At 51.5% G+C, this 71,090-nt stretch overlaps 2 protein-coding genes across 3 annotated transcripts; one reads left to right on the top strand and one right to left on the bottom strand.

The window, feature by feature from the left end:
* Window positions 1–11,998: 11,998 nt before the first annotated feature.
* KCNK15 (potassium two pore domain channel subfamily K member 15) lies at window positions 11,999–16,860 on the top strand (the record flags this gene model as incomplete). The annotated part of the gene is made up of 2 exons (XM_079783318.1): window positions 11,999–12,281; window positions 16,151–16,860. 2 exons carry the CDS (start codon window positions 11,999–12,001, stop codon window positions 16,858–16,860), a joined length of 993 nt encoding a protein of 330 aa, XP_079639444.1.
* Window positions 16,861–21,718: 4,858 nt separating this feature from the next.
* Window positions 21,719–69,328, bottom strand: RIMS4 (regulating synaptic membrane exocytosis 4). 2 transcript variants are annotated; one of them, XM_079783490.1, is made up of 6 exons: window positions 69,119–69,328; window positions 34,985–35,126; window positions 24,986–25,098; window positions 24,654–24,755; window positions 23,872–24,011; window positions 21,719–22,241 (listed from the first exon to the last, which is right to left on the bottom strand). In XM_079783490.1, the coding sequence occupies exons 1-6, from the start codon at window positions 69,213–69,215 to the stop codon at window positions 22,023–22,025; spliced, it is 813 nt and encodes a 270-aa protein (XP_079639616.1). In that variant the 5' UTR covers window positions 69,216–69,328; the 3' UTR covers window positions 21,719–22,022. The 2 variants fall into 2 exon arrangements, with proteins under 2 accessions (XP_079639616.1, XP_079639615.1); XM_079783489.1 differs by having other exon boundaries at window positions 34,985–35,123.
* Between the last annotated feature and the right edge of the window lie 1,762 nt (window positions 69,329–71,090).

Here is a 71,090-nt window from a genome sequence, read left to right as displayed (position 1 = left end):
AGAGAAATATTGATGAGAATCCTCGATCGACTGCCTCCTGCATGACCCTTACTGGAGATGGAGCCCGCAACCTGGGCATGTGCCCTGACTGGGAATCGAACCCAGTGGCCTCTCAGCGCATGAGATGATGCTCAAGCACTGAGCCACACCAGCCTGTGCTTGACTTTTTTTTTTATGAGCCCAGGACTCCTCGGGCAGCTGGTAAAGTCTACGATCTCCTCCTCAGACTGGTAATATTAAATATAATGCCTGGGATTACAAAGGAAGCAAATTATTGAAATATGGTAACTATAACAAAAAAGTATCGAGGCGCTCATTATCTGTGCTTCTTTATTAACATTTTAAACAACAAGATCTAGTCTAATTACCGTCGTTTTAAGGTGGTGATACTGTAACTGCCACGAGATATGGAAATACTTGTGATTCCATTTGGCAGCAATAGGTATGTGAACACCACTCTGTTGTCTATATTCATAACTGAAGGAAGTGCTAAGTGTCAGCTGGAGGTCAGTGGAAAGGTGCTTATTTTCCCTTCCAAGTTCAGGGATCCCTGAGATCCATCCACAGGCCCGCTCTGGGATAAGGACCGCTGCTTTAGGGCGTGACAAAGCCACAAAAAGGAGGCGCGGGTGACCACAGAACAGAGGCCCGCCAACGTTTCCTCAAGCCAGACGAAAAGACGAAGTAGGTGCTCACCTAACATCATGAATAGGTGCTTAGAAACCGTGACTTTAAGGGAGACAACAACGCCACCAGCTGATTAGTAGGAACGTGCGTGAAGTTCCTACCTGCGGCATATTTCTGGTCACAGAAACATCACCAAACTTCCAAACCAAGACCCCAACGCTTCTAATATTAAACACGGAAATAAATGTGAGCCACACACCCATGTAAGAAAGATGAGTAAAAACACGAAACATCAGGATGTTCCAACCTGCTTGTTCCAGTTCAGGGTCACAGTGGCTGGAGCCTGTCCCTGCAGCTCAGGGTGCAAGATGGGAACCCACCCTGGACAGGACGCCTCTCAGTGCAGGGCCCACACGCACCCAAGCGCACTCTGAGCGGGACAAGGGAGACACACTAATTCGCCGCATGAGCACGTCTTTGGGGGGAGGTGGGAGGAAACTGGCGGCCCCGGAGAAAAACCACACAGGCATGGGGAGAACGTGCAAACTCCACACAGACAGTGGCCCCTGCAGGGAGTCTTTTTTTTTTTTTTTTTTAATCATCGACGTTATAATGAACCGACGTTGAACAAAGCGATGTTATTCGAGGACTGCTGTATTGTTTTCTAGGGACATCCAGACTCTGGGGCCAGGCCTGACTTATTGTTCCAGGTGGGCGACCCTGAGTGGGTCCTCTAACCTCTCTAAACCTCAACATCCTCATAAAGAAAATGTAGACAATGATTCCGTCTCGCCGGGCAGCCATGAGGGTTAAAGGGGATAACAGCTCTGAATGCTTGCAAACGCTATGGTCATTTCCAGCCGCGGTCTTCAAACCCCAGCCAGGGAACTGGCGCTAAAAAATAAGGGCCACACAGTGAAACCTCATCACGGTAAATGGATTCCATCTGCAGAACTGGCCTTCGCGGTGAACTTCTGACCTTCCCAATTTGAGGGGCGATGAAACTCATTCTTCTCTAAAACGGGGATGGTTACAAATAGTGCTTGTGGATTTCCCCCATTGTTCTTACTTTGCAAAGAGAGTTGGCAATCTTATTTGAATTCACAAGTATTTTATGGGATGTGGTGGTTTTATGACGACCAACATGTGTAAGAATCACTGTTTTATACCGCCACAAAAATAGTCGTTCTTATGATCACTCCAAACTAATAAAGCTTAGAGAGGATTTGATTCCTGACCTGGCATGAGTTGGAAAAATAATAATAATAATACTTAACATGCATTGAGGGTTTCGCTGTGTCCCAAACGGATCTAAACACTTCATGTGTGTGTAACTGGTTTACTGAATAATCTGAATTTGGTGAAGGAGACTTCAAACATTTCCGTTGAGCCCAATCAAATCTCTCCTCTTGCCCCTTGCCCCTCAGCCCAGTTTGAACATCCACTCATAATCTGTTGAACACTTCCTCTAAATCAAGCTCGACACTTCACCTCAAGAATGCATTATTTAATTTAACAAACTGTTAAATAGCCTAACTAGGTGAACCTTACACTGCTATGCATCTTACAGATACGAAGGCCCAGAGAGGTGAGGTAACCTGCCCAAGGTCACACAGCAGGTAAGGTTTCAAACCCAGGCTGTCTGGCTCCAGAAACTTGCCTGTAATCTCTGCATTGCAGTCTTCAGTAGGGCTGAGAGCAGTGTGAGGGTCCTTCTAAGTTCTAGTCTTTCCTGTTTACGAGGGCCAGAAGGAGCAGCAGAGGACAGGGGACAAAAATCTAACCGGTGTTTTTTCAAGTCCTCTCAGGAAGACGAACTCCTTCTGTGTGGCCAGTGTCCAAAGGCTGGCACTCCCGGGCCACATGAGCGGCTTGTGCAGGGGTCCCTGTATTGGTCTCCTGGCTGTTGAGGGAGATTTGGGATCCCCTGACCGCTCTTGGACCCTGTCCCCAGAAGTATGCTTCATGGCCTCTTTCTGCCAGGGTCCTCTTTCCTGGAAAGAAAAAGGATCATCCCTTTTGGGCAGGGGACTGGCCAGATGGCCTGGCACCCACTGGGCTCAGGGAAAGCTCACCCATTGTTATGCAGCCAAATGGGGGTGGGGGTGGTGCTGGTGGCCCTGCCTTGCCACGTCTCTCTAAGCATTTCTCTCCGCACACACAGGCACTGAGGCGTCTGAGCTGAGAATCTGCTAGCACTCACCACTTGGGGGCAGGAACCCCAAGTCTCTACTAGTGGAACCTGCCAGAACAGGGGAGTTCCCTTTTCCTCCCCCCAAGAGAGCAGAAAAGGTATATCACTTCTCCCTGTTCTAGAAAATCATTCCAAATTCTAGTCTTCTGGTTGTGGAGGCTGAGGGGGTGGGGTAGGGTTCCCTAAGGAGGTGTGATGTCCCTAGGAAAGTCCTACAGGGGTGTCTGTGGCTTTCCTGACGATTGGGGTACTCAGCACCTTGTATCCTTGCTTTGGGGCTTTAACTGAAAATATGAAACAAAGAATAAGTCCCATTTAAGAGTCTGCTAATGCATGCCATCTTAACTTAATCCTCACAATAGCCCTATTAGCTATGGTTATTAATTAGGACAATGGGAGCTGCTATAACAAGCCCCCAAATTCAGGGACTTGACACAGTAGAAAGGTATTTCTTACTCACATAATATTCCAAGGCAGGTGTTGCTGGCTGGAGGGTGGCATTCCTTCATGCGGTGAGCCAAGTGACTGACGTGTTACAGCTCCACCATCCTCTGGGCCTCAGAGCAATAGATTGCAGAGGGTAGAGAGAAACTCACCTGTTTCCTAAAGGCCCCACCTGGAAGAGACACTGACCACGCCCACTCACTTTTTATTGGTGGAGACGAGTCCTACTAGGACGCAAAGCGGGCTGGGAAATGTAGTCTCTAACTGGACCGGTGTCTTCCAGAGACAACTCCACACTACAGTCTTTGAGAGTGTGACAGAAAAGCTTTCTTTACCAATGAGCTTCATTAATTCACCCGGGTGACCAGTGCTCCCCATTCTGTCTGAATTCACCACTTCTGCCACAGCCATAAGGAATGCTCACCCCTAGTGCCACTCGGTTCCTGGCCTCCTTCGTCATCCTCCCACTGAACGGTGTTGTGGACTGAAAGCTGAAAGTCTGTACCCCTTCTATAGGTATATGTTAAAACCCGAACCCCAAGGTGATGGTATAGGAGGTGGGGCTTTGGGGAGGTGGTTCGGTCATGAGGGTGGAGCCCTTATGAGTGAGATTAGTGCCTTTATAGGATGAGATATGCTTCCTCTTGTTCTCCACCATGTGAGGTGCAAATGAGAAGCCGGCTGTGTGTAACCCAGGACGAGGGCTTTCACCAAGAACCTGACCATGCTGGCACCTCGATCTCCGACGTCCAGCCTCCAGGACTGTGAGAAATGGACATTGTCATTGAAGCCACCTGTCTGTGGTGCTCTGTTACAGCAGCCCAAGCGAAGACAAACTTCCAAGAATCTGTTGGGTTTCTTCTCCAACCAGATTGTACCAGCCACACTTGTTATTATACTGAGGTAATTTTATTAGATATTCTATAAGCTGATGGAATCTGAGTGCAAAAAGGAAGAGATTTGTTTTTGTGGAAACTCAATAAAGATGAACTGCTTAAAAAAAATACTGTCGAATTAGGCGTGGAAGAAACAACTCCAGAAGACCTGGAAAAAATTACCTTGAGAATCTAGGGGGACTCTGCCCTCAAGTTGCTACACAATCCTTATTCCACTTAAAATAAACCCAAACTGGAAGTCAGGAGATGGATTCTGGGTGTAGTTTATGTTGGGAGGAGAAGGTGAAAAGCCAATCAACCCCACACTCAAAGAACGGAGGGCAAACGTTCGAGGTGTGTCATTCACAATGACCCCCTGCTTCTTTCGTTAACTGACTAATCCCTGGTCCTGTTACAATGGACATGTGCACTTCTATGGGATTGTCACCTTATTTTATAGGTGTATAAACTGAGGTCCCGGATAGCAGCAGGGAAGTGATGGAACCACAATTCAAAACCAGCCAAAGTGCACTCTTCTTAAAATATGTATTTTTATTGATTTCAGAGAGGAAGGGAGAGGGAGAGAGAGAAACATCAATGAAGAGAGAGAAACATCAATGATGAGAGAGAATCATCAATCGGCTGCCTCCAGCACGCCCCCTACACACCTCCTACTGGGGATAGAGCCCACAACCCAGGAATGTGCCCTGACTGGGAATCAAACCGTGACCTCCTGGTTCATAGATAGATGCTGACTGAGCCACACTGGCCGGGCCACTCCTTTTTTTTTTATTCCTTGTGTGTGTGTGTGCATGTGTGTGTGTGTGTAATCATCACCCAAAGAAATGTCTGATTTTAAGAGAAAGAGAGAGAGAAACACATGGATGTGAGAAACATTGATCATTGCATCTTGTACACACCCTGACTGAGGATCAAAACCTAGGTATGCACCCTGACCGGGAATCGAACTCGCAACCTTTTTGGTGTATGAGACAATGCTCCAACCAACTGAGCCATCTGACTGGGGTACAAAGTCTCCTCTTGATGCCAGAAATGTCCAGTCGAACTTTCCATGACGATGGAGCTGTCCTATAGCTGCCACTAACACATGAGCACTTGAAATGTGTCTCGTGTGACTGGATACCTGAATTTTAAAACTTAATTTAATTCAAATTAATTTAAATATAAATGGCCACATATGGCTAGTAGCTACCACATCAGCCAGCCCAGCTCTGTGCTACACTAACGTTAGCACAGACCTTTCTCAGGGTCCCAGGCGCTTTTTTTTTCTCTCTGTTTTGACCCTTTGCAGCCGCGATGTCTCCAGAAATGCAAACCCTACCCCCTGAATCAAGATATTCAGACATCTCTGGAGTCCAATGCAGTATTTGCCTGGAGAACGGGACAGGCTCTGCCAGCGGTGGCTGAGCACGGATTGCCAAGTGCCGGCCACCGCCGAGCTCCTCGGGTCAGGGAGTGTGGCTTTAGGAGCAAGAACTTGGCAGCAGGACAGGACAGCTCCCTCCCTCTGAGCGACTTCAGCCAATCTCCACACCCCGCTGAGCCTTGGCTTCCTCCTTTGTGAAGTGGATTAAAAGTACCTGGTGCCGTGAGGGTTACATCAAGTGATGCCTGCTGAGCACCTAGCTCCCTGCTCGATCATAGGAGCTGCCCAGTAAATGTCCTTCACATTCACTCCAACCCTCAGAGTCTCCCTCCCACTCAGACCAAAGGAGCAGCAGGAAAAAAAAATGGGGGTGAAATGCTAAGTCATACATAAAAGTAAAGAGAATGGTTTACTAACCACCCCCATACTCGTATCTCTTAGGTTTTTAAATTATTAACCAGAGTAAAGGCTTCACTATTTCCATTAACCCAATGATACCCGTCCTTGGAAGGCAGAAGAACAAACCCCCAGGGTTCCAACTAAATGGCCACAAACACGTGTCAGGAATTTTCTGAGCATCCCTGGTTCATCCCAACAGCCAGAGACAGGGTCATTCTCAGACAGTTGTCATTTGTCCCCCAAATAATATCCTCATCATCCTGGAAACAATGGTGCCCCCTCATACTGAGCATGGCTATGGTGCTTCTCTGGAGATAATCAGGGTTCCATCTCTCTGGGTGCCCCAAACCATATGGTTTGCCTCCCAGTGCCTGGAAGATTCAGGGAGACCCCCATATCCTACCAATAACATTATTTAAGCTAGCACAAGGTACCTTTTAATTTCTTGCAAGCCACAGCCCTAAATGATACTCAGGCTGCCGAAAGGCCACAGCTGCCATCTCGAAGGAGCTGGTACCTATTGTCCCCTGAGGTCAAAATAACCCATTCATGCCCAGCTGGCATGGTTCAATGGTTGAGCGTTGACCTATGAACCAGGAGGACACTGTTTGATTCCCAATCAGGGCACATGCCTGGGCTGTGGGCTTGATCCCTAGTGTGGGGCGTGCAGATGGCAGTTGATCAATGATTCTCTCTCATCATTGATGTTTCTACCTCTCCTTCTCCCTTCCTCTCTGAGATCAATAACAAAATTTGTTTTAAAAAAACATTCTTTTAGGAGAGAGACGAGAGAGACCTTATCGGGGAAAGCTGTAATTTTCCCTCTGGCCTTTGGGAAAATGACTGAACTATATTCAAACTATAAAAATCAATGCCTTAAGATTCCATAAGCCCTGGCTGGTGTGGCTCAGTTGGTTGCAGCAGCATCCTGTGCACCAAAAGGCGGCAGGTTCCATCCCCGGTCGGGGTGCATGTAGGAAGCAGCTGATGGATGTTTCTTTGTCATATCTCTCTCTCTCTCTCTCTCTCTCTCTCTCTCTCTCTCTCTCTCTCTCTCTCTTTCTTCTCCTTCTCCTCCTCCTCTTCCTCCTCCTCCTCTTTCTTCTTCTTCCCTTGCTCCCTTCCTCTCTCTAAAATCAGTTTTAAAAAAGGAAAAGATTCCAGTAAGCCTGGGGAATTAGTGTGGAAAAGGAAAAGAAGGCATAAATTGGGCGGGGGCGGTGTACTAACATTTACTGACACCTACTCCGTGCTGGCGCTCCTTCACACATTCATTCAATCCCCGCAGGAACACGGCTGCGCAGGTATTTTTACCCCCGTGTCACAGATGAGGAACCCGAGACTCAGAAAGGTGAAGTCACTTCCCTGAGAGAGAACTGGGGTCTGACTCACCGGACACTCCCGTCCTCTCCTCGCCACTGCCCTGCGGGTGCCGTCCTAGATGACAGTCCTCTGAGCCCACTTCCTCTCCCTGGCGTGGGGATGGCCACGCCTGCCTGGCTCACACAGCTCTCAGAAGGATCTAGACTCACAGGGGATGTAAAGAGCTTGCAGGTGCCCCGGGCCCCGATGGGGACTGGGGTCACCTGCCTCCTTGTCCTCCAAGCAGACAACCTTGAGCTGCGGAAGACGATCCCAGGCCTCGTGGAGAGGTGGCGGGGCTGCCTCCCGCATGAACAGCGGAGGAAAATCACTGGGCCTCTCAGGTTCCCAAAGGAGGGAGCGGGGAGGAGGCCGGGGAGGGGAGCTGCAGGGGCGCCTTCGGGTGTTGCTGTTTTTGGTGCCTGCGCAGCTGATGGTTTTCCAAGCTGAGTAACACACACACACACAAACTCCAGCCTCCTCTGGCTTAAAATAGAGCCGCCACGCGGAAAATGCCAAGCACAGGGCAGAGTCACCTGCCTGGCAGGCCCAGACAGCTCCCCCGTGGCCCCAATAACACCCATCCCCAGCGGTACCTCTGACAGAGCGCCTCTCAGCTGCGTGTCACGAGGTCCTCACGCTTGTGGGGGACAACCGGCCGGCACTCCTCAGTCCCATCTCAGAGATGAGGAAAGTGAGGCCCAGAGAGGCAGCGGGAAGGTGACAAGGCCAGCGGCATCTGGCCTGCTGGGGCCGGTATTGGAAGGATCGTGACTGTGGTGGCCAGCCGGCCCTGAGTTCAAGTCCTGGCGCGGCCACCGCCTGGCTCTGAGGACTTGCCAGCAGGGCCTCTTCCCTGCGCATCTGCCTCCTGCCCTGGGAAGTGAGGGCCCCGTCATGTCTGTGAGTGCGCCGTGCAAGGACAAGTGCTCACCAGTTTTAGCTAGGCCCCTGCTATGGAAATGAATTCTTTTTTTTCTTTTCCTTTTTTTTAAAGAGAGAGAGTAGAAGGGAAGGTAAGAGACACACAGAGAGAAACATTGATGTGAGAGAGACACATTGATCGGTTACCTCCTGCATGCAGCCCGGGCCAGGGATCATGCCTGCAACAGAGGTACATGCCCTTGGCTGGAATCTAACCCGGGATCCTTCAGTCCACAGGCTGATGTTCTATCCACTGGGCCAAGCCAGCCAGGGCTGGAAATGAATTCTTGACATCTGTAGTCAGACAGTTGTAAATGGGGGTGGGGTGGAGGGTGGGGAGAAATGGCTACTTGCTACCAGGCACATGGAATGTGACAAACTATATTTTATATTAGCTTCGACACGGTCCTATGAAGCAGGCATCATTATCACCCCATTTCTCAGACAGAAAATCAGAAGTGTTCTATCCACAGGCACCTACCTAGAAAGTGAAAGAGCTGGAATTCGAACCCAGGTCTCGTTGCCTCCAGCGGTGTTCATGACCCGGACCTCAACAACTGTCCTCGGTGTAAGCCTGATCCTAAGAACAAGCCTTCCCCACCCCCACACTGTCCCAACAAGCTCTGCTCAGGCCCTTCTTGGGCTGTAGGTCCCTGGTGCCCCACCCACCCCGGTCTGGGACTGTAGCCCGGGTTTCTGCTCCTCTGAAATCTGGAAGGGAATCAGAAAATCAAACTTGCTGATGCCATTGCTAAAAATAAGGCTGAGGTAGCAGTGCCAGCACCCCGCTTCTAGGCCACTGGGCTGCAGTCCAGCTTCCAGGGGGGAATGGGGTGCAAGGCTCCCCGCTGCAGGCACTGGGCCCTGATTCTGCTGGAGAACAGAGTAGGGCAGGCTCTGGGTGCCGTGTCCCTACGGGCCCAGGCCATTGCTCAGTTGTGATATCGGTAATAGTGGCTAACTCTTCTAGACAGGTCTTCAGGGCCGGACACAGCTCTCAGAGCATCTCATCTACTGGCTCATTTCATCCTCACAACCACTGTAGCTGTTCCCTGCTGCTGCCGTGACAAATTATCACAAACTTAGCAGCTTAAACAACACTAATGTATTATCTCCCAGTTCTGTGGGGTGGAGGTCTACACAGGTGGGATTGGGCTAAAATCGACTAGGACTGCAGTCCGTTCTGGAGGCTCTAGGGAGGGGTCCATTTTCTTGCCTTTTCCAGATTCTAGAAGTTGCCTATTCTCCTTAGCTTGTGGCCCCTCCCTCCATCTTCAAAGCCAGCACCGTCAGGCAGAGTCCTTCTCATCTTGCATCTCTCTGGTTCTCCCACTTCGGCTTCCATCTTCCAGTTATAAGGACCCTTGCGATTGATTACATTGGGTCCACACAGATAATCTAGGGCAGTGGTCGGCAAACTGCGGCTCGAGAGCCACATGCGGCTCTTTGGCCCCTTGAGTGTGGCTCTTCCACAAAATACCGCGTGCGGGCGCGCACGTACAGTGCGATTGAAACTTCGTGGCCCATGCGCAGAAGTCGGTTTTCGGCTCTTAAAAGAAATTTCAACCGTTGTACTGTTGATATTTGGCTCTGTTGACTAATGAGTTTGCCGACCACTGATCTAGGGTCATCTCCCAGCTCAAGATCAGCTGTTTAGCAACCTTAATTCCATCTACAACCTTAATTCCCTTTGCGATGTAACCTAATATATTCACAGGTACCAAGGATAGGACATGAGCATCTCTGGGAGGCCAGTATTCTGCTGACTATAGCACCTAATGAGATAGGAACTTTTTAAACCCCATTTTACTGGTGGTTTTGAAAACTGAGGCATTAATTTCAAACATCTGGTAAACAACAGAAGTGGGATGTGAACCCAGGCAGTCGAGGTGTACATCCACGCTCTTAGCCTCTACATGCTGTGACTGCTCCTTTTTCCCACAGGTCACTGGTGTGTTTTCTGTGCCAGATCCGGGTGCAGGGGACACAGAGGTGACCAAGATACCTGTCTTCAGAGGGAACACAGTATGGGATGCAAGAATCACAATGCAGTGTGAGGGGTACAAGATGGCAGGAGGCAGAGGCTGCTGGGGAGGAGTTAGGAAGGGAGATGTTCAAGTAAACTGAGAGCAGGAGGATGAATAGGGCGTGAGCCGGCTGCACCTACAGCACAACCAGACTGCGATAATTAAGGGCATTAATCCTTGTAAAGTGCTTCCATCTGTGTCTGGCCCCTGGCAGGCATTCAATAAATGCTGGCTGTTGAGTGGATGGGGAGAGGACAATTCCAAGCAGAGCAAGACTGTGCCAGGAGCTGAAAATTTAGTTCAAAGGGGCTTCGGAGAGAGAGGCTGGAGCAGGGATGGGGAGCAGGTGACACGTGCCAAGGCTGCAGCCGGGACCAGGGGATGCAGGAGCTGCAGGAGAGACTGCCGGGTGCTCTGCCCAGAATCTCCATGAAGACCCACCCATGCTCTGAAATGAGTGTCGTCTTGGTGCGGGGGCCGGGTGGGGGGGGGCGGAGTGGATTTCTTGGAGAGTGAGTGAAGTCCATGGAAAGCTTCTCAAGCACCCAGCTGTTCAGGTCAAAGACTGAGGGTTCATCTTTGAGTCCCCCTTTGCCCTCCACACCCAAGCTATCAGCAGGTCCTGCTGCTCCGTGCATTAGGGTAACACTGGCTGCGGTAACAGACTGACCCCATAACACTGGACCTTAATACAGCAGAAGTTCAAAATAGGTGTTCGCGATGGGAGATGGCTTTGCAATATGTCATTCAGGCACCCAGCCTCCTTCCACCCTGTGGCTCTGTCCTCCTCTGCAGACGGCATTCAGCCTGCGGGTGGGGAAAGAGAAGTGAAGCCTGGCATGGGAAAGGCTTTTATGGGCCAGGCCTGCAAATGGCCCAGGTCACTTCTGCCCACATTCCATTGACTACAGCTTCGAAGTGCAAGTGAGGCTGGGAAATGTGGCTAGCTCTGTGTACCCACTCCACCTCCCTAACATAGCTCAGGCCCAGCAGCTTCTCTCCATCTCCAGTGCTGCACCCCTAGTCCCAGCCACCCTCGGCACACATTTGGACTACAGGCCCCCACTCTTAGCCATCTTCCCTTTCCCACATGAAGCCAGGAAAGCTCTTTCTAAAAACGTCAATCAGATCATTGGTGTATTTGTTTTCCTGTTTATAGCTTTTCCGATTATACTGAAGAATAAATCCATATAAGGGCTTGTGTGAAGTTGCCTTTCTGTTTTCCTTCGGCTCCCCCCTCCTCCAACCCTTCCCTCTCTTCCCACTCAGGCCCCCCCCACCCCCCCCTCACCCCACCACCACCACCACCACCAGCGCCCTAATTCTCCTGGCTCCAGCTTCACTTCCTAAAGGTCTTGCACTTACTGCCTGGATGCTCTCTCCCCGGTCACCCTCCAGGAAGGCCTCCCCCCACTTCGTTCGCAGACCCAGGCTTTGGGCGCTTTGCTCCAGATGTCACTGTTTGCAGACACATTAGCCCCAGGGCGCCAGCGGGTAAATAAAGGCAGATGTGTGGCAGGGGCGGCCGCCCTCCCTGCCATCCCGCCCCCCCTGCCCCCCCCCCGTCCCCGCCACACACGCCCCGAGGCCCCGCCTCTGGGTGCCCCATCCCAGCCACGCGCAGCCTGAGCTCCTGCCGCGCGGGTCCCAGGCGCTGGCTGGGGCGGAGCGGGCGCGGGGCGGCCGTCGAGGCGCATGGCCCCGGCCCGGACTAGGCTGGCGCGGCGCGGAGCGGGACGGCGCGGTTCGGGGCGCTGCCATGAAGCAGCAGAGCGTGCGCACCGCCGCGCTGGTCCTGTGCATCCTGTCCTACCTGCTGGTGGGCGCCGCCGTCTTCGATGCGCTCGAGTCCGAGGCGGAGAGCGGCCGCCAGCGGCTGCTGGCCCAGAAGCGGAGCGAGCTCCGGAGGAAGTACGGCTTCTCGGCCGAGGACTACCGCGAGCTGGAGCGCCTGGCGCTGCAGGCCGAGCCGCACCGCGCCGGCCGCCAGTGGAAGTTCGCGGGCTCCTTCTACTTCGCCATCACGGTCATCACCACCATCGGTGAGCGCCCCGGAGCCCCCTGGGCGCTCGCTCCATCCCGAGCCGCCCGCGGTCCCCTGGGTTCGAATCCCGCCTCTGTCCCTGCCCAGCTGGGTGACTTTGGACGGGTCATTTCGGCGGCTCACCGGAGCCGCACTTGGCCTCCCTGTGCCGAGAGGGCTGTCATTCCACGCAGGCTGGGCTGGGAGGAGTCAGCAGGTCAAGTTTGCCAAGAGGCTGGCGCGCAGGAATGCCCAGAAAATGCTCCGGGGGCTGGGAGGCAGACCAAGGGGGACCTGGGAGCCCGAGTGGCTGAAGTGGCTTCCTCGGCTGCACCGCACTAGCTGTGTGGCCTGAGACAAGTTGTGTGACCTCTCTGAGCCTCACTCTTCTCCTCTTTAAAGTAGGGGGTGCTGATCAGCACTCTTGCAGGCTGTGGTGAGATCGTTATCATCCAGGAAAGAATATGTGCAGAAAGTTTCAGCAGGGGGCCTGACACATAGAAAGCACTAAAAATAGAAGTGGATTTCTGTATTACAGTTGTTATTCTGTTACTTCATAAGACCGGGGACCTAGTCTGTGTTAGTCACTGCAGCATGGCCAGTGTCTGGCACATAGTAGACACTCAATAAATACATGTTAAAGGAATGACTGATTAACTCAGCTTTGGACCTCACCCTCGGGGATCCAGAGCACTTTCTCCGCAGCATCTGGACCGCCAGCCGTTGCCATGGCCACCGCCTGGCTGGTACCTGTGGAGCCTAAGCCCGGGGAAGCGGGGAAAGGAGAGAAGCAGGCTCTGCAGGGCTCCCAGCGGGGTGCCAGCCGCTCCTGGGCCCCAGCTGTGGATGTGCAGGTGCCCCCCTGCAAGCCCAGGCCTCGGAGGAAATGTCTCTGTTCTTGCCAGTGAATGTGAGCTTGTGGGTTTAGCAGCCGCGTTAAAACCTGAGTTCTGCAATGACATGTTCTCATCTCTATTGCCGTCCTGCTTCTCTCTGAGCCCTGGTTTCCTCAACTTCAAAATGCAATTGTTCCTACCTCACTGGGGGGTTGCCAGGTTTAAATGAGGTCAAGCATGTAAAATGCGTGGCACAGTGCCTGAGGCTAAATGGGCACTGTTAATTAGTAATAATGACAATTCATTATTTGCCAACTGTGGGCCCAGCTCCCATTCAGCCCTTATGACCCCTCCTGTCAACATGGGTACCCCTGCTTCTCTATCTTGGCTCAGCCTAAGACACCCCCCCCCGCCCCCCGCCGCTGTGCCCGGTGGTGTGGGACCCCATCCATCTCTTCTGCTTTCCCGCACATTCTTTGGGGGCCTCCCAGCTGTGTTTGGCCGCCTCTCCTGGTTGTTCTCCTCCCTACCTGCCCCTCTATCCCTCCTGCCCCCCATGCATCTGGGAGCCTGGGGAAGGGACTAGAAGAGGAAACAGGAGTTTTGCCTTTTTGGCCATTTGGGGGCGCTGTGTGGTGCAGGCCGCGTAAGGCCGCTTGCAGACAGCCTGGGACCCAGGAGCATGAGCACTGCAGGGACAGGAGAGAGGCACCGAGAAGCAATGGAGGACGGAGGTGGCCTCTGGGCAGCTTCATCCCTCTAACCCTAATTTCCTTCTCTGTGCAATGGGGATAATGCCATCTCATACAGTCCCCGGAAGGGTTAAATAATAACCCATGTAAAGTACCCGCATGTTTAGTTATCTTTATTCATGTCCCTCTCTGCCAAAAACCTGACATAGCCCCAAACAGCTGGAAACAGCCTTCCTGGCCTCTAATTCCTATAGAGGCTCCTCTGTCTCAGACCCCCGTCAGTTTGGTTTGATCGTTATTATTATTGATGATTAAATTTTCGTTGACCCCTTAGCCTGTGCCAGAATCTGTAAAAGGCACCGGTGACTGGGGACACAGAGAAGGGACTGGCACGGTTTCTGGCCTCAAGGAGCTCACAGCCTGGTGGTGGGCAGAGCCCTCGCTGCCCCAGTAACAGGGCCATGTATTGGAAAAGTGGAAGTGGAGCTGTAGGACTTTAAACCCATATATTGTGTTGATATTCTGAATAAATGACATATGCACACAGTACACACTTACATGGTCCAAAAAGGTACAGCATGAAAAGGAAGTCTCCCTCTTACCCTGTCCCTCAGCCCATCAATTCCTTTCCCTGGATTAAATAGTTACTGGTTTCTTGTGCATCCTCCTAGATATAGTCTCCGCCTCTATATTCCTTTAAAACACACACACATTACATAGACATGACAACATACACACTGTTTTGTTTCTTGCTTTTTTAACTTATATACAGAGTGGGGCAAAAGAAAGTTTACAGTTGTTTGTATGGAAAATAATGCAATAATTAATGAATAGTAATACAAGAATAAACTGTGTTTCGAGTACTAACCACCATAAACCTACTTTCACCCCACCCTATAGTTTGGTGGTATTTTTATATCAGTCCCTAACGCACTGTGTCATGTTTTTCATGGCCGCATAGGAGCTCTTCTCTGCCTTGGCACAACTGGCATTTTGGACTGAAGTTGTGACAACCAAAAGTGTCTCCAGATATTGCCAAAAGTCCCCTCAGGAGCAAAATCACCCCTGGTTGGAACCTGCTGTGTAATATTCCATCCTTTGGACGGCGCTGTGACTTATTTAACCAGGCCCCTGTCGATGGACACTTGGGTTGCCCAACATTTTCACTACGAGCAACAATGCTTCAATGAGACCAATGTGCATCACTGGTATCACTATGTGTTTCGGAGCAGGGGTTGCCAACCGGTGGTCCGTGAGGTCCGAAAGGTTGGCGACCGCAGTTTTGGAGGACTAGCTTCCTCACCGTGGAATTGCACAAGTCCAAGGGCCGGGGTGTTCTACATTCTGGCAGATGGGGCCAGTTTGCTAGAGGGGGCATATTCTGTTGGGGAAGGGCTCCCTGACTTTTCCTGGGTCCTGGGACCCTCTGAGAATATAATGAAAGCGTTCACGCCTCTCTCCTGGAAAAGATAGATACCCCCTTATCTCCAGGTGCCCTACACCAGTTGAGGGGACCGAGTGGATAATCACTCCACCAGACGAAGGAGGTGTTTCGTGAGAGGGGGGCTTGGAGCAGATGTGGGAAGGAAGAGTGGACTGGGGCAGGGCAGGTAGGGTGTGGTGGTGGTGGGAGCGGGGACAGGAGAAAAGGCATGTGGTGGGACATGCTGGCTGGGGAAGCACCATGGGGGTCTAGATCACAAAGGAGCTCAGACACCATGTGAGAACTAGTTCTTTACCCTGTGAGTACTGGGAGCCACGGAAGCTTTTGCCTTAGAAAAAAAAAATCAAAACACAATTTACATACAGTAAAACTCACCACTTTTCAGTGCATACTTCTGTGGGTTTTGACAAATGAAGTCCGGCCGGCCGCGATCGAGACAGAACATTTCCATCCCCCTCCAAGGTCCTGTCACCCCCTCTGTAGTGAACCCCTCCTCCGTCTCAGTGACTGGCAACCACAGATCTGCTCTCTGTCTCCATCGTTTTCTGCCAGCGTAACATTTAACTGGAGTCACACCGTTTGCACCTTTGGAGCTTGGCTTCCGCATAATACATGTGAGATTCGTCCTTTGTTGCTGCAGATAACCGCCGTCCGTTCCTTTCTATTGCTCCAAAGAATTCCATTGTATGGATGTACTTTGGGTTATTTATCCGTTTTCCAATCAAGGGACGTTTGGGTTGTTTACAGTTTGGGGTGATAACGGACAACCAGGCTAGGTTTGGAAGCCAGAGAATGTCCTAGATAGGTAGGAGCCCGCTCTGGGGGATGGGAGGCCGGCCGGCAGGCCGAGGGCTACATATGGTGTTGTCAGATGGCACTGGGTACTCACCGACCTCCCCCTCCACTCTCCCTCCAGGGTATGGCCACGCCGCACCAGGCACGGACTCGGGCAAGGTCTTCTGCATGTTCTACGCGCTCCTGGGCATCCCCCTGACGCTGGTCACCTTCCAGAGCCTGGGCGAGCGGCTGAACGCGCTGGTGCGGCGCCTCCTGCTGGCGGCCAAGCGCTGCCTGGGCCTGCGGCGGCCGCGCGTGTCCACGGAGAACATGGTAGTGGCCGGGCTGCTGGTGTGCGCGGCCACGCTGGCCCTCGGGGCCGCCGCTTTCGCGCACTTCGAGGGCTGGACCTTCTTCCATGCCTACTACTACTGCTTCATCACCCTCACCACCATCGGCTTCGGCGACTTCGTGGCGCTGCAGAGCGACGAGGCGCTGCAGAGGAAGCCGCCCTACGTGGCCTTCAGCTTTCTCTACATCCTTTTAGGGCTCACGGTCATTGGCGCCTTCCTCAACCTCGTGGTCCTGCGCTTCCTGGCGGCCAGCACCGACGCGCCCGAGCGCGCTGCTCGCCGCGCCAGCCCTCTCCGCCTGGGGGCGCCGGAGAGCCGCGGTGCCGCCCTGACCCGCAGCCCGACGCGCCCCGGGGGTTCCTCTGTCTCCTACCGCATCCACCAGCTGGAGATGTGGGCCCGCGACAATCTGGGCTTCTCGCCCCCCGTGAGCCCTGGGGCTATGGGTGGCCGCGGCGGGGCAGGCAGGCCCCCTGCCCGGCGGAAGTCCATCTGACAACCTGACCCCATGGGGTCGAGGGTTTGGGTTAACCTGTCAATGCCCCACTCCCCCCAGAGCTTGGAGAGGGGTGAGGGGCCTCGGGTGCAATGCCATCTTCTGCCACAAGCAGGTTCGCATTCCCTTCTGTGGCTAGCCCCTCTCTCATCTCCAAAAATATATTAAAGTCGTGTCATAAGCACAATTACGATTCTAAGGTCACCCAGGAGGTGCAAATCCCTACAGTCCAAATTGTTTTAGGAAGGCGTGGCCACACTACCTGGCCTCTGGAGTGGACACAGGTGGCTGTTCTGCTGCGGAAGAGGCAGGTTTTCGTGTTGCAGGGAAAATGCACAGCTTTGGAGACTGGAATCCCACCTGTGAGGCCAGCTGCTCACACCATGAGAAGCCAGGAAGGATATGGACTGATAGGAACGGACCTGCCTGCCGCCCAGCGTGGACCCGCGGGCAAATCGCTGCCCTGTTTAAACGATCTTGTTCAGCATGTAGAGAGGAACTGGCCCAGGTGGGACTGAAGCGCATTCTCCCCACCCAAGCGGACGCTCTTTGTCCTGGGCCAGTCCCACTTCGGGATCAGGGGCCTTGCTGACACCCACCATGTCACTGAGGCCACCTGGACGCGACGGACGGCTGTGAGACCAACTCTTGTCGGGGAGTTGTGAGATCTGGGTCCTGCTAGTCCCCCGCAATGTGACTTTGGTAAACCCCATCCCCTATCTGGTCCTCTGTTACATCTCATCTGTAAAATGATGGGGTTCACCTAGAATCTTGCTCCCTCCTATGCATCCCTGGAAGGGTCCCTGGTTCAGGACCAAGGGCGGGCATCACAAAAGGCCATGGTGGGACATGCCGACATCCGCAGCACCCGGCCCCTTAAAACAGCTGCCCTTAGCTTCCCAGCCAGAACAGCCTCCACACAAAGCAGAGCAAGACCAGTTAGAAAAGCCAAAAACTTTAATCGTCAACATGAGCTACATGGTCATGAACACAATGCAACGTGACCCACCCCAACCCAGGGGCCGGAAACCCTCCCTCCCCAAAGGCCCGGGCGGCTCCCGCTCCTGGAGAGGGAACGAAGGGGAGGTTGGTGGATGGAGAGGCCTCAGGCTGAGGATCCCGGGTCCTGCCTTCCTGCCACCTCCTCAGGAGGCAGTTGAAGAGTGAAGGGGCTCCAGAGCTGCTGTCTGAGGCCCTGGGTTCAAGTCTCCACGTTGCTCTCCCAGAAGCCATGAGTAAAATGGGCACGACCAGCCTCCCTACGGGGTTTGTGAGTCAGATGAGCTCATGGACATGAAAGCTTCTCATCACTGAGGCGCTGCCACACAGACACGGGGCCCTCCCTGAGGGCTGTGGGGGTCCTCGCAGGGAAACGGGGGATGGCCCGGTCCCCTGGGCCTGGCACAATGCTGCTGCTCAATAAATAAACACAGGTGGCCTTGCCTGACGCAACAGCTGTGCTCCAAGGGGAAGGGGGCTACGTGCTGTGCTGAACACGGCAGTGTGCCCGGGAGCTCCTGGTTTAAGGACCTGGATGGTGAATCAGCTTGTAAAGTGCATAGCCACCCCCGAAACGGCTGTACTTACGGGGCGGAAGCTCCGAGCGGCTGGGAGGACTGCGTTCTAGTCTGTGCTCAGCCACTAACTCACAGTGGGACCCTAGCAGGGACGTTCCCCACCCAGGGCCTCAGCTTCCCCCTCTTCAAAATGGGGCTGATAAGGGCCCCCCACCTTCTGCCCAGGGGATCCTGTAAGGGTAAAAGCACTTTGAAAACAAACACAACGGGAAGATCAGACATTACATCTGAAGGTTGTGAGGATCTCCTGGAGATGCAGCCTCACCCATGCAGCCCCCGCCAGGAAGTGAGCCTCTTACCTCCCTCGAGTTGGTCCTAGGGAGTTATGGCCCCTCGGCGGGAGCCCCCACCCAGTCACCAAGGCCTGGACAAACCCTCAGTCAGCTGGGCCAGACCCCCAGGAGAGCTAGATCTCTAGGGCAAACGCTCTTCCCCAAACCCAGGCCCAGAAAGATTACTGGCCCGCAGGGATGGAACCAAGCAGGAGTGGATGACCCAGGGCTTAAAGGCCCCAACTACTCACCTTAGCAGACATGCCCGGGAGCTATGGTCTCCTGTCCCGTGAAGGAAGGAAGCACAAGGGAGCCCTGTTCTGATTTACTGAGGAGTCTTGGGCACGTCACTTCCTGATTCTGGGCCGGTGTCCTCACCTCTCAGGTGTGCTACAATGTGCCCTTCACATCTTTTCAAGGCCACTGGGAGGCTCCACGGAGAGGGGGGAGGAGGAAGGGTGGTGAGAAATGGTGGCCCCCTTCACCCTGCCCTGGCTCCAGGGCAGCCTCAGGTAGGAGGCGGCCCACTGAACTTACAGGTGCAATTGCTGCACTGGCCTCTCTCTCCTAGTCTGTAAAATGGAAATGACTTGACTAATGGTCCCAAAGCCCCTTTCCCTTTAGAATGAAAAGCAGATTCTGGAGAAGACTAACTCCCACGCTACCGCTGCATGTGACCTTCGGACCAGAGATTGAAAAATAAACTCGGTTCCCCTAGAGACCCAGCTCCTCCCCACCCGACTCCCCCCAACTCCGCCCTCTCTGATCCTGTCCAAATGGGGGAGTTTGAGCTGCAAAGGCTCTGACAGCAGTGGGGACAGGATGCGCTTGAAGGTTCCCAAAGCTAATAATGAGCATAGTCACCCCCTCCCCAAACCCCTATCCCCGGGTGAGGACATGGTGGTGCCCACGCTAAATGGGGGGTCAGAGCCCCTTGGAAGGGGGAATGTGCTCACAACGATGATACAAAGAAAAAGGGCTCCAGCCCCCGCCCACCCCACCCCTCCAGGAGGTGAGCTGAGATTTCACAGAACAAACAAGAAAGTCAGTGAGGGGGCCCTTGGGGGCACCCCCAGGATGTTGTTATTGCTTTGGAGCCCTCTCCCTCTTTAGGAATGCTGCGCAGACACCAGAGGGTGGGCTCAGGCTGGGGAGCACCGAGCCTCCTCTCCCTCTGGCTGGGACAGCAGGCTCTGCCCCGTCTTTGAAAACTACCCCTGTACAACCAGAGCGGTGACAGCTGCAGAGAGAGAAGGTGCTCTCCTGGCTCAAAATATTCCAAATGGCGAGTAATAAACGAACACCAGAGAAATCACACTGGTTAAAACAAACAAACAGTGAGGGCTGCTGCTGGGCCTCAGATGCCCGTCCATCCAGAGCCCAGCTGCCTCCGGACCAAGTCTTGGGGTTCCACCCCCACAAACCCCGGGAGCTCTGAAGGCCTCCTGGGTGAAGGGGCCTTTTCATCACCCCTTCCCAATGCAGTGTGAGGGCTCCATGGAGGCAACTGAACCCAACCAGACTTGAAAGGATGCCCAGGGCTCAAACAGGCCGGGGAGGAGAGGTGGGGGTGGAGGTGGGGCTAAGGAATTCCAGGTGAAAGAATCACCTGGTCAGTAGCCTATAGTGGAACCAGGGACAAGGTGGGACTGGACACAGCCGGGTGTCCTCAGAGGAAAACCACCCCTTCTAATAGCGTCCAGGCCCCCTCCACCAAGGCTCACATCCTCAGGAATGCTTCATAAATAAAATCAGTACCAAGGATAATAAATCAGAACATCTGAGTATAGTGGGCAGCTCCAGCTACAATCCTACAGGGGGAGGGGAAGGCAGGGGGAGGAGGGCTGGCCTCCTGAGCCCAAGGCCCAGGCCAGCAAGGAGACCGTGGTCTCCTGGAATGTACTTGTGTCTCCTCTCCACCCCGCTCTGGGACTCTGTGAGAACTACGAGCGAGCTAAGGACAGGCCCCAGGGCTTAGAACACTAACTACCCAGCTAACCTGGACTACGCCCTACACAGCAGGGACTGGGTAATGAGGGGTGGTGAACTGCTGGGTGCCTCCCAGGGGAGGTGGCAGAAATGTGCTTCTATAAAGAGGGGCCAGCCCGAGTCCTCCCCAGCATGCAAAGGGCTTCCGTGGGCCCTGGGGAGGGCTGGGCCAGGAAGGCAGCTACCCAGGCCCTGCTTGAGAAGGAATCTCACGGTTCTTGGACTCATACCTCCTCTCTTTCTCTCCTTGAGCCAAGGAAACTGAGGCCAGGGCAGTGGGTTCTGCCCTTAGTACACATGGTTTATTTAAAAAGACTAAAATAGGGGAGATCTGTGGCCTCTCCAGGCCCCTAGCCTGGAGGCAAAGGGATAGGCAAGATGACTTTTGACCTCATCCAACCAGAAGGGATCCTCCTATTTGGGAGACCCCTCACCTTGGCACCACCAATCCCAAACCCAGCTTTCCCTAGATTCCCTCTCCAATCCAACACCCCAAAATGCAGAGACAGTGAGCCCTCTGGGCTTGGGGTTCTGAGAAATGAAGGTCCCACAGCTCCTCCACCAAAACCCAGACGACAAAGTCCCTTCCAGTCCCACAGTCTCCACAGCATCTTGTTTCCATCGCACAGAGCAAGGCACCCCGGGGGTCTGTGCCAGGCCCTGGGCACCTCCTTCCCTTTGGTCCCTGCTGGACCCCAATTCCACGGGAAGAGAGGCAGGCAGGAGGGGACAGACAGATGGACTTGGACAGGCTGCGGCAAAGCTTCTCCCACGGGCAGGCGGAGGGAGGCCGGAGCTCCTCTTGAAGCGGGGGGCTCTGGGCCCCTCGGAGCTGGCTCCGGATCCTTGCAAAGCTGCCCCATCAGCTCTGGGGCAGGTGTAGCTGCCTGAACCCGGTGCCGCAGGAAAGACACTTGCTGGTAGTTGGCACCATGGAGATGGCTGCTGGGTTCTGGACTTGGCTCCGGGGAGCGAGCTTCCGAGGACGCAGAGAGGGGAGCAGTCAGATAGTGTCTGGGGCAGGAGAGTGGTTTGCTCTGCCGCCTCAGTCTTTCCCTTCTTCAGATTGCAGCCACATCCACCAGGTCAAGAACCGGCCAAGTCAAAAGTGCAGCCAATCCCACTGGGAAAGGAAAGGTCTCAGGGGATAGGAGGCAAAGAGGGGTGAGGAGGGTCCCAAGGGGGGTAGGTCTCCCTATTCTGCTTCCCCACCGTGGGGGAGAACCCCGTCCTCCTCTGTTCAAGATGCCCCTGGGCCTGGGGTCCCAGGTCGGGGCTGGGTGGTCTCCAGGCCATCTCAGGGAGCCCCTCCCCGTTCCTGGCACTAAGATTGCTCACTGCAGGGCCCCACGGTGCTCTCGAGGGACAACTGGGATGCCTGCCGGAGCAGGGGCCCCGTGGCTGGGTCCACCATGGAGGAGGTGGGGAAGAGCTTGTACCAGCCCACGGCCAGGGTGGTCAAGTCCAGCTCCTCCAGCAGCACGCGGGCCACACCCATGAACTGCTTCCGCTCCATCCGTCCATAGTTCCCCCACACGATCACCTGTGGGGCAAGAGACACAAGGGTTCCCATCATCCAGTCCACTCACAGGTCCATAAACAGACCCTGGGGTCACCCTTCTGCCCAGTTCACCTCCGAGTCCTGTGGATTCAACCGCCTTACAATTGCTCAACCTTACAATCACTCAAGTTCGACCCTATTATCCTGACCTCAGCACTTCAATCATTGTTCGCCTAGATGGCTTTCTGCCTCCAGTCTTGCCCTCTCTGTTCCAGTCCATGCTCCACATGCCCCATCTTTGAGTCCAAGTCAAGGGCTGACCCTGCATCCTGAGTTCCCTCCCTGCATCCCCCATGGACCCTCTGCTTCCAAAGCCCCAGAACCCTCCTTGTGAAACCAAGTTTTAAAAAGTGGCAGGCACATGCACCGTATCTGGATGGTTTTCTGCTTGTTTTAAATTGTATTTGAAGGGTTTTTGCAGACTTTGTTGTTGTTAATTCTCACCTAAGGGTATTTTTTCCATGGATTTTTTTTTTTTTTTAGAAAGAGTCTAAGGGAGGGAGGAAGGGAGAGACAGCGAAACATCAATTGGTTGCCTCCTGCATGTGCCATGTGTCCCAACCCAGGCTGGGGATCAAACCTGCAACCTAAGTATGTGCCCTTGACCTGCCCTTGACCAGAAATCATACCTGCGACCCTTCAGTGCTAGGGCTGATGCTCTAACACTGAGCGACACCAACCAAGGCTTGGCAAACATTTCTGACAGGGATCATCCTTAGCCATGCACACATGGGCTTCACAGCTGAAGGGAGTGTCCCACGAAAGACTTACCTTACTATGAGTGAGAAATGTTTTCTCTCCTATCCATTCCATTGAAAAACAAAACACAAAACTGCTGAGACCAGCTAAATTGAGTTCACAATTCACTGATGGACCTCAACCCACAGGCTGAAAAACTCTGTCACAGACAGGAACTGGGCTTCTCAGTTTAGCAAAAGTCCCACTGTCTTGGCAATTGTAACACCTTAGCCCCATCCTCATTGGCTTTGCCTGCCCAGGTGAGGGGCAAGAAATTAGGTACAAGCCACACATGCCCAAAAGACAGCACCGAGAGGACAGGCACATGGCTCCTGCAGGCCTCTCACCTGGGCCCTGCCGGTACCCACAATGGGCAGCTGTTTCTTGCTCCAGGTCTCAGTCACCACTAGGGTTCTCCTTATGGCCAGAGGGCCAAACACATGTCAGGATACTCAAAAGGCTCCCGGTTTATTATCACTGTGCTTCAGGCCAGGCCCTGGCTTCCAGAGGCTGATGCTGATGATGATGATGATGATGATGATGATGATGATGATATATAATGATGATTATGATGATGGGAGCCATTTGTAGAGCACTTATGATAGGCCAAACTTGCAAATACTTTTCTTACACAAAGCTAACATCTTACTGTTACTGTCATATTATTAGTAGGTACTACTAATGTCCCCATTTTACAGATGAAGAACCTGAGGCTCAAAGAAACGTGTTCAAAGTTGCACAGCAAGTTGTGGAGCTTTGATCACAGCACTCTACCTCCTCCCCAGGGGCACCTTCCTCTCCCTCTAATGCTGTGCATGCATGTGCACGCGCACGCGCGCGCGCACACACACACACACACACACACGCCCCTCACCTGTAGGACTTTGCCCTGGGGACTCTCAGGAAACAGCAGCACCTGGTTATACAGTGGGTCCAATGACTTGCGAGCGACTTTGGTCTTCTTCTTGGCAATGCAGACGCCATTCTCCAGCAGGTAGGCCTTGATATAGGCCGCTGGGAACAGAGGCCAGCAGGGTGAGTTGTAGTGTGGGCTCCAATGGTGGGCACAAGGCACAGCAGGGGGAGGCTGCCTACCACCAACGGGGATCAGAGTGCCCCCTTGGGGCCGTGGGAGGAGACAATAGGACCAAGCCAGGTGGTAGGTGTGGGTGGTAGGGTGCAGCCAGGGCTGGTGGGGCCTATTCCACCTCCTTCCCTTGCTCACTCTGTACTCACCTGTTTCCTTTCTCTGTCACTGACTCACCCTCTCCTTCCCTGGCTTATACATTCATCGCTACCCATTCACTGAACAAATGTTTCCTGATCGCCCACTGTGTGCCAAGCACCCTACCAGGCACCGGGGTATAATCATAAGCAGGGGAGACCTGGCTCCAGAGGTTGGTGTGAGCTCATCTTGACCAATCCTTACCTTGGTCAGTAGGGGGTACTGACAAGGTCAGCCGAGAAGGTCAGCTGACCATCTCAACTGAGTCCCCAGAACAAACCCTGAGTCACCAGTTCTTTGTGAGTCACTAGAGTTGAGACAAAGGAGTCCTCCACAGTGGGGCTCAATATTCTCTCTTCTAGACCCATATATCCCTCCAGACATGCTCCCCAACCTCCACCCCACCTTGCAGTGGGCAGGGCTCACCACACCTGGCAGTGTCTTGGAGCCTGGCTTGGCCGTCAGTCCCCGCGCCTGGATGATGTCCACTTCGAGCTGACCATTCCGCTCCTGCAAGCCAATCTCCACGTCCCCTGCAAGAGGCCTCAACAGATGAGACTGGGAAGTGGCTTCAAAGTTCATTCCAGGACTCAGACCTTCCTATCTGCTTAGGGTTAAGTCCCCTTCCTCTGCTCCCAGCCCCAAATAACTCCCACACCACATGCCCAGGCTCCAGCAAATGCAGCCAACACAGAGGGGAAGAAGGGGTGACGCAAGCCTTCCCATGGGAACCCCCCTCAGGAACAGATCTCGGGGCGCTTACCCATCGGTGTGGTGGCCAGGGTCTGGCGGCCCACAAACTGCGCTGGCCCCATGCTGCCCAGGAAGTCACTGAACTGTGCATCCGATGCCAGGCAGACGCCCCCGTAGTTAAGGCTGTAAGAAGAAAGAAGGAGATAAAAACCATTGTTCCCAGGGGCCAACCAAGGACTCAGATGGCTCAGGTAGTCAACTCTAGAATGTCCCTCATGCCACGATGATTCTGTCCACATCCATCACCCCGCCTCAGGCAGACACATGCCCTGCCTCTCCCTCCCTTCTATCTCCACGGCCCTAAACTCTCCGGTACCATCTCGCTATCTCTCCTCGCCCAGCCTTAGGTTCCACCTCCATGAAATGGGTAAGGTGATACCTGCCTCTTGAGGTGGTTGTAGGCATGTCGGGAGATGATGCTTGTTGGTGCCTGGCTCCTATGGTTTAATGCCATGATACTCAGTGTGGTCCAGGGACCAGCATCACCTGAGAGCTCATTAGAAACGGAACTGGGCCCCTCTCCACCCCCAGCTGCTGAATCAGAACCTGCCTTTTAACATGATCCCAGAAGAGTCATTCGCACCTGACAGTTTGAGATCCATGGGGCCAGTGGCTGGACCTTGGAGGTCCGCATTTGTTGCTGCTGTAGGCTGCCCAATGTTTATCCTGTTCCTTTGGGGAGCCCCCTCCCCATGGTATTGACTCCCACGGAGTGGAGCAGACCTGGCTCCAGAGGCTGGTGTGAGCTCATCCTGACCAATCCTTCCCTTGGTCAGTGACTAGCTCAAAGGCAGGTGCGTGGCCAATTCGGCCACAGGAATCTGGTTGGGAAGCTTCTTTGAACTGTAGGGAGTGAGAAGCTCTTTTCCCACCAGACCTGAACCTGAATGGACTGGAGCCTCGGGCAGCTCTCTTGCTGCCACCTGGAGTCCATGAATGAAGCCATCAAACTGGCAGCACTGCGTGAGCTCCTGGATCAAGCTCTGCCTGAAGCAAAAACTACTTTTTTTTTTTAGTTACACAAATCAATAGTAATAACAACAACAATTATAATAATGTCCTTTGCTTAAGCCTATTTTCGTTAATTTTCTCTGAAAGGGGAATAATAAAATTCCCATCTCCTAAGTCTGAGCCGTGTGAATGGCCTATCCTCGCAAAGGGCCTCAAACTACTAGCAACCTAGTCCTGGCTGCTCAGCTCTTCCTCAACCATGTGAGACACCCCAGCATCATTCTAATAAATCCGGTTTTTACTTATCGGCAGAGTTGCTGTAGGATAATAATTACACATTTTAGCCTGTGTGCTTCTCATTTTCATATATTTACATATGTATATATGTTTTTACTGATTTTTAGAGGAAGGGAAAATGATAGATAGAAACATTGATGAGAGAAACATCGATAGGCTGCCTCCTGCATGCCCCCTACTATGGATCAAGCCCACAACCCGGGCATGTGCCCTGACTGGGAATTGAACCAGTGACCTCTTAGTTCCTCGGTCGATGCTTAACCACTGAGTCACAATGGCCGGGCATCATTTTCATGATTTCCTACCACCCCCTGACACCCTTTCCCCATCCAGGCCGGAGCCAGGAAACAAGACAGTCAGATTCCTGGCTTTTGAGCTTCAAATCTAAAAAGAAACAGACTTAGAAGGACAGGTGCAAAACTAGGCTGCCCTGCCTCCAAATAAACAAGCAAACAAAAACCCCAGCCTGGGAGAGCGCAGGAGGTCAGGGTGGGAGGGAGAAGGTCAGGGAAGCGGGAGGGTCCTCGAGGAAGGCCGGGGTCCCCGAGCTGGGCTGGCGGCGCTGAGGGAGGGCAGGAAGCCCCGGCCAGGTCTGCGAATCCGAAAGCAGAGAGAACTGTGGCCGTCCTTCTTACTGGGTGGGGCTGAGCAAAGGGCACGATGCTTTGCAGCAATGGCTGCCAGGTATCCTGTGAAGTGAAGCTGTGAGACCCTCCACGCCCCAGAGCGGAGCACCTGTTCCCGCTGCATCCAGAGAAGGCCAAACCGAGACAGAGGCAGAGTGGCATTTGAATCCAAGCAGTCGGACTCCTGAATCTCTTAGCTCAACAATTACGCAACAGCATCATAGAGAAAGTACAGGAAAAATAACGTAAATATCTGGGGACAGAAATGAGTACCTATTATTCTTGCAAACCCGAAGACCCTCCATTGACAGCACCACAGCTGAGACCCAGGCTCTCTCACTCCACACCTGTCTCTTTCCCACCCCAACCTCCTGGCCATCTGAGGAAGGGTCTGGGGACTCCAAAAGCCTGAAAAAAGTCAGTGCCGCTTAAATTCCAAGTCACCGAAGGGGCCCAGCCTCCCAAGCAGAGCCTGCAATTGAAAGTTTCCTCCAACATCGTCCCTGTCGACTCCTCGGTTCCTGGTGAGATTGTGAGCAGACAATGGGGAACTGGCAGGCCTGGTAATTAGCAGTAATTGTTTATAATATCTGGGCGGCTGCCTGGTTTCCCATCCCAGGGTGCCTCGCCGGCTGCCAAGGAACCAAGCAGACGCCCCAGAAACCCTGAACGGGTTTGAACAGGTTATCACATGCTCCGTGGGGCTGGAGGAAGGAAGAATACAGTGGTGGCAGGTCCCTGCTGGCCAGAGGGCCGGCTGCACTGGAGACCCCACTCCACCTCGGGGTCTTCCAGGAGTGGGAGGGAAGGCAGTGGATGCAAAGTCAGACCTGCCCCTGCTCCTCCCAGCCAACTGCTGGCAAGCTGGTGGTGTGTCTGCACTTGAATCTCCTTATCTGCAAACAAGACCACACCTACCTCATGGACAGTGCACAGCCGTTCCATGGGTGGGCGCCGAAAATCTCTGCTCATTGGATCCATTTGCAAAGAGCTTGTTGAATTATTGCCACATACATGCTACCTCATAGACTATGCCTGGTATGCAGAAGGAATTCAATAAATGTTCACTGCCACACCCTTTAGCTGGTCCCAAACTGGAAAAATACAGTGGTTAAGACTGGACTTTGGCATAATATAGACCCTGAATTCCAGTGCTGTGCACCCTCTCTGAGCGATATAAAATGGGAATAAATTGCAATCGCCTTGCTGAGTCGTTGGGGAAAGGCAGTGAGATAATGCAGGCAAGGTGCTTGGCCCAGGACCTGGCAAATGGAATAAAGGACTGAGATACTGAGCCTGCTACCCAGACTGGAAGAGCCTCATCTCCCTCTTTGGCATTTTCCTGGCATTTCTGATTCCAGACCTGTTAGGAAGCGCAACATCTGGATGCCTGAGCCCAAGCCCGGGCCTGGGGTGGGGGGCATGGGGGCTGCAGCAGGTGGGTCCTCCCGGAGGTGCACGGCACACAGAGGCCTGGAACAGGATTGCAACCCGTTCTCTACTGGCGTTTTATCTTGTGTTAATGGTGAAATGAGATTATCTGCATTTCAAATCCTGTTAGTTTTGTTTGAGGAGCTGAAACCCATTTGTCTTTTATTATTAATCTTCGACCTCTGTTTGGCCCTGGATTTTCCATGGTTAGAGAGGTAATCGAGTTATTGGGGGTTTGACTCTTTTCCAGACAGATCACCTGTCCCAATTGCATCTGAAATTAAAAGGCTGTACAGCCTTCCTGGTTCGGAAAGGCTTGGGCGGTTTATGAGCTCTCTGTCCATCCATTCACCACCTGTCCCACATGTCCACCGTCCATCCACCTTCCCACAGGCTTGCTGAGCCTATCATGCAGTCAGTTCCGCCATAACATGAAATATATATTCCTAAAAATTACTGTGCATGCACAATCCTACAATAAAAATCACAGAGCTTATGGGGAAAATGGGGTTATGGCACAACACCCAAATACTATGTCAGTATCACAGCCAAAAAAAGAAAGACAGGAACATAGTAAAAATGGTAGCACGGTCTTGCACATGTTGAATGGTTAAGAAATGCAGAAATACTACAGTCAATATGGTGCTTTACTCTGAAGATGCCCTGAAGTTTGCTTGTGTTAATGAGTGTCAGAAGGACTGCAGCCTGGAAGTTAGTGTGAAGGGGAAGGAGGGCTGTTGAAATGGACAGAAACACCGGGTGTGGATGGGATAACACACGGGAACTGAAGGAGCAGGTTATGTTTGAGGTGTGTGTGTGTGTGTGTGTGTGTGTGTGTGTGTGTGTGTGTTTTCCTACATGGATGCAAATTTTCTGTGTTCACCTACTGTTTCTTGTGCATGAAGTCGTACCTGAGCAAAGGCAAAATGTGTGCTATGCTAAATTATTCCCTAATATTTCAATCGTGTTGGAACAAATTCACATTTTCAAAACAAGCGTTGTAGCAGAGTTGATTACAGGCCAGGATACACAGCTTCACATAATCCTGACTGCGGCTTCTCCAGCATTCAAGACAATTCCAAACCTGCCTGTCCCCTCTTCTCCCCACACCCTGCCTGCTATGAGAGTATGGCTCATGGGCATGAAGCCAGGGATTTATTTATTTTAATTTATTAAAACCTTGTCCTGAGCCAAGCACAGATAGTACTAGGTTAGCAACATTAACGTGTTTCATTCTCATTTAACAACTCAATGGAAGTTAGGTACACATTACCAACATCCCTTTTACAGATGGGAAAAATCAAGTAACCCAACCAAGGGCTATGGCTAGTAAGTGGTAGACCCGGGGTTTGAACCCTGGGAGTCTGGTCTAGAGTTCATCTTTTTGTTGTTGTTAATCCTCACCCGAGGATATTTTTCTATTGATTTTTAGAGAGACTGGAAGGCAGGGGGAGAGACATAGAGAGAGAAACATCCATGTGAAAGAGACACATCAACTGGCTGCCTCCTACACATACCCGACCAAGGTCAAGCCTGCATCCAAGGTATGTGCCCTTGACTGGAATTGAACCCAGGACCCTTCCGTCGGAAGGCTGATGCTCTACCCACTGAGCTAAACCGGCTAGGGCTAGAGTTCATGTTCTTAACCAGTTTGCTATACTGTCTCTATGTGCCCTGAGGGGACCAGAGCTTTGCCCAGAGCAGAGTACAGGGATTTGCAGTCCAAACTTTGGGGTCAGGCAGGCCTGGATTTGAATCTTGACTCCCCACTCGCTAGTTGTTAAGACACACCTCTCAGAGCCTGGATTTCCTTTTTGGTGAAGTAGGGACATATATTATCTCTAGAGGTTCAGGGTAATGACAGGATGCCCCCTCAGTACTGTTGTAGATATTAATAAGAGAAACACCTCAGGAATAGTCAAAGGCTCCTCAAACACTAGTGCTTATTAAGCCCTGTCTCCTAGCTCACAGCCACATCCAGACCTGGTTTGTCCTTCGGACACCATGACTGTGCTAACTGCAGGTCGGGAAGGGGGTTCTGACAACCCACCCAGCCTCCTGGGTCTTTGGTGATTAGCAAACAGCCTTGGCAGGAATGAGCCTCTGAGCCCGGGGCCCAGGTGGCCCTGCCATCAGCTCACACTCTGCTTTCTAGAGCTGTGGGCACCGTGACCCAGACACCCAGGGAGCTGGATGCTGATGACCCAGACACCTCAGGACAACCAGAAGCAGAGGGAAGGAGCAGGGGGGCGCTGGCAGCCAGCTCGGAGAGATTGGGTTTACAGAGAGGATGCTGAGGCCCCGATTCTGTGTGACGAAGGAGACTGGGAAGGAGTGGGGAAAGTAAAATGTGTACATGCTTCGGCTCATGGTACCTACCCATCATTCAACAAAATTTGCAGCATATCATCTGTGGGCCAGGCCCCCTGGTGGGTAGGCACTGAACTCTGTCTAGTGGGACAGACAGACACACAGGTGACAATTACCACAGAGTGGTAGGTGCTGTGATGGAGGAAGAATGAACTGGAAGCTGCTGATACAGTCAGAGGAAGGGCAGACCATGCTGTTCCGTTTCCCCTGCCCACGCCCAGGGCAGACATTGCTAATCAACCTCAGCACATCTGCCAAGCCTGACTGGGCTCCAGAATCCTTCTCAACACAGCACTCCAGGGAGCCACTATCAATTAACTAGAGCTGGCACATGAGATGAAGCTTATGTGCCAGTTCTTAGCTGAGGTCTGAAGGAGGGTGAGTCAGAGGATGCACGGGAATAGGGATAGGAAAGGGGGTGCGAGGAGGAGGGAGCAACGAATGAAAGACCTGGAGGTGAGAGAGGGACGTGTAAGAGGCTCAGGGTGCTGGAGTGGCGGCACAAGGCTGGGGGCTGGGAGAGGCTGGCAGAGGCCAGAGGAAGTAAGTGTTGAATGGCAGGCTGTGGAGTTCAAACCAAAGGAGGACGTGCAGGTGTCCAGGCAGGAGTGATGGGCTCCTCCACAGGGGAAGCGATGGGGAGAAATGGATGGAGTCGAGAGGTAATTAGGAGTGAAAGAATAGAGCCCAAGGATGGGTTGGATCTGGAGTGTGAGAGAAGGGGAGCCGTCTAGGAGAACCCCAGGTTTCTGGCTTGGGCAGCAGAACATGGTGCTGTGCACTCAGAGAGGGGAGCAGACTGCCAACCCCCCGGCCCCCAATGCCTCCTGGCCCTCACCATGTCACACTGACTTCTGACTGCAGCACATGCGCTTGTCTGGCCCCTGAGGACTGTCTCTGGCCTCCAGAGCCCCTTGTGTGCAGGAAGGGCACGAGGGTGAACCCGAGCAGTCATCAACTAGTAACTGCTGAGTCTGAGTATCAATACTTTACTCCCTCGGATCCTGGGGTGACTCTCAGGCACATGCTCCTCACTGGCTCCGAGTCCCCGGAGGACTGGACTTGGGCTGCCCACGGTGGCAGCTGGCTTCTCAAGGTGCAGTTATTCCCGACCCGTCTCTCTCACGCAATCCTCCGCATGGTTATCTGGAATCTCCTCCGATGACCTACCGAATCCATGTCTTGGGTCACGAGGAACCCAATCACCAGGGCGTATCTCAGGATTCAGGGGGGTCCAGGGAGATACTGTTCTCGTGGCCCTTTTTCAGGAGGCTTGAACCATGTCCTTTGGGGGAGATGGGCCTGGTGGTGGGGGGAGCTTGGCTGGTTGCTAAACCCACAGCTATTCCCTTCTACCTTTGACATTCACAACCTCATTTTTCAATGGGGCAGAAAGAGGCTCAGGAAAGAAAGCCCTTCCTAGCTTCAGGGATGAACCAGGATCAGTCCAACCTACTGAGGCCTACGGAGGGAATAGATGGAGGGACTCGGGGCCCTTGATGGCATAATTTAGCCATCAAACCACCCTGGAATCACCTATCTCCAGAAATAGATGCATCCATTACATAAGGGAAAGAGTACTGCAGTGGTCGGCAAACTGCAGCTCTCGAGCCATATGTGACTCTTTGGCCCCTTGAGTGTGGCTCTTCCACAAAATACCACGGCCTGGGCGAGTCTATTTTGAAGAAGTGGCGTTAGAAGAAGTTTAAGTTTAAAAAAACTTGGCTCTCAAAAGAAATGTCAATCGTTGTACTGTTGATATTTGGCTCTGTTGACTAATGAGTTTGCCGACCACTGGTCTAGTGTAATGGTTAAGGGCAGACTCCAAATGCCTGGATTTGAATCCCAGCATCTGAAGCCACTTACTGGCTGTGTGACCTTGGGCAAGTTAATTAACCTCTCTTGGCTTACATTTTCTTGTCTGTAAAATGGGGATAGTAACAGTTCCAGCGTCATCAGGTTGCTCTGAGAATGAGAGGAGTCATTTTGTGTAAAAGCTCTTAGCACAGTGTCTGCACACAGCCAGTGCTCAGTAAGTGTTAGCTCTAGAGCATCACCGTTGAGCCAGTGCTGCTCAACCTTAATGGGCCCATGAGCCCCCTGGGGACCGTGTTAAACGCAGACTGATTCAGAGGGTCTGGGATGGAGCCTGACAGGCTACAATTCCACCCAGCTTCCAGGGGATGCCAATGCTGTGGGGCCATATCCGGAACAGCGAGGGCCGAAGCCACTGTAACCTGGTACAGTATAATCTGGAGCCCATGGATCTTCACTAACCGGGGGCCCAACCCACATGCACCCCTTCCCCAGCCCCAAGGCCTGGGTAGGATGCAATTTCCCAAGTTCTCTGTGCCTGTCCTTGGCAAGTTCTCACCACTGCTAGTTGCCTCGTCAGAAGGAGGCAGGGTCCCCAAGGTGCACAGCCCAATTGTCTTGTACACTGTAAGTGCCCGATCCCATTTGCTGAAATGAACATCCACATGGGAGCACCCCTGTGCCCACCTGCAGGAATACACACGCCCGGTGACCCAGTGGCTGGGGCAGACAGACCCAGAAGCGCCCAGGGCCGCAGGCTGGCGGGGCTGCTCAAGCACGCTGGCTTCCTATAAGCCTCGGCTGGGTGGCAGGAGCTCAGGAGAAGGATGGTCACACCCCCTCCTGTTTCAGAGTCTGGAATCTGGGTCCTGCCAGTGCCCAAAATACCTCCCAAAAAAGGAGGAGGCCAACCACAGCTCAAGGTCCCTACCTGTCCCTTCACCTTCCTTTCCTCGCCCAGGTGTTGAGCAGGCTGGCAGCACCTGGCTGAGCTCAGCCCCTCTCAGGCGGGCAAGACTCTGCCCTCTGCTGACCCCACATCCTCCAACCCACCCAATCCTCCCTCAACTGGGCTCAAGACATGCACCCCAAACCCCCTTTTAAAAAATATATATTTTTTTAAATTTATTTCAGAGAGGAAAGAAGAAGGAGAGAGAAATAGAAATATTAATGATGAGAATCATTGATTGGCTGCCTCCTGCACGCCCTACACTAGGGAATCAAGCCCACAACCCAGGCATGTGCCCTGACCGAGAATCTAAACGTGACCCCCTGGTTCATAGGTCGACGCTCAACTACTGAGCCATGCTGGCTGGGAATCTAAAATCTTTTAATAATTATAAAGCCAACATGTATCCTGTGCTAAGCACTTTATAGACACAATTTTGTTTAGGGTGGCTCAATGTATCCATTAAGATGCATCTGACCTTGAGGAGCAAAATATCCAAATAACAGCAGCTAAGTCAGCAACAATCATGACAGCGAATAATAACCGCACTTGCTATGTGTCAGTCACTATTCTAAGTGCTTTCACATACATTAACTCACTTAGTCCTCACAACAACTTTATTACCCTCCTATGCTGTTCCCCTTGGAGAAGGTGTGTGGCACTTCCGAGCCTTTATCTCCTGTTCTATAAAATGGGAGTATGTGTTTGGCTTCCTGTCACTGCTCACGGCACCACACACTACCCTCCCGTGGCCTGGTCCTCCAACCTGCCTGGAAGCCAACAGACGAGATGTTCGCTGGCCTCCTGATGTTTCGACAGGCCAGGGAACATGCCCACGGCCACGCGGGGTAAGTGGCAGAGCCAGGACTAGGGCTCAAACCTCCTGACCCCCTGAAACTCAGCAGGGACCCACTACTACCCAGCTGCCCAGAATATCTTCCTCCAAGTTTGCTGCCTTGCCAAGTTTCTCAGGTTAAAGAAAACATTTGTTCCCTTCTCCTCCTCCTCTCCCTTCCGCCGGTCCTCCTCCTCTTCTCGCCCTCCGGAAAGTCTCTCTAAGGGGTGGGTGGAACGGCAGCATCTGCCAAGGCAAGGCCATCACAGAGGCCAGAGATGCCCTGTTTAGGAGGGGCTGGAGGTGGGAAGGCTTTCAGCCAGCAGAAACCCCCAGCCGTAAGGCAGGGCCCGAAATTTCGGGGAGCCAAGGTGGAGGCTGAGCACTGTGGTATTCTCTTTATAAAAATGAACCCATTTAGTCTTCCTAACATCCCTTTAATGTCAGTATTTATCCTCATTTTACAGATGAGGAAACTGAGGCACAGAGAGAAGACATGACCAAGGTCACACAGCCAGTGATGGTGGAGCCAGGATTCAAATCCAGGCAGTCAGGCACCAGAGTCTGGCAGTCCTCAGTCTTCCTCAGAGCTTCCTTGCTTCATTGCCTCCCTTCTGAAGACAGGATAGTGTGGGAACCCTCAGCCAATGCCCCTCAAAGTCTGAGACCCTCCCGCCCCACGCCAGGGAAGACCGAGAGCCAGGAGGCCTGGGGGCAAGCCGGGCGCACACTCACTTGCCCTCCGAGCCGTAGCTGTTCATGCTGTCCTCGATGGACTCATGGCTGGTCTGGCGCAGCGTCCGGCTGGGCATCTCCACCGCCAGGCCTGTCTCCGTGCTCCTCTGAATGGCCCCCTTCAGCCTCCGGCTGTCCCCTTGTTGGCAGAGAGACAGAGGGAAATGAGGAGAGAGACAGGGTGGGAGAGGACAGAGAGGCGAGACATCTGGTTAGCATTTCAGTAGCTGGTGGTGGCCAGCTTTGGTCCCACCCCCAACCCATCTACTTCCTCCTACCACTGGCCTCACCTGCACCCAGCCTCCAGGGGGCAGTCTCATTCATACCCACGCCATCATCAGTATCACATGTGTTCTCTTACCTAATGGATTCATTTACATGGACTGTCTCTCCCCTTTGAATTGAAGTCATGTCTCCCCTGCAACCTTCTCCAAATCCTTTCTCCTCTTCTTCAGCTACTATTTATTGAGCACCTACCATATGCCATACTCTTGTCAACCCCAGCACAACTGGCAGTTTGGATGGGATATTGCTTTGTTGTCAGGGATGCCCTGTGAATTGTAAAGGTCTAATGGTAACCCTGGCCTCTACCCAGTAAATGCTAGCAGCACCCTCCAATCCAGTGGGACAATCAAAAATGTCTCCAGACATTGCAAAACAGTCACCCTTGCTAGAGGACCACTGATTTAGGCCACTGGCTCTGAAACCAGATTGCCCAGGTTCAAATCCTGGATCTTTTTCTCATCGGCTGTGAGGCTTTGGGCAAATTACTCAGCCTCTCTGTGCCTCCATTTCCCCACCTGTAAAATGGGAGAACAACAAGGTTTTAATGAAGACAAGCAGTCTTCTGCCCTTGCTATCCCCTCCCCTTGGGCAACCTGTTCCACAGCAGCTCAATCCATGGCCTCCGCTCTGTGGTGGCATATCACCCTCTCCGAGACCCTCCTTGACCCTCCCCGCCCCCCCCCCCCCCCCAGCTTTCTCTGCACTATGGCCGTGCTATGGCTTTCTTCCCGACTTTCTTCCAACACAAGGCGCATTCTTGATTTACTGGCCAGCTTTCTCCATAAAGAAGGTAAACTCCGTAAGGGCACGGAACTTTGTTTCGTCCACGGCTGAAGCCCCTGGGCCGAGACCAGGCCCAGCCACTGCAGGTGTACAATTAAAACCTGCTGGTGAAGGAGGGTCCGCCTGAGAGTGGTCCCAATCCCCCCAGCGCCCCTGCGGGGATGCTCCTGCTCTTCCTGCTTCAACACCGAGGACATGAGGCTCAGAGGTTAAGCGACATGCTCACTTCTGTAGAGCCAGAAAGGTGGGGAGCCAGGGTTTCACCCGGGGAGGGTCTCTTCGCTTCGTGCTCCACAGCCTGGTGATCTCAGTGAGCTTTCCGTCGGCCACCACTCAAGGGGACTGTGGCTTTGCTAGAGGCGGGGTGGATCTTCCGCGGGATCCCCCCCCCCCCACAGTCTGGGGTGAGCTGGCATACCTCAGGGGCTTCCCCAGTGCTTGCTGACCCCCTGGGGAAAGCAGCACCACCCAAACCCCACCATCCTGCGTGGAGAGGACAGGAGCGCTGGATCTGTGTACCCAGAGACAGAGCGGGGCCAGGATGCCTGCCGCTGGCCTTCTCCCAGCCTCCCTCCTCCCAGCTCAACCATGGTGCCCCTTCCTCCTGACTCTAACACAGACACACAGATTCAGGTGCTCTGTGCGTGTTCTCAGAGTGTGTGCCCACCTGTCTGTCTCCCACATGTATCTGTGTTATTCAGATATAGTGCACATATACTCAGAAAAACACAGTAACACACACGCATACACAGGAATATACGTGCAAAGACACGGTGTGTCTGAGTGCCCATATTTGTGGTTCCGTGGGCTCCACAGACCTATCATGCTGTTTCTGAGGCCAGCACACACACAGGCGCATACCCATACACGAGGTACAGGCCATCCCACTCAAGAAAGCACGCGGGGAGACTGCCACTGCGTTTCTGTGTGTCACCCTGAGTGTTTCTGAACATGTGGGGGAACATGTGTGTCCCTGTGCCCGTGTTCCCTTCATTCCCCCATTTGTTCTCTCACTAACTTGTTTCTGCGCCCCCCGCCCCAACATTTCTGTTTCTCTGTGTAGAGCGGTGCAGAGGCACACAGAAAGATTCCGAAACACACACATGCTCCCTCAGAAACACTCACAGCACAGAGACGCCGCTCCTCCACTCACGCATTCACACAAGCACAGTCCTATGTCCGGACAAACTCCAGACCCCTGCCTGGGATTTTTACCCCCCGCTGAGCCCTGCTCTGGAGCCCCACCCCGACTCGCCCCCACCCACAAGGGACTGACACGTTTCTCCTGGGAAAGGGCAGGACCAAAAAATGACAACTCAGACCCCACGGGGGCTGAGGAGGGGGGTTGGAGAGGTGGGCTTCACACCTGGATGGCATTCTACAGCCCCTAAGTATCCCACATCCAGTACCCTATTTGGGCCCCAGAATAGGCGTGAGTCACCGCACAGGTGAGCCTGGCTTTGCAATCAACAGCCCAGGCAGAGTCACAGGCAAGCTGACCTTGGGCAAGTTGGGTAGCATCTACCTCACGGAGCTGCTGAGAGAGTTAATGATAGAACATTTACCACAGCATCTGTTTGGCACATAGTAGGTGCCAAACAAAAGTAGCCTTAGCAGCTACAGAGAAAGATCTCCCAGAACTCCCCAAATCTGCCCAAGCCAACTGTCTTGCATGTTCCCCCTGACATGTCACCTTGTGAGTCTCCAATCTGGGACCATAGCTGTACCAACCACACCAACATGATCTACCATCTAAGCTGTCCACTGGCCATCTCTTGCTCATGCAGTTACATTCCCCAAAGTGACTGGACCAATGTTTTCCCACTCTCCAACCCATAGCCCCATCCATCTCACTTGGCTGAAAGATGACCTGTCTCCCACTTGGCTGAAAAGATGTGTTTCTTTACTTGCTCTTTCCCACTTCCAAATTTCACCATCCTCAGACCTTCCAACCTGCCCCTCGACCCTCCCTCCTCTCTGACCTTCTCCTTGCCAAGGCTGATCTGCCATCTGTTCTCCCTATCCTTCCTCCTCCCATCCTCACCCGAAACTCCTCCAACCCCTTGTGCTCTCTGGACCTTGAGTCGGCCATCTCTCTGTCTTCTGGCTCTTTCCACTCCTCCTGCAAGTCTGTCAAGGCTTCACTTCTTCCACCACCTGCTTCAACCAACACATTTCTCATAGAACAGCCTCTCCCGCCATGTCGCCATCCACGCACTCCTATCTCTCACAGTGTGGCTTCCACTCCGTTCACAGGGCTTGCTGACCCAGTCCAATGACGGCTCCAACCATGCACCAGGGCCTTATCTCAGCCCCCAATACCTGAACTCAAGAAACAACCACTGAGTGCCTTCCTGTTCGTGGGATGCTAACTGCCCTTCTAAGTCTGGTCTCCACCGACAAGAAAGGCTTCATTATCCCAGGTTATCAGAATGCTCCGCTGCCGAGGCCTGGAGTGGAGTCCTGTGGACTCTGGGTACCAACTGTGGCCGGCCACGGTGACATACAAATAAATGGAGTTCGAAGGACCCATTTTGGCCACCCACTAACACTGGCTACACCCAAAACTCAAACTGTGCAGCTTGAATTTTTCTCCCGCAAGGTCCTACGTCCCTCATCTCCCAACTTGGGCAGAATATGGTGTGTGGGTTTAAGGTAGAGGGAGGGTGTGTGGACGGCTGGACTCCTGCAGGAGGCAGCAAACACTTAGGGAACCAACTCCACTGTGTGCCAAACACCATGCCTGATGCTGGGGACAGAGATCGAGAGTGGTGTGGTCCCTGCCTCCATGGAGCTCACAGTGTGGAGAGAGGCAGACATTAAACCGATGATCACATGGATTAATCACAAGTGTGTTAGTGCTCTGAAGACAAGTACAAGATGTAATGATAACACCCATTGGGGGGGCCAGAGGGAGGGGGGCTAACACTGATTACTTCATCCCTTGAGTAGTCACTTCAGATCCCTCCTTCTTTGGCCTCTGTGATCGTGAATTCTAGCAGGCTTCCTCCTGTCTCTGACCACTACTACCATCCTGTATTTAGGGCCTCACCATTCTGTCTTTGGATACTTTCTCTCCTCTAGATCCTCCCCCTTGTTGATTTCATTCTCTTCCGGCAACACGAGGACCATCCTAGGTGAATCCTATGCCTCAATCTGTAGCCCTCAACTCTGTCAAGAGCAACACTTCCAACTGCATTATGGACATCACCACCTGGATGATGAGCAGGCTCCTTGGATGCAAGCTGGCCAAAGCCACACCCATCCCTGCTCCCACTTTCTCCATCAACTCCTTCCAATGTGTGCTCCCAACCTTCCCAGTCACCTGGACTCAGAACCCCCAGGACCTCTCTGACGTTTCCCCTCTCCCATCAATGCCAAGCCGTACAAAGTCTTTGCCCTTAATATCTCTTATATCTCTCCCGTCTTATCCCTTTTCACAACCAACCAGCTTCAATACCTCAAGTCTAAACTATGTATTTTAACAGCCTCCTAACTGGTCTCCCTGCTTCCACCCACCAAACAAGCCATTAACAGATTAACTAACTTAAGTTACCACTTCAGACCAAGCTATTCCACCCCAACTAATTCACTCTACACAAGCAGTCACAAAAATACACAAAGATGTGCACGAAGAAGTCCCACACAGTACAATTTATACCAATGAAATGCTGGAATTAACTGCCCACCAACAGGGGACCAGTTTACAAAAGGAAACATCCCACAGGAGAATACTGTGCAACTGTTAAAAAACAAGCATGTAGATCTACGTTTACAGTAACAAAAAGATTGCCCCGACATACCAAGCTAAAAACAAAATACGATGTGGAATGGTATGTAAGACGTAAGACTGCTTTTGTAAAGCTACAGATTACACACATCTTTGTGCATAGACACAGAAAAACCAAACTCCTGATGGGGAATAGCTGTAAGGAGAAAGGTTTTTAGAGGGGAGGTGTGGAAGGTCATTTTGAAACATTTTCATTTAAGTATAAGATGATTGAGAAAAGTGCAGAAACCTTAAGTGTGTAGTTTGATGAATTGTCACAAACTAAACGTCCTCATGTAACCAGCACCCTGGTGGAGAATCAGAGCTTTACTAGGATCCCCAAAGCCCACTTGTGTGTCTTCCAGTCTCTGTGTTGCTCCACAAGGGTAGCCACTATCCTGATCTCCAACACCAGATACTAGTTTTGCCTGGTTTTAAACTTTATATACAAAGCATGGCCTTTTTTGAGGGGAAGGGGAGCTTCTTCTGCTCAATCTTTGTGGATTATGAGATCCGTCCATATTGTTGGACGTAGTTGTAGATGGCTTATCACCGCTGCTATGTAGTATTCCATTGTATGAATATGCCACAATCTATTTATCTATTGTGCTGTTGATAAGCATTTGATTTTTTTTTCCAGTTTGGGTCTATTTGACATTGCCAAATCATTTTCCAAAGTAATTGTACTAATTTATACTCCAACCAGCACCCTGGGGGGATTTTTTCTTTTGTATGCTTCTATGTCTCTTGAAGTTTTAGAGATAATGGATTAATTCTATAATGAAAATGAAGGTTAAATACAAATCCTATATAATAAAAGCCCAGTAACCGAATAACGGAACGACCAGAATGATGGGATGACCAGTCGCTATGATGTGCATTGACCACCATGGGGCAGACACAGGAGCTGCCCCCTGGTGGTCAGTGTGCTACCACAGTGGGAGCACCACTCGACTGACTGGGATGAGTGGCTGCTCCTGCTGAGAACCCTGGGCTAATGGGCAGGAACCCCAGGCTGTGATCGTCACCTCCTTACCCCAGGCGGCGGCTCCTCCTCCTTCTCCTCCTCCTCCTCCTCCTCCTTGCTTCCTGCTGCCTCCTCCGGACCACAGCGCCGCCGCAGGCTTGCAGAGGCTGGGAGGCGGGTTCGTAACCACCACGGGACTGAGTCCTACTCCGCCGCCTCTCAGTGCTATTGTCCCTGGGCCCGGCCCTGACCAGGTCCCCTGGAGAGGCAAGTACTCCGGCTCCATGGAAGATGCTGGACCAGGGAGCAGCCGCTCAGAAGGCAAGTCCACAGCCACTCGGCTGACCAGGATGAGCTGTGCTCCCACAGCAGGCCAATCCCCGCAGGCCATGCCCCCCACCAGTGCATGAATCCCGTGCACCGGGCCTCTAGTTTATAAATAAGTCTCACCTTCAATCAAGCTATAATCCCATTTAAAGCCTTGGAATGGCTTCCCACTGCCTGCCAAATTAGTTTCAACTTTTGCATCCAAGCATTCAAGACTCTCCATTACCTGATTTCCTCCCCATTTGCTCCTGGTCTCCCTCAGCCTCCACACCCCAGCCCAGCTAGGCACCTCATCACTCACATGCATCCTCAGTAACTGCCTCATCCTGGTTTTCTCTCCTTTACTTTCCTAGTCCCTCATCTTCCCTATCAAAATTCTAACCATCCTCCAGAGCTAAGCTTTAAATAACACTTATAATTATCAGGCACTCACCAAACTCTTGGGGCTTTTGTAAGGATTAAGTATAACAATCAGATAATGTAATAATATAATACTATTTAATCCTCAGGACGTCCAAGGTGGGTGGTGGTACTCAGTAAGCACTCAACAAAGGTGGCTATTATGAAATTATTAATATTTTGCCAGATGCTATGCCAAGTGTTTGACATAGGCATCATCTCATTTGGTATGTAAGACATATACTCACAATAAGTCATGAGATAACTATTACCTGATTTTGCAGGGTAATAAAATGAGGATCAAGAAGGTTAAGTAACTTTCCCAAGGACACACACAGCTACAAATGGCAGAGGAATTCAAGCCCAGGTCTTTCTGGTTCCAATAACCATATTTTTTACTGAATCAATTCACTTGGTTCTACCACAGACGTCAAATTCCATCTCTTCTACAAAGACTTCCATGACCAAACTCCTTGAACCCTAGTGGCCCTTTATCTTCACCTCTACGGGGGTCTCTATTCCTCCTTCACTTTAATTCAGCATGTGTGTGTTTTGGTGACCATTTGTGCACATTTCTTCTGGGTACATACATAGGAGTGAACTGTTGGGTCATAGGCTATGCGTTTGAAATGCTTTTTAAATGGGTTAAGCATGATGTGGACTAAAAAGGTTAACACGTTAGATTATCTTTCAGCAGGAAGCAATGTGCTGAAGAAATGAGGCCCAGGCCTGGAATATTTGGGGAAGAAGGATGGTGGAAGAACAGTTAACTGTCTATCTGATTCATATTTATCTTCTCCAAATGTAATATTTGTTAAATAAATGTACAAAGAGCAGAGAGCACCCAGGACAGGAGAGAAAGGAGTGAAAAAGACCTGGCTCTGACTGGTGTGGCTTGGTTGGTTGGAGCATCACCTTGTACACCAAAAAGGTTGTGGGTTCAATCTCCAGTCAGGGCGCGTGCAGGAGGCAACTGATCGCTGCTTCTCTCTCACATAAGTGTTTCTCTCCCTCTCTTTTCCTTCCTCTCTCTAAAATTAATTTTAAAAAGGGCCTGGAACACAGTGGCATTCAATAAATGCTGGCTGTTATAATTAAACTGTTCAAAGATCAATGGTCAACTGCTCACTGGTATTATCTTTTGTAATTTGTCGTCATTTCATCGATTCTAAGACATACATTTTTCAATATCTCCAAAATTAAGATATGAATGACAGCCAATGGCAAGTCAGAGGTAAATTCTGACATGTTTTACTTCTCTTGGTGCTACATAGAATAAAGCTATCACTTGCAATTGAATGTGGATTAGACACTATTGTGTGCAATAGCCACAGAGCCAGCCAGGCGCACGGGGAACTGTCCGTGGTGCTGACCATGAGCAGGAGGCCAAGGCTTGCCTGGGGCAAAGGTGGCAGCTTACGGGGAGGGGAGATCCCCAAAACAACTAAGCAACCCCATCCCGTGTTTGTTAGTAAACCACAACTCCTTTCCACTGGCTTGCTGATGCCTCAAAGTTCACCATTCCATATGGCCAGGCACTTCCACTTACTAAGCTCAACCAGAGCCTATGATAGGTACTCAACTTACATTACTTCATTTAACCCTCACAACCACTACTGTCTCCATTTTCAGAAGAGAACGCTGACTCAGGGAGATCAATGAGCCTGCCCAGTAAGTAGGAGCACGATCTTGGTTCAGAGCAGATCAGAGTACAATTTGCCCTTTAGGCTGCTTTACCCTGAGGAAGGGCGGGGGCAGTGAATTCTGCAGACCTTCTTCCAAGAGGATTTGAAGGGTAAAAAGGGAGAGATCATAAAGAGGCAAAAATTAAATGGGTGGCAGCAAGGGAGGCAAAGAGCCCATGATAAGGATTTAAGAACAGAAGATGGGGAGAATCTGAAGATTTTGAGAGGATCAACTGAGTAATGTATATGAATGTACTTTGTAACTCTGCCCCTGGAAAACAATGTACTCCTACATATCCAATAAAATAAACATCTACTGAGCTCATTCCTTATGCCATGCTTTTCTTGGCATTGGGGATTTTATTAAGACACAGTCGTTGTCTTTCAGGAGCTTATAGGTAGTGTGTAGTGGGGGAGGGGGAGGATGAAATAGATAAGTAATTACCATTCATTCAACAAACTCTAAGTGCCTATTCCAGGCCTGTGCTGGGGACTCATAACAGATGAATTAAATCCAGATCTTGCTGAAACCCCCGTCCCCCCTCTCTCCGTCTGTCAGGAGACAGACAAGTAAAGGGACAATTATGACACAAGGTGTTATAATTACAACACAGGATGGTTCAAGAGCGAAGATATACACAGTATTATAAGAGCAATAAGAAGAAATGAGCAAAAATGCACTGAAAGTAGAGGGAGGGTGTGGATTATAAGAATTATTTCAATAATGAATTGAAGTTTATCGCAAATATACTCATAATAAGATTTATTGTAGATGCCGGTATTACCTTATGGAAATTTACAACCGAGAACTATAGTGATAAGTGCAAAACATGTAGAGAGAAGGCAAACATGTGGAACCAAAATATAAGCTGAGCACAAAGAGTTCTGAATGCATAGTAAGTGCATTTTGGGCAGCGGGAGGTCCTACACCTAGCAGCGATGGTCAGGGGAAAGTCGTTCACTCTGTTCCATCTAGCATGGGAAGACTTTCTGAAGAAGGGGCAACTCAGCAATCATCGGAAGGAAGACAATTGACATCCCCACAATGGCAGCCTTCCAAAAGAAACCATTCCCCCCTGCGTTTGGGAAAAGCTGAGCAAGCTCTGGAAGAAGTTGAGCTGTGGGCCAAAACAGAGTCTGTAAGCACAGAACTAGTACTCAAGGCTTTCATGATCTGCCCCAAGCCTATACTACAAGTCTGATGCCAGGCACATACCAGGTGTTCCATCCACACTGTGTCACTCATCACTCACCAACCACAGCCTACATACTTCTGTCTTCTTTTTTTTTAAAAGATGTTTTTTATTGATATTTTAGAGAGAAAGGAAGGAGAGAGGGAGAGAGAGAGAGACATTAATGTGAGAACAAAACATCGATTGGTTGCCTCCTGCACACTCCCTACTAGGGATCGAGCCTACAATCTTTCAGTGCATGGGACGATGCCCAACCAACTGAGCCACACTGGCCAGGGCTACTTCCATCTTCTTAAGAGCACAGTCTCTGGAGCCAGAATAACTGGGCTTGGGACTTGAGGCATCCCTCTGCTATTTTCTGAGTAAACTAAAGAAAGTTACTGAACTTCTTGAGCTTCAGTTCCCTCGCAAAATAGAAATAATAATAGCATCCATCTCACTGTTATTGTAAGGTTTAAATGTATTGGTCAGGTCTCACTAGGTTACACTACAGTGACCCCCAAGTTTCAGTGGCTAACAGAACAAAGATTTAGTTCTTGCTCATATTAAACACTCTTTGTGAGTTATCTGTGGCTCTATCTCATGAATTCTTTTGGGATTCAGGATGAAGGAGCCAGTTCTATTTGGGACATGCAGTTCTCATGGCAGAGGGAAGACAGGAATGATGGAATCAGAACTCTTCCAGCCACTGCACTTTTCTCCATGTATATATATATTTTTAAATTTAAGTACAGAAAAGGAGAGGTAAGAAATATGTCCCCTAATAATGTGAAAAAGCCAAAAGCGTAGGTGAGGCTGGGGGAGCTCTCCCCTGAACACACAATGAAAAGAGAATTCATCAAACTACCGAATGATTTGCAATAACAAGGCAATGTGTTAGCCCATTATAGCACTGGTCCACATTAATTATGAAAGAGATCCTCTTGTGCCCCCTTTGGGGCTAAACTCAATGACATAGCATATGTGCAGTGACTGTCATGATAAAGGCATTCAGTAGATTATAACTGCTTTATCAACAAGTAGTGTTATCTACCTACTCTGAGGTAGACAGCAGTGCCCCCAATTCCCAGGAACTCTCAGAACACTGAAGCTCTGGGAACTGAAGCGATTTGCTCGCAGTCCCACAGCCGGCAAGTGGTGGCGAGGCAGAATGTAAGACAAATCCATCCCCTCCACACACACAGCTGAACACAGTGTTCACAGCAGCATTCTTCCTAATAGCCAAAAGGTGCACACAATCCAAATGCTCATCAGATGACGAACAAACAAAAAGTAGACTATGGCCCTAACCGGTTTGGCTCAGTGGATAGAGCATCGGCCTGTGGACTCAAGGGTCCCAGGTTCGATTCCGGTCAAGGGCATGTACCTTGGTTGCGGGCACATCCCCAGTGGAGTGTATGCAGGAGGCAGCTGATCGATGTTTCTCTCTCATTGATGTTTCTAAACTCTCTATACCTCTCCCCTCCTCTCTGTAAAAAATCAATAAAATATATTTTTTTAAAAAGTAGACTATGGAGCTACTGGAGTATTACTCAGACATAAAGGGAATGAAGCACTGAGAAATGCTACAGCATAGATACACCTTGAAAATAGGCAATATGAAAGAAGCCAGTCACGAAACACCACATAGTCTATGACTATTCATATAAAATATCCAGAATAGGCAAACCATAGAGATAGAAGGCAAACTAGTGGTTGCAGGGGCTAGGGTGAGGGAGGACTTAAAAGTGACTACTAATGAGTATAAGGGTTTCTTTTTGGGGTGATAAAAATGTCCTACAATTGATTGTGGTGATGACTATATAACTGAATATACTAAAACCTGCTGAGTTGAACACTTTAAACAGATGAAATTGTATGTTATGTAATTATATCTCAATAAAGCACATATGTATATGTATATGTATGTGTATATGTATATGTAAATGTATACATATATGTATATATCCATCTCATCTCCCAGGCCCTGCTCTTGACCCTTATTCAAGGAGCCAGTGTTATGAGGGTGGGCAAGGCTTCTTCAGGTCAGCACTGGCCTCTGCCAGCATGTGAAGCCTGTTGCAAAAGCCAGACGAGGCCTGGGCTGTGCAGTTTGGACCCTGGGCATGCCATCCTCCAAGCACACATGTAACCCCACAAAGGCACACAGATGAAAACATGCAGTGGGCACATGGGGGAGAAAGGGAGAATTCCTTACTCCCAGCTCCACAGGCCTTCTCTCTGTGCCCCAGGCTCCCCACTGCCACCTTCTTCAGTCCACACATAGTCATCTTCCTTCAGAGCCTACCAGACCCAGGATCAGTTGAGACCAGATGGAACCAGCTAGAACCACCTGGCACTAGCACTCACCAGAGGAAATGCACCTAGAACGAGCTGTTCTCAGCACCGAGGCTGCTGGTAAAGCTGGCCTCAAGCAGTACACACCCTTTCTGCTCCCACTCAGCTCATCCCAATCCCATGACTCCTTAAAACCCACAGTCCCTTTCTGCACTGCTCTGCAGGAGGGCAGCTAAGGGTGCCCACTAAGGCTTTCCAGGCAGAACCTCCCTGCACAACTGCCTCATACTCCTAGGACAGAAGTTCAACCTTTATTGGCAAACAATTGAAACTAAGACCTCCCTTGAGTTGGCCTTGGCAGAGCTGCAGAGCAGCTGGGCCGCCTTGGCTAAGGATGCTTACTTTCCACTCCCTCAGATGCAGGCAGGGAAGGAACTTGCAAAGGTGCCTGGCACTCAGCAGGTACTCCATACCCGTCCAGGAAACCAAAGCCTGCTATGCTTCCAAATCCCAGCTCTGTGCTTCTCAACCTTTAACGTGCAAATGAAGCACCCAGGGGGCTTGTTAAAATACAGATTCAGCGTCAGTAGGTGCAGGTGGGCTTGAGATTCTGCATTTCTAACAACTCCTAGGACCTAGATGAAGCCCATGCTGCCGGTCTGGGGCCCACTTTGAGTGGCAAGACTTCGGCCCATTTCACTCACTCTCTTTTTTTCCTGATTTCTTCACCTTTCTTGGTTATGCAATGAACCTCTTGAGACGCTGATGAAAGCTATTTTCTCTTTCCTTAGAAAACTACCTGTCAGCACATGCACACAATATGCTGCATAAAATTTTGAGGCTTGCAGTCCATGAGTCAAAAGCCTTTCTTCTGGACAGTCTTCCTGAAAAAGAGCATGCAGTAGAGAATGGGGGTGGGGGAGCCTCATCAGAGAGTTAGGGCTCCTGCGTACGGTCCCAGCTTCACTATGGACTTCCTGTGTGACATCAGACAAATTCCTGCCCCTCTCTGAGCTTTCATTTCCCCACCGTGAGGGGACAGGATGAGATTATGATGACAAATACGTTTCCTTATTCTTGCCAACTCTGGTAGCTGTTACCTAAAATACCCCATGTTAAGAATTCTTAGACTGTCTAGACTTGGCAGAAAAGGGTGCCATGATTGATTGGTGATTCTTGTGATGGTCCCAGGAAAGGGGGGCGGGGCTTAATTAATTGGTGATGTCTGCCAAGGTCCCAGGCCTGGAGGGCCCTTCCAGCAGTGACATTCCACAGCTCATTTAGAGCCATCTCCGACTGGGGAAAGAGGGCAGGAAGGGATGATTCTTTAAGCTGCTGGCTTCTCAAACCTGCCACCCTGCAGCCCCCTTCGAGACCAGGTAGCAGAATCCCTGCTTCATGGCAGAGAAGGACGGCATGTCCTTGTGCTCCCATCCTTGGCTATTTTTAGCTCCAAGGACAGAGGCTCAGACAGAAGCTGCAATACAAGAGGGCTGCCGCAGGCCCCCAGCCTCCTGAGGAAGGCGAGCCACCACCGCCCCTTGGTTCACAAGTTGCTCCACTGTTGGCCCAGTGAGAGTCAAGGCAAGCTACCAAGGGACAGGAGAAGGGAAGTGAGAATTCACCTCACTTCCCATGTGAATTCTTCCAGGGGTTCTGCCCCCAATTTCCCCAGGCTGGCCCGTGCCCCTCCTTGGTACAGCCACAGACCCTCTGCCAGCCCCTACCTCCTCTCTATCCCTGTACCTGTTCATTCGTGCATCCAGCCCACATATACGTGCTGGACTTCGTACTAGTGCTGAGGACACAGCATCGAGCAAGACCGATGAGGGTCTTTGTCCACTGAGCCCTTCTAGGCTGGGATGGAGGAAAGACTGCACAATTCTGTAGTAATTGTGAGTTCCTCACCTTCCTATCTCCAACACTGAAGACCTGACCTGGCACAGAGGAGGGATCCGGCGTATATTTGTTGATTAAAAATCACATAAGACAAATTCTGGAGTTTCAGGGTCCTACAGGAACCTATCTCAGACTAAATGAGATTCATTCATTCATTCCCTCTCTCCCTCACCACGTCTTTTCTTGAGCACTTCTATCGGTTAAGTACTCTGCTGGGCACTGGAGCTAGAGCAGAAAACAAACTAAGGGAAACAAAGTGCCCTCCTGCAGCTCCAATCTAGAAGACATCCAAACCTTACACCACACAAATAGAAGAATACAGAAGGTGCTGGAAGGTGAGGGGAAGGATGGGTGTTTCATTTTTAAACAGAGGTTAGGTAGGCCTCACTGTGATACGTGGGTAAAGACCTGAAGTAGGTAAAGGAACGAGCCAGGTAGACATCTGGAGGGGAAAGTGCTCCCAACATGGAGACTGCACACTGACAGAGCCTGAGACGGCTTTTCGTCTGTATGTTTGACAAACAACAAGGAAGACAGGGCAGCTGGAGCAGAAGGAGCAAGGGGAATGAATGGTCTGAGAGGAACTTTGAGATGGTGTGGCAGGAAGACAGACACACCTTGCATCAAGCCGGGCATACAGCGGATGGAAACAAAGGTGAGGAGGAGGAAGATGGTGATGCAAGCAGCTAGCATTCCCTGGGTACTGACCACATGCCAGGTGCCATGCTACACGATGATCGTGGATTCATTCGTGTAGTCCTCACAACAACCCATGAAACAAGTCCTATATAATTCCCCCTTTACAGATAAGGAGGTGGCAGGGCTGGGACAGGAATGCTAGCAGTCTGGACCAGTCCACTGTCTTCCTGATCAGACCAGCCCTATTGCACATGCACCGTGGGTACCAGTTTCTTTCCCTCCCAGAGTTGTTAAACCGTTTGGATTCCTTTGAAAAAAATTTTTTTAAAGCTGTTTTTCTCCATTTAAAAAATTCTGGTTTTCTCCAGAATAAAAAATTGGTGCACAATGATACAACTTGTACATAATTTCAAGAGTTTCAAGGTTATGAACTTAGGCCCTGAAAGTAATTGCTTTGTAAAGATTTGCAGCAAAAGCAAGAATTGTCACAATTGTCTAAAGTGGCAGAAGGGGAACATGGGCCCCCATAACACCAACTAAAACTACTTCTACAATTTGTCGAGAGCCTCCAGAGCAGTGGTCGCCAACCTTTCGGACCTCGCGGACCACCAGTGGTCCGCAGACCACCGGTTGGTGACTGCTGCGAGAGTGAGGCATTTGTAGATTCGTCGTATCTCATTTAAACCCCACTTTAACCCAACGAGGTGATTATTATTATGCCCCTTTACAAATGAGGAAACTGAAGCACAGAGAGGTTATGCGATTTGCCCATGATCACACAGCTGGTATTTGGCAGAGCTGGACTCTACCTCAGATTTATCTGACCTCAGACAGCAGTCTCTATTCCAGACACTTCCTTCTGGATTCTCTAATTGTACCCTTTTATTTCCCCAGGGAGGGTCAGAAACTTACTCAAGATCTCATAGCTCTCAGCACATACAGAGATGGGTTCAGGACTGTGTTGCCCAATATATTAGCCACTAGCCACATGTGACCACTTAAATTAATATTTTTAAAAATAAAGAATTTGGTTCCTCAGTTGCACGAACCACATTTCAAGTGCTGAATAATCCCCTATGGCCATCATCACAGCAGTTTCTATGGAACGGCCCTGATCTAGAACTTGTCTCGACTCTGAACTCAGGGTTCTTCCAATGTCAGAGACTCCTAGAAATCAGATTTACATGATTAATGAGGTGGATGGAAGGGGAGACCGGAACAGGGCAGCTGAGGGGGCACAAGAGAGCAAGCAAACTCAGAGAAAGGCTCATAGGAGGAAAGCCTAAGTCAAAATCTTGTACAGGATAAAAGGCACGAGAGCCACTGGCTTGGGACCTACCTCGCCAGCAACGAACAGGCCTGTACGTCTGATTACAGGGACCCTCTTCTAAGACAGTTCTCATTCTTCGTTGATGTGTGCGGTTTCTTTACTTGGGGACAGGACCTTTCAACCAGTAGAGGGAGATCAAGTTAAACGGCAGTCCCCTGGAAGATAGAACTCCGTGGCCAAAACTCCTGCTCTCATCTCTGGAACAGCGAGGAGACCAAGAACAGGGGGCATTCTATAGCCAGCAGGGAGCATTCTATAGCCAACAAATCGGTGGGGCCTGGACTCAAGGAAGCCACACCGTGGGCACTGGGCAGTGACTCAGGGTGGAATGGGCTGCAGACAGGACAAGGTGGCGGCTGCACCTGCAGCTGCTAGAGCAGATCTGCAGACCCAGACCATTCAGGCTGCAAACGCAACCAGAGAGAGCCAGCTGCGCAGCCGGCCACATGGTGCTCCCCGGGAACTCCTAAATGCCTGCAAGATGTTCAAAGACATCAGCACTGGATCTCTGCTGGAATAGTGTGGAGGGAGAGAAGAAAGGACCACAGAGCTGCCCCCAAACTGCCTGGCACAGAAGAAACGGCCGGGGGAGACCCTTAACCCTGTGCGTAATGGTCCCTCCCGCCCTCCCTTCCTGCCTTTCTTCCTTTACATATGAACGATGGCAAAGGCTGTCAGAAAATGGGAGAAAAGAAGAGTGTTAGATGAAGACAGATGAAATTCCTTCCCATCTCTTACCAGCAGAGTGGACTTTAGAAACCCCCTAACCCTCTGAGCTTCATCTTCCCATCAGGAAAAGGTGCGTGGTTTCGCTACCTACTCCAGCAGTTCTGTATGGCTCCAATAATACTAATACCACTGATAATGACAACAGCCATTTAGTAAGAACTTTTTCACGATGTGCCTCATCGCCTACAGTAGGGCTGGGCATTCATTCAACACTCAATAAAAACCTCTCGAATGTTGAATTTACCGTGTAAATGTTTTATGTAATAGTAGTAATAACAATCATAAATTATTATGAAGTGAGTGCCATACTACTGTACTGAGCCCATATCACACACGTTACTCAGTCCACCCAGTGACCTGAGAGGTAGGTATTATTATAATCCCCATTCAGGAGAGGAGGACTGAGACCCAGGTAGGCTGTCCTTGGTTTCAGGTCATAGCTAATAGGGTAGGGCAAGAAAGGAGACGTGGTTTAGATGCTGGTCTGTCTGATTTTAACCTATGTAGTGTCTGCCTTCAAATTAAATAAGCATTTGGTAGTTAACAAAGGGCTGTACAGTATCATTTGATTTGCAGTATCATCACTGTGTTAGGATTAATGGTGAAGGTGACTTTGGGCATAAGGGGGGAAGGACTTTCTGCAGTCGAGCTGTCTGTCAATGGAAGGAACCGCCCTTCACTGTCATTCAAGAGAGACTGGGCTGGGGATGAAGGCACAGTCTCCAGATGGGAGACTGGATGGGCTCCGTGAATCCCCATTGTGTGTGAGCATCCAAATCACCTGGGAAACTTGTGAAGCAACAATTTCCAGGTCCGTCTGAGATGTTTAATTGAGTTTCTAGGTTGGAGCTCAGGATTCTGGTTCCGGATGAGAAGGCATGTGCAGGGCAGGTTGAGACTCACTGGATAAGTGAAATGCGGAGCACCCTCCTTACCAATATCGTTGGATTCTAGACGCCATGGGAGCCACCAAAGAACCCAGGACATGCCCACAAAAAAGCATGTGATCACTTAGTAATTACGAAACCATGCTCCGTGCCAAGCATTACACGCCTGTCTCCATAGACTTCTTCTGCCACGCCCCTTCCTCCCCGGGTTCCCTGTCCCCTTCCTCCCTGTTTCCGCTCCAGCACCCCCTCCCCCAGGAAGCTTTTCCTGACTCCCCAGACCCCTCTCTGGGCTTTGCAATGACAAGCTTTTCATTTCCGGACGTCTTGGTCTACGCCTACCCCCACCACCCCAGGCTGTGATGGAGCTGGCGGCTCACTCAGGCCCAGTGTGGGTGCTCACCAAACAGTTAGAGGGACCTGCTCTGCTCCATGAAGGATGGGCAGAGGAGGCAGCGAGGAAAGCAGCCGCTGCAGAAAGGAAGTAATCCAGGTCACCAGGTTGGGAGGAAACAGAACCTACAAATTCGCCCTGCCACCGTTCAGTAGCAGCCTGGGCTATTTATAGCGCACAAGCCTTCTGCTTCTTGCATTTAAATGCAGGGCCAGGCATGGAATAAAATCCTGGGTAAGTCTGTCAGTTTAAAATTTTTTTTACAAGAACAGGAGCAGAAAGCAGGGAGGAAAATGAAGAGTGGCTGTCGGGATGAGCTGCCTTGTGTCGTCCCCGGCCTGCCTTGGCACGTCTGTGGCCTACAGACGAATCCTAGGCAACTCCAGACCTGATCCTAGAAATCAGTGTCCCTGTGGAGACCAGCCTGTGAAGGTCCTTCTAAGGTGATTTTTAAATAGTGGCTTCAGTTTACAAAGCAGTATCACAGCATGACCCTGCCTTGGTTTAAACGTGCATTCCTGCACACACACAACTGAAAAAGAAAATGGCCCCAATGGTTAAATATTCTGCTTTGGGATTACAGAACTGGAGTCACTTTTATTTTCTTTTTGCGTGTTTTATCTGCATTTTTCCCAAAATTTCCACCTTGGATACACACAGCATAGACTGAGCCCCTTAGACGCAAGGACACTGGTCCTGCCAGCTGCCGGTGTTTGACCTTGGCGGATTTCCTTAACTTCCTCGTCTATAAAACGGGAACAGCAAGAGGACCTTCCTCGGAGGTTCGCTCTGAGGACCACACAAGGTCACGTGCATGAAATCAGCACAGCATCTAGAACATGGATATGCACAGGAAATGCCCGCTAGTACAACCCTACAAGTGTTTGCAACCTGTGAAAGCACAATATTGTTCTAAAAAATTAAAACGATAGTGACTCTCCCACTCCTGATATGGACCGCGGCCTGGGAGAGCTCAGAGCCCTGAGTTCCATATCCGACCTGGCTGAAAATGTACCCAATGACCCTTCCTTGTCCTCTCCATCTCGCTTTTCTGACTTTGAAAAAAATGGTGCTGGATAGTAACACAGCTCTGGTCTTCAAGAAGGGCTGAGTCCTGGGCACGGCACCAGGGCCTTTCCTAACCCACCCACACCTCCTTCCTGGCCCCACGTCCTCCCCGTGCCCATTTGCTAATGCACCTACCTTGCCCCCATGAGGCATAAATAAACCACAGGAAGCTCCTCCCTGACCACACATTTCGCCCAGAAGACTAAAGCACCTTCCCTGGGTCCAGCCTGATAAACAGCTTTTCCTCTTCAAGGCTGTACTCAGCACCCCCTGCTCAATGGGGTCACCTAGTTATCTGCTCTGCTTGTCTTTCCTCCCCGCCATGCTCTCCCACACCGTACCTTCAGGACCCAGCACATTAGAACAGGGGTCAATAAATATGTTTACTGCATAAAGAATACTTTTAAAAATTATAAAGGGCAATGGCCAGGGTAATAGACTCAACACCAGCAGGCCTCTGTTTGACCTTACTATGGAATGGCCTTGAGCCAAAGATGAGCCTATCCTCTCTGCGCCTCAGTTTCCTTGTCTGTACAATGGGTATGACAATTGTACTCCCCTCATTTTCTGATGTTTCAATAGGATAATCCAGGTAAGTGCACATAGTACTTAGCATGCATAAAACCCAAAATAAACATTAGCTATCACAATGAAGATGGTTATTAAAAGTGCGGGATGTGATAGACAAATGGATAAAGAAGGCGTGATGCATATATATAATGGAATATTAGCCATAAAAAAGAATGAAATCTTGCCTTTTGCAACAACATGGATGGACAAAGAGGGCATTATGCCGAGTAAAATGAGTCAGACAGAGAAAGACAAATACCATACGATTTCACTTACATGTAAAATCTAAAAAACAAAAGAAACAAAACAATTATGTTGAGATCCCAGAGTGCCAGCGCTTTCCCTCCTGGTCTTGCCTGTGGCTTCTCTCTGGTTCAGGTCGATGGGGCCTGTGAACTATTGAACAGGCTGCTTGCTACCTGCACCAAGGTGCCCAATTGATGGTGGTCACAGGGCTGAAAGCCAGCCTGTTTTCACTTACCAAGCCATGCATACCCCCACTGGTACTAGAGAAGAGGAGCCTTTTTCTAATTCATCCTTCTACCATTTTTAATGTAATCACCTGGGATGGAGGTAAGGGGGAGAAGTGGCTTCCTCTAATTTGCACAAAGGTGCCATACAAACCATGTGTCTGCACAGGGCCCAGGATGTGGGACCAGGAGGGGAAGGGACTTCCCTGGCTTGTTCTCACACTCAGTTCAAAGGACGATGTGGGGCCCAAGGCAACTGAGGCCCTCATACTTATTCTAAATATTTAAAAGTTCTAAATCAGGCTATTAAATAAAATATGCCCTACCCTTCCACTTTGACAAATATGCCTTCGTTATGACCTTGAAGGCCAGGACAGGTTCAAATTTAGAATCCTCAGAGTTCCACGGCTGAATAAGAAGTGAGGAGGGAGCTGGCCCCCAGCTGCAGCCTGCCCCTCCCCTCCATCATCCTCTCCCCATCCCTACACCCTTAGGCCCCCTGCATATCAAAGGGCCCACTCTATACATCTATGTTCTATTCTCACTTCCACAAACTGCCACTTCAGGACCACCTACCAGGACATCAGCCATGGACACAGTCCATCCTGGATGGACCTAGGGAAGTGGTCCATGAAACAGCCCATGGAAGCTGACTCTAAGCCCTTTGGACAGGGGATTCTGGGGTCCCACGTAGCCAGAACACAGCCTGAAAAGAGGGTACAGGGTAGGCATAACCCCATTTGCCCCAATGAGGAAGGCTGGACAGCAACCCCACAGTGACCCCAAATCAGGGCCTTTCTTCCGTCTAAAGGCAGCAATGACGCACGCAGCCACGGTTCTACCAGCAGCCGGGCCTACCACTCCCCACACAGGTTGTGAGAAAACTCACAAGAGACTGACATGAGCCAATTCTTTTGGGGATTGTGGCCCAATTTTTACCAAACCCTTTCACCAATCAACAGATTTGCCAACCACTTGGGGGTGAGGTGGGCACAAGGCCTCTCTCACCTTTCTTCCCTAGAAAGGCCCAGATTTAGGAGTTTAAATTTCCTGGGCAGCACCAAACACCTGGAGTCCAGACCCACTCTGAGCCCCTTCTGGGGCTGGAGACATAGACCCTACTCCCAATTCCAGGCCAGGATTAGGGTCACAGACAACCTTGTAAACCCAACCTTTAACTAAAGAGTGGTTTTCCTTGACTTTTTTAATTTAATTTTTTAAGACGTAGATGTTTACCTCTGGAGAGAAATTACGGGTTTCAAGAGTTCTTGAAAAAGAGCTTCATTCCAGAAATGTAAAGCCGGCATTTTAAATTTGGTTCTTATTCACTGCTGGAAAGTATTAGAATGAAGATTACAAATTTAATAATGTATCGCGGCAGGAATTGGCCCGGCCTCGTCTCCAGGAGAGTAATTTGTTCCTGCCTTCAAACCGGCACTCCCCAGCCTCCCGGCATCACCAGACCAGCCTGGTGACACACTCCTGACTTTTCCGTGTCTTGTGCTCTGGCCCACGCAGCCAGCCCGGACCCCAGACCACATCATCACCGCGGTGTGTGGGTTCCGTGCTGGAATGGTCAGCCCTTTAGGAGCAGCCACTACAACCAAAGGGAGCCGTCCTGGGGCCTCTGGGCTCCATGCTTCCTGCCTGCAGCCAAGGAGGTCTTGGCAAACCCCAAATCTGAACCTGTCACTTCGCTGCTGAAAACCCAACAGGGGCTCCACTGTCCTCAAGCTCAAGTCAAAGAACCTTGACTTGAAAGACCTAGTAGGATCCAGTCCTGTCATTTCCCCAACCACATACCCTTCTCTTTGCTTGGGCTTTCAAAACTCTGTGTGCCCACTGCAGGCTGGCCTCTGCACCGCTGCTCATAAGAAGAACGAAATTAATAGAGCACTACCTATGTGCCCGGCACTGTTCTCACCCCTACCCTGGGAGGTAGGCAGGTTAGCCCAGGGGTCAAGCTCAGACTCCGTAGTCAGACACAAGGGTATGAGTCCTGCCTCTGACCCATACTGGCTGGGTAATCTTGGGCACCAGACATAACCTCTCTGTGCCTGTTTCCTCACCTACAAACAGGGAGAGTGATAGTACCTACCTCACGGAGTAGTTGTGAGGCTTGAACGAGTTAATGGAGGTGAAGTGTCAGACCGTGATGGGTGCCATATGTTAATCATCATTATCCCCATTTTATAGCGAGAGAAGCAGAATCACCGAGTGATTAAACAACGTGGTTAAGGTCACACAACTATCAGTGAGAGTGTGGTCTCTAGACTCAGAAGCCCTCAATTTTAACCATAACACATCCATTATAAAAATTTTTGAAAAATATTTAAAAAAGCACAAACCAGAAAGCAAAAACTACCCATAATTCTTCCATGCAGAAGCAATTATGGTTAATATTTCCATCGTGTGCATACGAGAGGGGAGGGGAGGGGAGGGGAGGGGAGGGGAGGGGAGGGGAGGGAAGGGAAGGGAAGGGAAGGGAAGGGAAGGGAAGGGAAGGGAAGGGAAGGGAAGGGAAGGGAAGGGAAGGGAAGGGAAGGGAAGAGGGAAGGGAAGGGAAGGGAAGGGAAGGGAAGGGAAGGGAAGGGAAGGGAAGGGAAGGGAAGGGAAGAGGGAAAGGAAGGGAAGAGGGAAGGAGGAAACAGCCACACAGACTAAGAGAATCCGGGATTCAAACCCCACCACTCATAATTGACTCCCAAATCCATGCTCTCAGCATTATGACATCTGGTCCCACGCCCCTGCCTTCACTTGGCCAACTCCACTCATCCCTTAGCTTAGCTGTCCCTTCCCATGCTCATTCCCCCATCCCAGACCGGTCAGTTCTCCCAGCTCCGCCCCCTCCCCTGCAAATGCCCAGACTGAGGGCAAAGACTGGGCTCACCTTCGGTCACCAGCACCTAGAATAGGGCCAGGCCATCGGCAACTACTGGAGGACGAAAGGGGGAAATGGAGGGGGAGGAGAGTGGGAAGGAGAGGGAGATTTGGGATTCAGCTCTACCTTTTAGCTCCAAACTGTTCCCGGTGTGAAATGCAGACAAGCATCACACAGTCCCTGACCTGGAGTGGCTTACAGTGTGGACGTGGAAAAGTGACAGGGGCCAGACTGTGCAAGCGCTGGAGAGAAAGCAGCACAAAGAGCATGTGGGTGCCCAGGAGAAATGATCACCTCCACCTGAGAGAAGGGAGGTGTACTTCCTGGAGGAGGTGGCATTGGAGCCCTGAAGGGGTCGGGGTGGGGAGGTAATCCCAGAAGAGGGAATCGCCCAAGCAAAGGCATGGAGGTAGAAAATGCAAGAATGGAGGAGTCAGTTTTGCCTGGAAATAACAAACAGCTGGAAAGGCTGGGAATATGAAGTTCAATAGTCTGGCCCTACCCAAAACTTGTTTTCCTGTTCATCCTGCCACCTTCTCTCCAGTACACTCTCCAAACAGGCCTGGTCCCTGAGCTGGCGTGATGCTGTTAGTCCCCTGCCCCATAGCCTTCATCTTTACCATTTCAATGACTGCTGGCCCCACCTCCTGTTGCCAGCACCTAATTCCTTGGCCTGAGGGCCACAGCCTGTGACAGGTTGGAAATGGTGGCATCAAATAACTCTCCAGCCCAGCCCGAGGCACCTGGTCCATTCTCGGTGTTGGGCCCAGGCAGATGAAAGATGTTTCTCAGGACATTTGCTGAGGAACTAATTCATTTCCGTTACAGGCCCCCAATTAGTGACACATCCTCCCACCCACTCCCAGAGTGACTCCAGGTGGCATTTCCCAGGGACACCAAGTGCTAGAAATGCAGGGTGTGGACTTGAAACCTCAGGTGCTGTTAGGGTCCAGGGAGAGAAAAAGGCCCAGCAGGCAGTCTAGAAACGTGGATTCTATTCCAGGCTTGGCCAGAGACCTGCTGTGAGGTTTTGGACAAACCGTGCAATCCTTCTTTGGGCTTTGAGTGAAGAGGAGTAGATGACCTCAGAGAGACTTTGCCGTGAAGGCACTAAGATAGTAATAGCTAACACTTCTGATACACTTTTACTGTGTGTGGGCTGTCTACAAAGCACTTCACAAATATTTACTCACTAGAGGCCTGGTGCATGATTTGTGCACATGGGGGGGGTGGTGGTGGGGGGAGACCCTCAACCCAGCCTGTACCCTCTCACAGTCCAGGAGCACTCGGGGGATGTCCGACTGTCAGACATCCTTAGTGCTGCCACGGAGGCAGGAGAGGCTCCAGCTACCACCACGGGGCAGCTCCTGCATTGAGCATCTTCCCCCTGGTGGTCAGTGCACATCATAGCAACCGGTCGTTTCGCTGTTTGGTCGATTTGCATATTAGCCTTTTATTATATAGGATGTAATCCTCATGACACCCTCAAACAGGGAGGGGCTATTATTAGCTCATTTTACAACTGAGGAAACTGAGGCTCAGAGAGGTTAAGTTACTTACTCAAGATCACACAGCCAACAAGTGGCAAAGCCAGGATTCAAACACAGGCCATCTTGCTGTGGAGTTCATAATGTAACTACCACCAGACCAAACTGCCTAATATAACCTGACTACTCTCAAATCCTCAGTGCCTGGCACAGGGCTGGGCACCACCACAAGTGCTTAATGAGAATCTGATAACTGGAATCTAAAGGAAAAACTTGGAGCATAAAAGACCAGTGACGGTTTGTGGGAGTGGGACTGGTGACGGGTGGGAGGGAGGCTGATGTTTTCTTGGATGTCCTTCGGTACTCTTTGGCTTTTTAACCAGGTAACATGTTACTGTCAGTAGCAGCCGCATAGGATTGTGAGAGCAGTGTCTGTCCCAAGGAGGGGACAGGAGAGTCAGAGGATGGAGGTGTCTGGGACACTTTTTCCTGGGTATCTTTCATGCTTTTAAAATATTTTACCATCTGCATATACCACCTAATCCAAATCGTACTTATTCTTTTAAAAACTATTCAATGACCAATCAGCCAACGATCAGCTAGAGAGAAACTGTGGCAGTAGGGGATGCTCTGAGGATGAAAGTGACTGTGGAGGGGTTCTAGCAGAGTGGGGGAGGGCTCCAAAGGAGGAGCCAGGGGGCCTGGACAAGTGTCCTCTGATTTCTGGAACCCCCGGGTTGTATCTAAACCAAGCCCACAGACCCTAGTTCTGCAGATAGAGATGCTGAGGCCTAAAAGACAAAGGGAAGCGACTGGAGGAGACGCTGAGGTTCAGCAGTTGTGCAGAGACCTCTTCTCCTGGCTCCTGATGCAGCCAGGCACACAGTAAACACCGAGGAGCCAGCCCAGAGCCAGGCGTCCAACCCCAGGCAGTGCACTCCCGTTATCCACCCTCCCTGCACCCGGAAGTCCACAAGAGCAGGCAAGGCAGCAGCTTCCACTCCCGGACGCCTATCCATTCTCACAAGGGAGGAGTTATTCACTCCATTTTGTGAAGGACAAGGCCGAGGCCCAGAACAGTTACCTACCACAATCAAGAGACACAGCCAGTACTGGGCAGAGACTCAGGCCCAAGTCCGTGCTCTTTTGCTACCCGAGTCACGCCTCTCAGAGAGTTATTTCCCATTAGTTCAGGAAAAGTCTCACCTGGAAACTACTTGTCAATGTCTTCGTCTTCACACTCTGAGTTTTATGGGACTGGATAGGAATCTTATCACATCATAAGGTTTGTCCCCGCTGCCTCCAATCCGAGCCAAATCTCAACCTTCCCTAGAAAATTATCAGCGACCCCTTTCTGAGAAACATCTACATAACTGACTCAGGAAACTCCCTGGTAGCATTTCCCAGCATTTTGCCCCTTTTCATGGATAATTCCTTGATTCCTCTGATTTACTTCTCCCCAGCAGAGGCTTGTCCTCAAATGAACCTCGTGGTTTTCACATATAGCCCTGCCTTCCCCCAAAGCAGGACAGGGGCCGTGTCCTGTTCCCCCTGGTAACAGGTGCCAGATCTGAACCCTTCTGAATCCCCAGAGCTGTCTGAGTCCTCTGTCCTGCAAAAGGATATTATGGCCTGATGTGTAATTCATGTGTACCAATTTATCATTCCTACAGACAAAGCCTTCCAAAAGGATTTACGAGGTCCTACACATTCAACTCAGTGCGAAGTAGGGCAGCAGTTGAGGCTTATCTGAACTGAGACCATGTAATAAAAACAGGACATAAAAACAATGTCCTGGCATCTAAGACACAGGTAACCAGGAGACATGCATCGAAACTTGAGAAAAACCCTTCATGTCTCTCCAGCTCTTTTCTCTAACCTAGTGGTTCTCAATACAAGGTCCCTGGGCCAGCAGCATCAGTATCAGAATCACTGAGGAACTTGTTAGAAATGAGATTTCCAGGTCCCACTCCAAACTGATGAGACACTCTGGGGTGAGGCCCAGCAATCTGTGTTTTAATGAACCCCCTAAATTATTCTGTCCCATGAAAACTGACAGTAATAACTACAATAACTGCAGCAGCTACCACTAACTGAGCATCGACTATATGCCCAGCATCTACTATTACCCCAATCTCATTAGTCCTCATAATTGAGAAAACCTTTATTCCACATGCCAGGCTCTGGGCTAGGTACATTTTGTGCACTGTGTCATTTATTCCTCACAATAATCCGTTGAAGAACTTAGTATTATCATGCTCCCATTTTACAGATGAGAAAATTGAGTCCGAGAGAGGTGAAGCCATTTGCTCAAGGTCACACGACTTAGAAGTGGCCGAGGCAAGAAGAAAATTCAGATCTGTTGGGTTCCAAAGCCATGTTCTTTCTGTCCCATCACGGAAGCTCCCCAGGGTCTTTCACAGCTACATCAGCCTTGGAAGCTATAAAGCTGGGTCATGTGAGATTCGAGGAGGGGAGCAGGGTAGGCAGGAGGGGCCCTGCCCAGACTTCCACAGTACCATTTCAGCTATGATGTGAAAGGAAGCCACGTGGTGCATTTAAAGGAACAGCCACCTCTGTCTAAGAAACAAAAAAGACAGGGCTCAGGAGGCTGTCTGATTTTACCCAGCTTTGGGCGGAGGAGAGCTTTTCTCTTCCCACTCTGGACCTCAGTTTCCCCACCTGATATCATTATCATTGTCCACAAGGCCGAATGGTCTGCCCCCAGTTTACTTCTTTGACCTTGTCTCCCCTCACCTACTGTGTCGAGCCATGCTGGTCTGCTTTCCGTTCCCTAAACACCCCAAATCACACTGACCTCAGGGCCTTTGCATCAGCTGGTTCCCTCTGCCTGGATCACTCTATCCTCTCATATTTCCACTGCTGTCTTTCTGTCATGTAGACCTCAACTCAAATGTCACCTCCTCAGTGAGCCTTCCCCAACTACTTTACTTAACGTTACCTCCTATCCCATTAACCTGTTTTATTTTCATTCCACTGAACACAATCTAAAATTATTTACTTTTTAATTGCTTAACTGAGTATTGTCTGTCTCCCCCACCCCAGAACATAACTCTGTGAGAGCAGAAACTGTGCCTGCCTTGTTCCCCGATATATTCCCAGAAACTGTTTGGCGCTGAGCAGCTAATTAAATACTAGTTGAATGAGTAAATACCAAAAGAGAAAACCCAGACTCAAAGGCCAGAGTCCTGGCTCTTTAACATGGGACCCTGGCAAGCCAGTTTGCCTCTCTGAGCCTCAGTTTCCCTCCTTGCCTAACAAGGGGAATGAACTAGATGCTCTCTAAGCATCTTCCAAGACTGCCTGTCTTGGAAAGCCAGGCCTGGAACCTGCCCAGTTGGTCCGGCCAGAAAAGGCAGCTGGCCAGGGTCCCTGCAGCAGCTTCCCCTCCATACCCGACCCTGTCCCTGCCCAGCCACACAGTCCTCTCAACCCTCCTTCACAGAAACCGTTAATGAAGGGCGCACTGCTAAATGCAGTTACAATTACGGGGGCTAAGAATAAGAATAAGGCGCTGACATCAGCCTCTCAGTTTCCGAGTGAATCAGAAGGGGAGGGGGGAGGAAGAGGGGGGGAGGAAGAAGAGGAGAGGGGGCATGGCGCTCGGGAGCCGTCAAGTGGAAATAGCACAGCGTTAAATATAATCCAGCATTGGCCTACATCCGTCTGCAGAGGCAGGTGATGGCGGCCCCCAGGGCCAGGGCAGACAACTGGATTCTTCAAGGAGGCCAGGCAGCCCCGTGATGGGGATCATCCAGGAAGGCACTCCAGCGGGCTGAGGCACATTGTAGCGGGATGGCGGACCCTAAAGGGGTGCATGTGAATGTGAACAGGCCCCCATATCACAGCCTTTGACACTTGCTGTTTGGATAGCACAAGCACAACCCCAGGGCTTACACAGCCCTTTCCCCACCTGGAATCTCATTTCAGGTCAAGAGGTGGAGGGTGGCCTATCGAGTCACACACTCTGGGTTTGAATCACCACCATGCAACCCCAGAGAGTCGTCAAACTACTCCAAGCTGCCCGGCTTTTCCTCATCTGCCAAATGGGTACATCCGCAGCAATAACTGCCTTCTGGTTGCTATATGATTCAGTGAGATCTTGGACAGCACCGAGCACAGCCAAGCAGCCTTCCAATTATTTTATTTTTACAACCCTGAGAGATGCTCAAAGAGAATTAACCTTTTTTTTTTCCCCCTTTTTCTTTTTTGGAATAGGGAACGGAGGCCCAGAGCCAAAGAGAAGTCAAATTCAAACCCCAGGGATTAAACTGGGCTGGGGAGAAAGAGAACTCCAGTGCGGTTGGTTGATCACTCCAGGAGACTAGAGGGTGGCAACTAGAGCTCTGACAGACAGCGGGACTGACTGTAGCTCTGAAAGTGGGGGAGGGCAGAGAATAGATTACGGTGGGGGAGATGTTTGCGCCCCCCCTTGAGCACATTCTCCAAAACTGGCACCTTTCTAACAATTCTTAAAAGACATGCTGAAGCGATGGTTGTTAAGGCCCTAATGAAAAGAGGAGGCAAACTAAAAGAAAGGCCCCGGGACAGGAGAGAAGGCCGGCTGACACAGAAGCTCTCTTACACCCTCGCTCTCCTCCACTCTTCTGCCCACCCTCACTCAGCGTTCAGCTAGAGCTGGCTCTGCCTCTGGGATGGAGGAGGGTGGGGAGTGAGGCAGCAGCCTGCTCAAAGGAAGACACGGTGGATGGCTCCCTCCTTCCCCCTTCCCACCAAACCGGACCAGGTGGGCCTCGGGCAGCAGCAAAGGCATGGAGGCTGGAGTCAGGAGTCTGGCAGCTTGGGGACAGGGAAGAGGAGATTCATGAGGGAGAGAGAATTTAAGAAAAGAGCTCTGCCCTGACCGGCTGGCTCAGGTGGTTGGAGCATCTTCCCACACAGCAAAAGGTTGCAGGTTCGATACCTGGTCGGGGCACCTACCTAGGTTGTGAGTTCCTTCCCTGTTTGGGCGTGTACAGGAGGCAACTGATCGATGTTTCTCTCTCTGTGTCTCCCTTCCTCGCTCTCCAAAAGTCAATAAAAATAAAAGAGCGCTAACAGCATCAGAGCAGATGCTTATGCCAGTGATCCATGGAATGGGGCAAGGGATGAATCCCAGGCACCTGATGTTTCTGAGAGACTTCTTTCAGGGTAATTGGAGTAAGATAAAGCACTTTGGGTCCATATTCTCACAACTTGAACCATGGGAATAATTGGCCCAATTCTTTACCGTGCCTCAGTTATCCAAATCTAGAAGAGTTCTGCCCAACGCCCAACACATAGAGGAGACTCCTGCACCGGGTGGTAAACGGGGGAAGGGGACGGGGGACAGGAAGTGGCCCACCCTAGGGATGAGGGTGGGAATGGAGGCTTCACAACTTCCACTTCATGCCCTCAGGTGGCCTTGACCCCAAAGGATATTTTAAGGCCTCCTCCTCACCCGTCCAGCCCCCCTCTAGGGCTGAAGCACTCTGTCCCCATCATCTCAGGGGGAAGGGGTGGAACAGCAGGACATTTTGTTTCCCAGAAAAAGCTCAGGTCAAATTTCAAGGACAAAAGTTAGCACTTGGTCTGGGAAAGAGAACTCTTGCCAAGTGGAGTAAATGGGGGAGGGGGGGTTGGAGCTCTGAGTCCCCCTGCCAGGATCTGTCTAGCACGCTATGGGTATCTCCGCCCCACAAATCCAGGAGAAGTAACTCAGACAACCTCCTTCCGTTTTCGGCCTGTCCAAAGAGAAGGGGAGTGGGCTTTGGTATTTGTTTGTGGGACCCACCCACCATGCCACCTCGCCCACCAGATTTGGCCTGAGTAGAAGAGGGAGGTGCCATAAAGGGCTTTCTAGCCCAGAGATGCTGCCCGAATGGCTAGGAGAGGGACCGGTAGCCAGCCGGTGTTGCCATGGCAACTTCCTCCCTGCGCTGGATCCTTTGGGCAAATCAGAGCTGGCTGCTCTAGCTTCTCCGCCCTTCTCCCGGGCGGGGGAGAACTGGACACCAAAACCACTTGGTCAGACTCAGGGACATCACCCTCAAGTCCAGACCCTGATGTCACAACCCCCTTTGGTATTTGCTGAGAATTGGAGACACCCCTGCTCCCCAGCTGGGCTCCGAGGCAGAGTGACAGGGCTAGGACTAAACATGTGATGAAGATTAACGGTTCAGGAAGAACAGGGACACGGGGAGCTGCACTGCTCCCCACCCTCTTGTTCCACATGCAAGTCCCCCAAATTCCCGTCTTTAAACCAGTTCCAAGAAGGAAGGCCCAACTCTGCCTTAATTGCTGTAACAATGCAATAAAATTAGCTTATTAAAAATTACAAAAGCTAACATTTTTGAGAATCAGGTTTTCCCCTTCCCCAAGCCCACAGATTCTTTCTCACTACAATGCTCAGAAACAAGTCTTGGTAATAAGACAGACAATAGCTAACAGGTATTGCGAGCCTACCTGGTGCCAGGTACTGACTGTGTTAAACCCTTTGCCTAGCACAAACAGCATAATAATTAGAAGCACAGATGCTTGAGTCAGATCGTTCAAGTTCAAATCCTAACTCCCTCACTTCCTGCTTGAGTGACCTTGAACGAATACCCTCTCTGTGCCTTGATTTTCTCATCTAAAAATGAGGATGTTGAATGTTCATTTTATAAGGTTGCTATGAGGAAAGAATTAAAATCATACATTTAAAGTGCCTAGGAGGATGCCTAGTCCAAGGCAATCATTTTTTAAATGTTGACCTTATGTGGTCCACGCTACTATTTTCTTTCTCATACAGATGAGAAAGCCAAGGTCCCGTGTCTAACTCCTCCCCAATTACAAACCCAGTGCCAGCAAGGCTGAGCAATGGAGACACAGACACAAAAATGCCCCCAAGTATACGCCTCCCTAAAACCCAGCCTCTTTGTGAAAAGGGCCAAAAGCAGCGTAAGAAAGGAGTCCTAAGCGTGCAAGGGAAGATGCTTCTTGAGAGGAATTCTAGGAATCTGCAAGGACCAGCATCCCAAGCCCCAGGGTGGCTAGAAAGGGGTGGGAGGAAGGGACAGCTTCCTTTGCCCACAAAATGTCCAAATCTCCCAAGCCCAAGACAGGAAAGTGCTCTGGCCCAGGTAAGGCTAATGAAATAGTCTCCTCCTCACACGGTTTCTCAGGAAACCGGCTAAGGGTGGCATGTAAGCCCTGAGGATGGCTGTGGCTCGATCTGGTTGATGGAAAAGATGCCTTTGACAGGCGTCAGAAGCAGCAAAAAGGGGAGGCACCTAGCTGAGCCAGAAGCTTCAGGAACATACTTCTGAGCCCTTACGGGGACCTGGGAGGGGATGGAGAAGAGGACGATGGAGTGGACCGGGTTCGGACAGTCCTCCTGAAGTAGTCTCTGTCCGGTATCTGAGAGATTATTCAAGCTGCATTTAGAAATTAGTTCAGCGCGATGCTGTTCTAAAAGAATAAATCCAAAAGGCTTTTTTTAGGAAAAAAATTAATGACTTTGAGGAGAACAAGAGAAATTAAGCACCGAGACAACGGTCCCTACTTCCGATTTTCACCAGATGCTCATGAGTCTTCCGGAAATGAAACTTGACTTTCTCTCTTCCCCTCCCAAACCCGAAGCATCCCTTAAGGTGAACAGACAGTGAGCACGAGATGCCCAAACCAAACTCTTGGCTGTCAGCCGCTCCCTGGGGCCTCCTCACCTGGGAACCATTTTCTACACAGTGAGGTCTGGCTTTTTAAAAACCTTCTTTCAGAGACAGGGCTAGTGGTTTACTGGAAAGAGAATCTGATTTCACTCTCAGCTTTTTGTGCCTGCCTCACTGGGTGACCTTGGGTCACACACACACACACACACACACACACACACACACCGGGCTTCAGTCTCTCACACACATACATATATACATATATTCTCTCTCTCTCTCTCTCTCTCTCTCTCTCTCTCTCTCTCTCTCATGCATTTGGGGGGAGGGGGGAGGTTGAACAAGATGACTTCTAGGTCTTTTCCAAGTGAAAACCTTAAGAAATCCACTTGAAAAAACATCAGGTGGACCTTTAAAAAAACCGCTAACATTACACAAAGTTACCTATTCTGACTTAAGCGAAACCAGAGCAGGTCACCTGCAACCAACATCAACCACCAAGTCATCTGACCCATGACATGGAGCATGACTTCGGAGAAAACCCTAACTGCCCCTGCCATGGGTGCTCCTACAAACCCAAGCTGTTGCCCAGCCTGGCTCCTGAGACCATCAAGTCGGGGGGAGGGGGGGGAGCCAACACACCTAGATTGGTGGGGCTCCCTCCCCCAGCCCCCATACTCACCTGATTTCTTCTCTCTGATTTTGTTGCAATGGAGGCCACTGTGTTAGAGAGCCCCTCAATTCCTCCTCACCTTGCCTTGTCCTCATCTTCCCTCAGCTACCTGAAGGGGGAAGTTAAGCCCCTGAGCCTCAGTTATTTTTTCTGTAAAATGGTGATTCTGTAAAACGGCTCTGCATTAACCATGTTTACCCCACCCCCATCTCTAGGTCAACAGCAAGACAGGTCTGCCAAGAGTCTGCCTCACTGCTGCCCCCCCCACCCCCCCGCCATTCATTCATTCACTTAACCAACAAAGTCTTCTCCCTTTTCCCCACCTGCCTCTTACTCCAACAAGCTGTGACCCACATCACCCACAGCTCCATTCCATGGTTATCAGATAACAGGCTGACCAGACAAGGACCCCCGCAGGCAGGGAGTCTCAGGCAGGGCCCATGGACTTCCTAAAACTATGGACAAAATTCTGTGGGTGTGCACATGTGTATCAGAGATAGCCCATTTTCATCAAGAGTGCCCATGAAGCCATGTTGCTCCCCTCCACCACATACACCCCTCTGACCCCTGATTGAATATAAAGGCTCTCAGATTTTCCGCTTACAAAACGCTTTTAACTTCACCCTTGTGTCTGAGGCACTGCCATCCCACTTTTCAGATGAGGACATTGAGGCTAGGGGTGGCATGACTTGCCCAAGGTCACAGGTAATAGTAGAGAAGCAAGGCTGGAACCTGACTCTTACTCCCAATGTGGCACTCTGTGGGGAACTCTCACCCAAGCCCTGCGGCTACTCCACCTGTTGGTGAACTCGCTTCCACAGGGCAGAACCTGATCCAGAGCCCTCATGTTCCCTCTGCCTGGTCCCAGAGCCCCAGAGGGCAGGTTTCCCTACATTCCCCCGCCCCTCGGGCTCTGGCTAAGGTTGCGCACAGGCCAGGGTGTCAGAGGTTCGGCGCTGGATGGTGCCCAGGTTCAGCCCATCCGAAAAGGCTACTCCAGGGACAAGAGCACCGGGGTCAGGGGCACACTCAGAGGGCGCGCAGGTGTAGAGTTGGCGCCCCCCTACCTCCCCCCGCCCCTCGCACCGGAACCAGCGGGCTGGAAAGGAGAGGATAGGCCGTCATCCGGCCAGTTCCCCCCACTCCACCCTGGGGATCCGCTCCAGGCTGATAAAACCAGGAGTCCTGAGACCCCGCCTCTAGGAGAAGCGGAGGGGAGACAAATGGGGCGCTAAAGGCCTGGGCCGCAGGGCAGGGGGTCTAGGGCAGGGAGCCTTTGGAGGCAGCCAGGAAAAAGATGGAGAGTTGAGGTCTGTGCGCCACCTCCAATGGCGGGGGGTTGGGGGGCGCACTGGAGCCCCCGGGGTGAGGCAGCCAAAGCCCCTGGGCGTAAGGAGTGGGTGCACACAGAGGTTCCGCAAGGGTGGCAGGTCCGATCCAGGGACAAGCCAGGGGGCACCCAGGAGGCGCAGGTGAGTGAGGAGAGCTGGTGCGGGCGACCTAAAGGGCCCACCTGCGGGAAAGGGGAGAACGCAGAGGATCTACGGGTCCCCGGGGGGTGGCGGAGGCTGCAAGACACCGCCTTCTAGAGACCCCGGGGTCCCGTGGGTGAGGAAGGAGACCGTGGGGCGCATCCCCGAGCGGGGCCGGGGGCGGGGAGAAGAGAGAAGCCGCCTCTAAAGACGCACCGGGTCCGGGAGGGGGCCTCCGGCTTCGGCTCCCGAGACAGCCCCCGGGGTCGGGGGGCGGGGGGCAGGGGGGGGACGGCGCGCTTACCCGCGTCCTCATCGTCGAAGGAGTTCATACACGGGAAGTAGATGGCGAGCGCCTCGAAGGAGGCGGACAGGCTGAGGCGGCTCTGCGAGCGCTCCATGCCGGCCCCGGCGCCGGGCGCCTCGGCCGCGGCGGCGGCGGGCGGCTTGGGCAGCTTGGCCGCCCCATTCTTGACGCGGAGTACGGCGCGCGGCGTGGTGGCGGCGGCCCGGGGCCAGCGGGACTCCGCGGCGGGGCTGGCGGGCGGGTGGCCGGGAGCCGGCGGTGTGCGGAGCCCGCGGCGCGCGGTGCTCCCGGCGGCGGCGGAGGTGCTGGCGGCGGCGGCAGCGGCGGCAGCGGCGGCGGCGGCGGCGGCAGCGGCGCTGCGCTCTCTGGCCCGCGGCGCCCCCCGCCGGCTGTGGGGGGCGGGCTCGGAGCCGCGCCGCAGCCAATGGGCGCCGCCCGCGAGAGGGGGCGCCACGCGCCGGGGCGTGGGAGCCCGGAGGGCGCGGGAGGGGCCTTCTCGCCCGCCGCCCCCAGCCCGGCAGGTGTGTGCCCAGGGACAAGTGTGCCAGGCTATTTGCGACCCGGTCCCGTGGCCGTGCCCAAGCCCACACGCTGCCCTCAGACTGGCCCGATGCAGGCGTCCCGTCACCCACCGAGACAGGCCTCACCCAGGGACACAGACCCGCTCAGAAGGAACACACTATGAGGGACCGGCACGCGTGACCCTCAGGTTCACGCGTGAACCCACGGAGGAGCTCAAACAGGCACCTGCTCTATTGCATTCACTTGGCAAAATCCATCCCAGCCACCATCAGACTCAGACGCACACCTGAGAGATTCACCCACATGTACTCACTCAGAGAGACACTTGCCCAACCAACCACAGACAGACTCCAGACACCCAGAGACCCACACAGTTAGATTCACCCACAGACACCCTAGACTCTCACAGACCCACACAGGTAGATACACGTGGGTACACAGACTCACATCCAGAGACTTGCAGACACACACAGAGCAACAAGCATAGACACCATTGGCCACACAGTAAGACCCTCAGATCTCACACAAACCCACAGAGAAGTTCAAACGGGCACACACACTCCCATGTACCCACACTACTCGCAGACACCCTAGAATTCACACACATGCGCACTCAGAGACTCAGACCTGCACAGACATACTCAGCGCCTCCCCGCAGTGATGGCTCTCTCACCACTGATTCACACATACACACAAACATTGGCAAACACTGTCAGACTCCTACAGTCACCCTTAGACACAGACCCTCAGAGGGAGACACTCAGACACACTTCAGTGGGCACACACATGCTCACACTGAGACACAGCCATATTGCTTTTTGGCCTTTTGGCTAAAATCATGTGGAGACATAGCCACACACAGACTTAGTCACTCCCAGTGACAGATAGATTCTGATGCACAGACACGCTCAGACTCACACACAATGAAACACACTCCACCAAGCTCACACAGACACTCCCACATACACACCTTCAGTCACTCAGAGCCCCTGAGAGGAACACAATCACAATCAGAAACTGGAACTCCATTCCCTGGCCTTGACCAGGAGCTGAGGTCCCCATCCAGCCTAACCTCTGCCAGTTGTTCTGACACCCTCTCTATGAAGCAGCCCGGTGAGTTGGTAAGATTCCAGAGTTTCCATCCTAACTGTGGCACTATGTGACCTAGGGCAAAGCCCCTTTACCTCACCTCCCAGTTCCCTCATTTGTACAATGGGGATGGGACCCTCCATTTTGGATGGTTGTGGGGATTAAGTAAAATAAGTTTCTATTGCAGCATAACAAACTACGAGGCTTAAAAATAACACCCATGCATTAGCTTACAACTCCATCAGTCAGAAGTCTGAGCAGGCTCACCTGGATTCTTTGCTTGGACCTCACGAGTTATCAGCCAGACTGGGCTCTTAGCTGGAGGCTCTGGAGAAGAATCCGTTTCCAAGCTCACTCG

Source organism: Cnephaeus nilssonii (assembly GCF_951640355.1).
Source record: "Cnephaeus nilssonii genome assembly, chromosome: 11".
NCBI classification, from domain to species: Eukaryota; Metazoa; Chordata; class Mammalia; order Chiroptera; family Vespertilionidae; genus Cnephaeus; species Cnephaeus nilssonii.
The sequence above is the reverse complement of the archived record's forward strand: the minus strand, read 5'-3'. Positions and strand labels throughout refer to the sequence as shown.

Excerpts from the sequence above, each read along its gene's own strand:
- RIMS4 (XM_079783490.1), bottom strand. The coding sequence starts at position 69,215 with ATGGAGCGCTCGCAGAGCCGCCTCAGCCTGTCCGCCTCCTTCGAGGCG. Across the intron at positions 35,127-69,118 it reads CTTCGACGATGAGGACGCGG|AAGGGGACAGCCGGAGGCTG; the intron begins GTAAGCGCGCCG and ends CTCTCTGCCAAC. Across the intron at positions 24,756-24,985 it reads CCTGGCCACCACACCGATGG|GGGACGTGGAGATTGGCTTG; the intron begins GTAAGCGCCCCG and ends GGCCTCTTGCAG.